Below are 72,089 nucleotides of genomic sequence, written 5' to 3'. Positions count from 1 at the left end.
TATCAATCAGTTAGATCTACCCAACATTTACTCGTATATCAATATAAACCAGTTAACAGTTAATCAAATATTAGAAACCAAACACTACCTGTTCCTGATTTTTCGGCTGTGAGTAAGTGGGTTGGGTGAGTACAATCTCTGAAGCATTTGCATCAGCAATAGCTTGACCTGGTGCTAATGAAGCATTTTCATTAATCTCAGCAGCTTGGGTGTTAGTAGTAGCAGCATTTGCTGGATCTGTACCCTCTCCAGCCTTAGAACCTTTTTCTTTTGCAACAACAGCCGCTGCTGCATTAACAAGGGCACTAGCAAGGTCATCAGCTTTCCTATGAGCGCAACTCCTCTTTGTATGCCCTCTCGTACCACAGTAAGTACATGTGAATTCTTTGTATTTCCTCTTCACCTTGGTTTCAGTTTTTGACTTCTTAACACTAGATGACTCTTCATCAGCATTCTTCCGTCTTTTTTGGGTTATTGGCCCTGGCTTTCGCTTCATTTTAGGTGCATGAGGCCTATTTTGTTCACTTTTCTCTCAAAGATCTTGTTCGGGTATTGGATTGAGAGAGTGCTTATAGGTATCTCTATAAGCTTCCATGGTCAGCCAATGATGACAAAAATCCTCAGGATTTCGATTTATCTTGGAGATGGCTGCACATGCATGGACACACGGCATTCCTACAAGGACAGATGTTATGAAACAGAATCCAACAATCTATTTAAATAGAGACTAATCACCAGAGACATAAAACATAGTGAAACAAATAAGAACACCTAAATGAATACAAACCAGTCACTATCTAATCTAAACTATGTTTAATTAAATGAATATAAACCACTCACTATCTAATCCAAACTATGTTTAAGCAATTATTGGCTACCTCAGTACCTGTTATTTGCCAAAACCTACAGGTGCATATGCTCTTTCCCAAGTCAACAGCCATGTTGGTAGGCCAACCATGGATCTCAAATCTTTGATAATCTTCATCTCCACTCCAAATCGGTGTCCATTTTTGAGATTCTTTCCGGATTTTCTGCAATCTACTATGTTGGATTGGTGGGAGCTTACCAACATGGTGGGATAACTTGACCTTGTTTTTTGCAATGGACCGCATCGCAAACATCCGAACCTCCTCTAACAAGGTGATTATAGGCTTAGCTCTGTATTCCTTGATCCTCGAGTTAAAAACCTCGCAGGCATTGTTACAAATGTTATCAATTTTTTGATCGTGTCGGAAATATGCCCTAGTCCATGCTTCTTTAGGCCACTTATCCAAATATGCCCAAGCTCCCTCGTTGAGTCTCTTTAACCTATCCATCTTCTGATCAAAATCATGGCGAGTTGTTTCCCTAGCACACTCCCATAATAGTCCTCTGTACTCCTGCTCTTTCCATTGTTTGTTAAAATTCTTCCATAAATGCCACACACAGAATTGATAGTGTACATTGGGCATAAGCTCCTTTACTGCTGAAGCCAAACCTTGGACCAGCAACACATGAAAATTCAATTATCGTGCCTCAAACAGACCCCCAAAATATTTTAAGTGACCTCAAACAGACCCCCCAAAATATATTAAGTGACTTCAAACAGGCCCTCGCAACGAATACATTTACTAATCACAGTCCTCACAGCAAGTATGAATTGATTATACACATGCGTTTACTAATCACAGTCTTCAGAACAATTATGAATTGATTATGCAATACATTTACTAATCACAGTCTTCACAGAAAGTATGAATTGATTATACAAATACGTTTACTAATCACAGTCCTCATAGCAAGTATGAAATGATTATGCAAATAAATCTTACTAATCACAGTCCTCACAGCAAGTATGAATTGATTATGCAAATACATTTACTAATCACAATCCTCACAGCAAGTATGAATTGATTATGCAACTAAATCTTACTAATAATAGTCCTCACAGCAAGTATGAATTGATTCCCCAAATACATTTACTCATTTACCTTTTGCATGTCTGACATAAAAGCCCATTTGTTAGCCATGTAGTCACCCAAGTCATCAAGCAGCAGGTCCAAAAACCACCTCCAATTCTCTTTATTCTCAACATCAATAATTGCCCACACAATTGGATATATATGGTTGTTGGCGTCCTGAGCCACTACTGAGAGTATTTGTCCCCCAAACCGAGTCTTCAAGAAGGCTCCGTCGAGTCCGATCAGTGGGCGGCAGCCAGCCTTAAAACCCTTCTTACATCCATCCAGGCATACATACATTTTTTCAAATATAGGATCATCCCCTTGTAGATATGTACTAATCTTTACTGTTGAACCAGGATTACTCTTAAGTAGAGTTTCTGCATAATCTCTAACCAAATCGTACTGGGCAGTTGCATCACCGTAAACAATATTTCTTGCGTCCATTAAAGCTCTGGTTAGTGATGATTTGTTTAGGTCTAGGTCACACCTTCTCCTGAAATATGATTTAGCCTCACTGTGCTTTAAGCTCGGATACCTCCTCAATTTCTTTACCAACTTGCCAGCAAGCCATCTCCTATTGGCTGCCCTGTTTTTGCTCATCCTAGGACATATGTGTTCATTCTTAAATGTTTTTATTTGCCAGCATGTCTCATCAGAATCCCTGGATGCATAAGCAACCCATGGACATCTAACCATATCCTCATCTTCTCCCATTTTCCACTTGCAAATAGCTCTGACTCCGTAGCTCTCATTCCTTCTAAATTTAATCTCCCTACCTTCTTGAATGGTGAATTCTCTCACAGCATCCATAAATTCATTCTTGTTACTGAAATTCATTCCAACTTGTAGCTTTAGTTCACCAAATCGGCCACCCTCGGAGAAGATTGGGTGCACATCATCAACATCATCATCATCACTCCACTCCTCATCTGAGTTTGGGGGGGGGGGTTTTCAATTCTTCAGACTTCCAAGAGTCGTTTCTATCAGAATCATCGTGAATCGGATCATATGCATCATAAGATTCTTGGTTGTTTTCTCTGTTACCCAGTACTTGCACCCAATCTACTTCTTCATCAGAATTCTCCACAACCAGACCATCATCTTCCTCTACTATTTTCTCCTTGCCCTTCTTTCAGGCAGCACCTGGAGCATACTTCAACTTAAATTTCCTCAACCTAGCTGCTGAGAGACCACCTTCAATATCTGATTCAGTAGAACTGTCTTATGCTCCAGGCTTGTGTCTTCTGCAAATTCGTACGAATCATGTGAGTCACTGTCACTGTCATTGCTATCATCGAGGCTTACATAGGTTTTCTTGCTGCCAGTATTTTGTTTTTGTCCCACTACTCTTCCTTTTAGTCTAGCAGAGGATCTTGTTGCAGTATGAATTGATTTGGATGAAGTGGCTTTAGATTTATGGGCTGATTTGGGTGTTGGATTGGGCTTGGATGCTGATTTGGGTGTTGGATTGGGCTTGGGCCCGGACTTGGGTGTGGACTTAATTGTATTTGATGTGGGATTGGGTTTAGGTGCTGGTTTGGATGTGGACTTGGGCTTAGACCCTGGTTTGGGTATGGGCTTAGGTGTCTCCTTAGTTGCAGGTTTGGGCTTAGGTGTAGGCTGAGGTTTCTCCTTAGTTGCTGGCCTGGGCTTAGGTGTGGGTTTAGGTGCTGGTATCTCCTTCAACAGGGGGGTGGAAGCAGATGCAGGTTGGGACTTGGATGCTGCATTGGAAGGGCCTTCACTTGTGATGTTGATGGATGATTTGATATGGGATGGACTGGTTGGTGTATTATTCTTTGGGCTAGGTGTGGTCCCTTCGACAACGTTTTCTACACCAGTGGCATTGGGTGTTAGCTCTCTCAATTCAGGTGCTTCTTTCTCTACCATGGGTTGGGAAACTCCATGCTCATAGTATATGTGCACTGTTCCCCTATTGTTCTGTGCATAGAAGCACATCTCTACTAGCTCTTTGTCATGACTTAGTGCTCGCAATCCACTCTTCATAGATCTACCAGGAACAAGCCACCAACACTTAACCATGTTATCATAACCTAGGACCTTGTAGTAGTCTCTCAGTGAAAATACATCTAATACGTCCTCATCCAGCCTAGTCAACTCATCAGTGTGATCATTGTCATAAACCAAACTGCCATTTGATTTGGTGATAAAATTGCCTCCATGATGATACACAATTGTTATACGTTTATCCATCTATAAATAAGATTCAGGAGACAATGGTTAAAAACAACACTAACTTCAATAAATTGACAACAACACTAATTTCAATTTGTATCATGCAATCCTCAATCATGAAACATGAAAGAATAAAGCAAGTAAAATCAACAAAATTTGAATATAATTACATATATAATTGTTCCCGTTTAAAGGGAATACTAAAAGTGATCATAAGTGATTAATGGGAGAAACTATTCAAATTAGAACATTAAGAAAAAAAGTTAAAGATACGGTATAATCCCTATTTACTCAAATTTCTTCAAATATTTTTTACCAAAAGAGCACATTCTTCCATTTAACAAATTGATATGCAAATAGTTGAAGTCAACTAATGTTAATGAAGCACCTACTAGGATAAACACAAGATTCATCCATAGAATTCACACATGGTAATGGAGAAGATAATCATCATAATAAAATAAAATAAAATAAAAAGAAAAAATGATAATGGAGAATAGTACTGAAATGATGTTAGAGAACATACGTATTGATAATGTTATATTACATGGTAATGTGTCAAAATCACTACTTAATGCCAAGGATACAAAAAAAAAAGAGTTTTTCACATGCATATAGGAGTTTAAGCTGAATAGAATAATTGACTTTGGTTGAAAACTATTAATTGCAAAACTCCATCGGGCCTTCCATCAGCTTCAATAATTTACATAAAATTCATTTACATCAAATTCTTCAATGGTAACAAAATGACATTGACAGCGGATCCATTAAGTACCAACATAACTTAAATAAAAGAATTATTCTTTTGCTACATTGAATGACTGCATATAAAGCATAACATATTACAAAAAGAAATTACGGTTTGAAGGAGAATTTACAATAGCCAGGTAATCTACAATGAAATTCAGACTCAATTATACAACAGTGCTTGAAATATTATATGTACTCACATCTTTGTAGAATTTTTTATGTAAAACTGAAACCCAATTTCAGATCAGATTGTGTAAGTGGAAGAACCACTCGAGTTTTATGAGAGCCTACCTCTTATGATCACTCGTTCACTCTACAAGTAGGAACAGTTGCTAGATTTATTGCAAAATAATCCCGTAGGGGGGAAAAGCAAATTAACACCTCATCTGATCAAGAAGAAATTATCAACTTGTGCAAAGGCCAAAATTGATCTTGAAACCTGTTGTACAAAATAGTATGCATTAGAATTAGTCTAATATGTTAGACTATTGATACTTAACATAGCATAATCATCGTAAAGCTAAAAAGAATGGTATTTAGAATCACAGAAATGGAAAAGGTATAATTATTCTAGAAATTTCTATAGTTTCACTAAATTTCAATTAATTTTCTATGGTTTAAAAGTTCGTAATCAAGTTCTTAAATAAAAAATTTCAATTAGATACTTGCAGCTTAAACATTTCTAACTGAGTTCCTGTATTGTACAAATGTTTTAAGAATTGTCCTATATTAGCAACTTATATGTTTTGCTACATTAGATGAAAATATGGAAACAAGCTCCTTTTTTAATGTGATAAGGATCCGTAGAAAACTATGCCAGGATAAGGGAAGAAAGGAATATCTAGAACAAGACGAACATAATGAAAAAAATTAGTATAAACTCTGTTAACGAAACAATAATCAAAAGTTAAATACACTACAATGACTGGCCAAAATACAAAATTCTCAGTTCATGATTATCACTTAAACATTTATGGTGGTCATTGATGCATACAATGTTCAGTACAAAAAATATTTTATTTTTACAAGAAATTATCCAATCAACAATTAAATTAAAATGGGATATGAAGGAGTATAATTGTTATTTTAAAATGGAATATGAAGAATTAAAGACTGCTCAAACGGATAAAGAATTGAACGCTTCGGTTGATCACAGTTACACACATGTAAAAAAATTAAACCCTAACATACAAAAATTCTATCATCATCAACAACCATAATCAACCACATTCTCCCAAAGTTTCACTGATCAAGTAGGGTGAAAAAAATGAAAAACACCACACAACCAACATTTTCATAAAAACAGAGCACGATAGTTGAGAGCATATATTTTGTTACTAACCTGTTTTTCAAAAGATGACTCCTAGGTAATTAATCTTCACAATGGGGGTAGAAAGAAGAAAGAAAAGCTTCAAAGCTCCATTACTGTGACATCCATGGTGCTTCTCTGACGGGAAGGAAAACGAGAGGAAGTGGATGAAGAGAAAGGGTTAACTGAGTCTCACCTTTGGAGTGGTTAGTGTTTGGATTTTCATTTAACCCCTTCCTAAGGGATACGACGTCGTTTCTAACAATTTCGGCACCAACAGTAAAACGGCGTCGTTTTGAGACTGCCAGGTGTCATTTAAATTTGCCAGATTAGCTCTCCGGTGACGGAAAACGCCTGAAGGGCCAAATTGAGGCTCGAGACAAAATTTCAGGGTACATTTAGAGTCAATTGAAATTTTGAGGGTTAAATTGAGTCAAAGATCAAATTTCAGAGGCAATTTGAGTATTAACTCTATGGATTACTGATAAACTTAGTTGAATTACCAACAACTTATAGTACGTGTATGCTGTATGCATGAATATGAATGTGTTTCTTATTTGTTTTTTTGGGTTATACTTTATAGTTATATTTTATATTTAGCATTGTTTTTACCCTTCAAAGTTACTATATTCGATTCCATGTAGTTATTTCCAATCATTTTTCGTTTCCCAAAAATATAGTCAAAATGGTCTTAATTAAAATGGTTTTCTTCGAAAGTATTTTTATGAGCCAGATTGTAACGTACTATAAATAATTGGATTTTTAATAAATAATTTAAATTATATATATATATATATATATATATATATATATATATATATATAAAATTTAGATAATATTTACGAATTTATATCTTATTACTTATTTCGATTATAATATAAATTTAATAAGAAAACACATTTAATTTATATTATAAACGAGATAAATAACATTATTTTTGAACAAATAAAATAACATCTAGCGTGCATTTTAAAATATGCATAAAAACTATAAATCATTTAAAATTGTATCAAATTAAAAACAATATTAGTATAAAAAAAACTATACAGCCATATAAACATGGGAGGAAAATAATAATTTAAAGGGGTCCCTATTTACAACATTATTTATAAGATTAGTATTTGTATAGGCTCGTGACCATTAGTCATGTTCAGCCTCCAAAATTGTAAAATCAGAGCATTTTTTGCTGTCTTCTAAATTTTCATGAATCAAAAGTTCCTTGAATTGTATATGCTGGTTTCTCGAAGATTTTACCAATGAATGGAAATGGTCAAACGGGTCTTTCTATTGACAAGATTAGGAAGAGTCAAGATTTGTTAATATTTTTCTATCAAACAAAAAAGTTGACTGCTTATTGATGCCTAAGCGAAAAAGTTTATTTATTTTATTTTCAGAGCACCACTAGATGTACCTAAAATGGATTTAAGGTAATTTGAACTTGAAAATAAAGAAATCAGAGATGGTGGGTGAGAATTTTAAAAGATTTTTGGTGTTAGTTTCGAGACGGTAATAGAAAATATTTGTAGAGATTTTAATGTTTAAATTAATAAATATTTTAGATAAATTTAAATAAATTGAGATTGAAAAATATTTGAATTTAATAGAATATTTATAAAAATAAATAATAATTTGGTCATTATTTCTATATTTTTTCACTTGTAGTAGTAGATAGTTTTTTTTTTTTTTTTTAAAGTTATTTTATATTATTGTAAAATAGTGGATGATAAGGTCTTACTTGCTATATAAGTCAGATCGGATACGGATTATGCTCCAAATAGATTGGATGAGTTAATCTATATAGTTTTTTGGATTAATTTTATTAGATCTGGTAAAATTTTATGAGTCTTCTGTGAAGTTGAATTATTTTTATTTGGGTCATAATATGAACATATAGTAATATATAATCAAGTATGAATCTTGTTAAATTAATACAAAAAATATTATTTGTATACTAAAATTAACCACTAAAATCAATTACTAATATATTTATGTATAAATATTTGTATTGATCAATTTATTTTTAATGTATATTTGTATTCTAATATATATTTTATACTAATAGCTATTTTTTAGTAACTAATTTTAATGTATACCTAATATAATTGAAAATAATAATAGTATAAGCAAGGCTTAATAAGTACGATTTTAGTCTTTAAGGTAGGAGCTGGAAATTTTTTTCCGTCCCCAATCATTTTTTGCTTACAAAATTGTGCCTAAGATTCAACATAATTTTAAAATCGTCATTCGGACCAAAATACCCTTCTCTTCTTCCTTCTCTTCTTCTTCACACAATCAAATAATTTTCAAACAATTCTAGCAGTAATTTCCAGCAATTCAACACAAAATAGCAAATTATGTATACAGTTAACCATTTTCAAATAATTCCAGCAACAGTTATAGCAAATCAACAATTTCAACGCTTTCAGTCCAAACGAATTCAGCAACAACTTTCAGCTATCTAATTCAATTCAAACCAAACACTTTTCAGTATTCTCAGAACCTAATAACCTAAGCTAATTCTATCATATCCACCTAAAATCCAATAACAGAAAATCAAAATCCAATTAACCTAATCCAAAATCAAATAAAGAAACTAAGACTAACCAAAAACAGAAATTGAAAGCAAAATGATAACCTGGATTTTGAAAATAGAAAACAAAAAAGAGGGGACAAGATATGCAGTGGTATCGCAGCAGCAATGACAGAAAAGGGGAGAAGAGGGAATGGGAGAAGAGGGTCGCGGTGGAGATGAGACTACGGACAATGGGAAAGAAAGGTTCCACGTTGCTGTATGGTGGTGAAGCAAGGGAGGCTCGCCAGCGGTGAGCTCTGGTTTGAGGAGGTTCAGGACAGGGAAGGAGGGAAGAAGGTCGCGGTAGCTCTGGGGTTAGTGCAAAGGTGATGGTGGCGAGGAGCAGGGGCGACAGTGAGGAGCAACGGCGGTGGCCCTTCCACTTCCCTTCTCCACCTTTCTTTTCCCCTCTTCTTTTCTGAACAACCCCAGCGTGATTCCCTCCCCCCTTTCTCCATTTACCTTTTTTTTAATTTATTTTAATTAGGGGTATTTTTGGAATAAAATAAAAAATTTAGTAAAAAAGACGATTTTAAAATTAAGTTAAAATTTATAGACGATTTTGTAAGTAAAAAAAAGTTAAAGACAAAAGAAATTTTCAACCCCTATCTTAAGAACAAAATCGTACTTAACTCTATAAGTAAGTATTTCAATAAAAAAAAATATACATAAGTTTAATAAATTTTTTATTTTTTTACACATTAAATATATTAAGAAGAATTACAATATTTTTTTTTATTTTCACTCCTTTAACCAATATTCTTATGACATGTTTTAGTTAAATTCACTAAATATTTATATTAATTTTTAAAATAAATATTATCACTTCTATTTTAATAACACTACTATTATACATAGTTTATCTATTGCATTCTTGTATAAAATATCTTAAAACCATCATCAAAACCAAAGTCACAATATCCGGTTAATTTATGATAAAAAAGCTTGTGAAGACACATAGTTTCTTACTAGTCTAACCCTATGAGTTGTAATTGTAATACTAGACTAGATAAATGAAAAAACACTTTTTGTTGCGATAAAAATAGATATTCATTATTTAATGACTTGTAACTTTTTTTTCTTATGTAGGCGGTTTAACTTTTTTACGATAAAAGGTTTAAATTCTTCAGATAAAGCAAATTTAATAAAATTAAAAAAAAAGTAAATTTTAGACTTATATAAATAGGAATATACTCTGAGAAAAGAATATACAGCAATAACATAAAACACTTTTCTTTTTTTCTCTCTTTACATATACGCTCTACATTATTAATAAATATAAATATGAATTATTTCTATATTATATTGAGATAGTAATATTAGTGAATATTAATATTAGAATTTTTTATTTTTATTTTTTTATTTTTTTATTTTTTTCTTTATTTATTTATTTTACAACACGTTATTAGCACGAGATTCTGATAAAAATTTAGGAAGATTCAGGTAATAAATTTTCATTATGTCAAAATTCTCTCATCTTAAATTCAATGCTCTTGATATATCTAAAAATAACTATTTATCACGGATATTAGATGCTGAAATTCATCTTGATTCAATGGATTTTGGAGATATCATTAAGGCTGAAAATAAAGCATCCCATAAGGATAAAGCCAAAACCATGATCTTCCTTCGTTGTCATCTTGACGAAGGATTGAAAAATAAATATCTCACATTGAAAGATCCTGCAGATCTGTGGAAGAATCTTGAAGAAAGGTATAATCATAAAAAGACAGTGATACTTTCTCAAGCCCGATATGAGTGGATACACTTGCATCTACAGAATTTTAAATCCATAAATGAATACAATTCAACAATGTTCGGAATTACCTCACGAATAAAATTATCTGGAAAAAAGATAACTGAAAATGACATGTTAAAAAAAACTTTCTTCCATACCTCGAATGTGCTCCTGCAGCAGCAGTATCAAGAAAAAAATTTAAAAAGTATTTTGAACTAAGTTCTTGCCTTCTTGTTGCTGAACGACTTTTAAGAAATCATGAAGCGCGTCCAGCTAGCACCTCCCCATTTTCTGAAGCAAATGCGGCAAATTTTAACTCCAGAAGAAGTAAATGGCAAGGTTTTAGTAAGAAAAAAAATTATGGAAGGAAGAAAAATTATGTTCACAAGAAAGGATCTCACCAGAAGTGGGATAAAGAAAGAAATAATGGGTAAAATAAATTAACAGAGAATAAATATTTCCATTGTGGTGGAAAGGACCATTGGTCACGTATCTGTCGTACCCCAAGATACTTAGTTGATCTTTATCAAGCATTATTGAAGAAGGATGACAAAGAAAATGAGACAAATTTTATTTCAAAGGATGTTGCTGAAAATTACATCACTCATTATGAAGTATCTGATTTTTTTGAGAATCTTAAAAGAAATATTGGTCATTTAATCAATGATGAAAAAATTTAATATTTGAGTTTGTTAAGTACTTATGTAAATAAATAATGTTAAAAACTTATTATCAAATTTTATTTTTTATGTATTTAAATTTTAAGTATGATGTATATAAATAATGTTTAATAAAATATTAATATTTATGTTTAAGAATTTCACAATCACTAAGTGTGTCAAGTTTTATAATAATAATAATAATAATAATAAAGGCAAATGACGCATATAAAACAACTAGAGGGTGGTTTTACACATTTCTACCAAAGATAAAAATGTTACAAGGATCTACCAAGAGCACTTTTCTATATAGTTTGAATTAGAGCCACTCGAATTACACAATCCATAGTAATTTGAATCACCATAATTCGAATTATGCTTGCATCTACTCGTCATAGTAATTCGAATCACATTAATTCAAATTACACACACTAACACACACTAATTCGAATAACCCTTATTCGAATTACACACACTAACCCACACTAGTTCGAATTAGTACCATTCGAACTAGCCCACAATTTCGTGCACATAGTAATTCGAAACAGGCTGTTTCGAATTACCCCCTATTTTGGCTGCCGTTGGTAATTCGAATCCTACCCATTCAAATTACATAACGTTTGCCTATATAAAGAGTTTGAAGTAACCTCATTCGAACCACTATTCCAAATCCATGTCCCACCAAATCCCAGAAAAAATGACCCCCGTACGAACCCAACAAAGGCTTGAGCAGAATATTTAGCCAATGGGGGATAATCCGGACCAACTTTATCGTTTGGATGGAGTAGCCCATATAGTTGGTGTTATCAATGAAGAGGTTAGTGCGAACTTGTTATTTTAAAATAGGAGTGAATCAGTTATTTTTTTTTTATATTTTTACCTTTGGTGTGTTAGAATGGTATCATTATGTACTGTTGCTATGTTAGATAGGATTGCTATACAAGTGGTTTTGTTAGTGAATGATGTTAGTAGTTTTTATATTCTGGTACATTCTGTATGCAGCCCCAGCAATGTATTTTGAGCATGCGACGACAGTAGGGTATGCGTTTGGACGAGAGGTACGTTTCGTACTTTCAGATGGCCGACTTATACCATCTTGCGAGGCTGAACGAGAGATGGTTCAGATTGGATAAGCCCCTGGTCAGTGCGTTCGTTGAGCCCTGGCGTCCGGAGACGCACACGTTTCATATGCCATTCGGGGAGTGCACTATTATACTGCAGGACGTGGCGCACCAGTTAGGACTGCCGATCAATGGAAATTATGTTAGTGGTTGCCGATCGATGTACATTATGGACATTATGTTAGTGGTCGGCCAGCTTGGGTGTGGTTCCAGGAGTTGCTAGGTGTGTTACCTCCTGCGAACCAAATCCAGAAGTTTGCAGTGAACTGTAGCTAGTTCCAGGAGACATTTGGAGAGCTTCCTGAGGGAGCCGATGAGCCCACTGTTAGGAGGTATGCCCGTGCCTATATCATGATGCTGTTAGGGACTCAACTATTTGCCAATAAGTCCGGCAACCGCATTCACATTAGGTGGCTCCCATACGTAGCTAGGCTTGAGGACATGGGTGGGTACAGTTGGGGATCAGCTGCTCTCTCGTGGTTATACCGGTGCATGTGCCGCGTGGCGAACAAACATGTGGTCAAGTTAGTCGGACCGTTACAGCTACTTCAGTCATGGATCTTCTGGCAGTTTTCTGGATTTGGACCTTGAAGGTTGTGGTAGGCTTAGAGAAGGGGGGTTGAATCTATGCCTTCCTTTTAATTACTGTTGTTACCCTTTTTAAAACAGATTTGCAATTCTGATTCTGTTGTAACTTAGCAGCGGAAATTTATGAGACAATTTATTTTTGTCTCATGAATATCAGAAAACAGAACACAGCAGAGAAGAGAAAAGCTAACACCAGCATGTATCCTGGTTCGGTTGCCTTGTGCTATGCAACCTACATCCAGTCTCCTCCACAACTGTGGAAGAATTTCACTATAGTAAACAGTATTACATACACCAATAACATAGGATTGACCCAATCCTTTCACACTCAAGTTCTAACCTAACTTGACATTGGCTATGCTAATACCTAACTATACCTCTTAGTGCTAACCCAACTAAGAAAGGGATACCATTCAGATACTAGATACAAGACACTTAATCAACCTAAAGAAATCAGAAAATAACTCTAGGCTTTTCTCTCAAGTGTATCTCTCAGCCTTTTTCCACTCATGGCTTTTTCTCAAGCTTTCTCACAATGCCTTTTCTCTCAAGAAATTACAGAAAGATAAGCTTAGAAAAGTACATTACAATCAGTAAAACATGAAGGAGATTGACTTCATCAACAGCCTCTTTGCTATGCGAAAAACCAGATTAGCAAGCCTCTGATTTAGTTCTTCATACTGGCGGAATGCACCTTTGATTAGGTTACACTGTCCAGTTAGTTGAACTTCTTCAAAGAACTCTCTTAGAACAAACACCTCAGGTTCACTGGTTTTCTCTCCTTGGTTTCTGAATGAACAGCAAGTCTTCTTTTATCTCCTTGCATGTTGCTTGGTTGCTCTTCCTAGGTCAACTTCTTGAGCCTTGAGCTTCACCAACCCACTGTCTCACTTTTTCCCATTAATCCTCACAATGGAAACTTTGCTTCTGACCTTCCTTGGTTGACCGAAAGCTACTTTAACAGCAGAAAAGATTTCTTCAATGGTAAACCCATATCTTGACCATTGAAACACAACTTGGTCCCCAAGACATATTCTCAACCGTTGATGCACAGCAGTGAGGAACAGAAATCCTCTTTTCCATATAACCCGAAATGGAGTGGCAGAGAGTTGAAGATGAAGAGAAGAAAGTGTGTTGCATGTAAAAGGAAATGAGTTACCTTTAACCTAAGCTTGATTTGGTTTGAAATGGGTGATTAGACTTCTGAGTTTCAAGCTTGGACTTTCTCTTTCTTGCTTCTTTGATGATCACCTTAGGGAAGAAGCTTTCTCTTTCTCTTTCTCACTTTTCTGAGTTTGTGATTTGACATGGTCAGAGAAGAGGAGAACGTTGAGTTAGTGAAAGCAAGTGAGAGGAATTTGAAATCAATTCGGGCTTGGATTAGGTTCTACTCAAATTCAGCCCATTAGTTATCTTGCTTTGATTTCTTTGGGCTTTTCTTGCTTTATTGCCCGTTTTGATTTTTCAGCCTTGTTTCCTCATGAGCTTTGTTTATTTATTTACCCACCAGCCTTGCTATATTATTTTCATACCAATTTGGGCTGCTGAACTAAGTTTTGGCCTGCAACATATAATAAATAATTAGCAACATATAATTATTAACACTTAACACTAATTATTTATTTTGTCCAAAAATAATGTTTGTCATCACTAATTAATTTAGTTAATTTCTTAACTCAACAGACCTGCTGGATATGATACGTTCAGTTGGCCCTTGGCCTCGAGGTACTATTAATTTATTCTATCGTCTGCTATTATTTTATTTTATCTATGTTTATAATATTATATTACTTGGTGGGATCTGGTATGACTGTGGGTTTATCATACGGTGTCCAAAAACCCTCGGGAATGGGCGGGGTGAATCCCATCTGCTACACACTGAACACCGAGCTAAGATGATACACCTGGTGGACATACGGCTGCCAAGTGAGCCGTGAATACGCACAATATGCTAAGGCGTGAGAGCAAGGATAATGAAGTGCCTGAGAATATCCGCAATCACATGTCTGAGCCCTAAGTGACACTCTGTAACTACCAAGTGAGAATGATCCAGTAGGAGTGGTCTCCGAGACGGTGAACTCGGAATTATCTCTGTCATACAAAGTCACCGTAAAGAACCTCGACATCTTTAGATTAGCCTCTATAGACTTCACCAGATGTTGACTGAACTGCTATCCAGTTTGCAGCTGGGTCTCTGCCTCTCTCCCCTTGCGAACGAATAGCTCTGCCAACCTCCCGTAAGTGGCCTTCACTAGTGAGCACATCAGAAGGTTCCTGACCCCCTTCAGGATGGAATTAACACACTTGGAGATATTTGTCGTCATGTGTCCGAATCTCCTACCCTCATTCCGATGCTGAGTCCACAACGAATAGTCAATCTTGTTAGCCCAGTCACACATGGCAGGGTCTTCAGACTGCAGAATATCAAACCAATGATCGAATTCCACCTCAATCTTGGCATACGCTGCATTTAGAAGAAGCCTCCCTGCATCCTTACCCTTAAAGGTGAGGGCAAAATTTGCGGTCACATGTCGAATACAGAATGCACGGTATGCAGCAGGTGGTACCCAACCTCCGTCCGGAGCCTCAAGTGCAGCCTTGATACTGTTATGCCTATCTGATATCACCAGGATACCCGGTTGCGGGGTCACGTGCTAGCGAAGATGGGATAGAAAAAACGACCAGGACTTCGTATTCTCACCCTCCACAAGTGCAAATGCAACAGGCAGGATGTTGGAGTTTCCGTCTTGTGCAATCGCAACGAGCAACGTACCCCCGTATTTATCGTACAAGTGGGTCCTATCAATACTCACCAACGGCTTGCAATGCTGGAATGCCTCAATACATGGTGGGAACATCCAGAAAAGCCGGTGAAAATAGGCTTGCGAGCCGTCCACCTGCCCCCACTAGAACAGGACTCGTCCTCAACACTACAACACTACCAGGCATCGTCCCATCGCGGCAGCTCGTTGTATGACTCATCCTAATCTCTGTAAATATGGGCGACAGCCTTCTGCTTGGCCAACCAAACCCTCCAATAAGTCGACCTGAACCCAAAGTGTGCCTCCATCGCGTTCAACAGTACCTTGATGAAGGCTGAGATCACATGATAACCAAGACTCCTGTGATCTCTCGAGATCGACGTCGCGAGACAAGTATGAGGTCCGTTGTATCGTTTTACCTCCCAAATACCCTTGCGCTGCCGGAGACTTAGCCTAATCAACCATGTGCACCCGTTTTTAAATTCGGTACAGTTCCCAATGTACCTGCGATAATCGGACTCCACCACTTTGTACTATACCCCGCGTCGGATGCTATACATCTTCACGCTTAACACAGCCTCCTCTTTATCCTGAAATTGCTGACCAGCCTGAAACTCTATAAGACCTCCAGTACCTTGGGTATCTCTAACACCAAATCCAGTGGGTTCCCCAGGAACTCCCTCCTGTCTCATGGCATCCAAGTCCAAAGATGAAAAGTGCGGAGTGTACTGGTGAGTCCCAGAGCTAGAACCACCGCCAGCCCCTGCTGGATTACTCGCTGCAATGTCATCAGCAATGAGGTCCGACTCCACATCATCATCGTTCTCATCATCCAGCAATGCATCACCCATACCATCCGGTGCCCCACACTGTAAAGAAATCGATACCCTATCCACGATACCAACCTCTCTGCAACCACTGCAGTTGAGATCAACGGTGAACGACGGGGAGGTGACAGGCTCATCCCGAGGTGCATTCACAGGCACGGACGAAGATGCACCAACAGGTCTCGAGCTAGAACCGGCTACCATGCCTAGAGTTTGGGTATTTCGGTTCGAACCTCCCGAGCTAGATACCACATCAACCAACTTTACCAATAGCTCAGGTGTCCTGACCTCGAAAACTGCTGACGACAATGGAACAGGACCTGCAAATCCTCGTCACTCCCTATGATGAAAGAATCGTACTTTACGTCATCTCGCAGCACTGAGATCGGAATGCAATAGAATAACTTCTGAATCCGTTTCACGCCTTGCAGTCCAAGTTTCTGTATTATAGAATTCAAGAAGTCATCGAATCTCGTCGTAGGTCTCATAAAAATACTTAGAGGACCTTTATCAGTGAACTTCACACCAGAGCGTGTTTTTCTCTTAATGGACCCTCTATAATACACCAACACTACAAAACTCTTCTCACTAGCCATTTTGTCTTACTCTAATGAGAGGAATTCACGTTCACACCATACTTATACACGTATGGGGCTTCATATCGAAACAGCCAATTTCGAATTATATATATAATTCGAATAAGCTCACCATATAATTTGAATCAGGGTGATTCGAACTACCCTATGCATAATTCGAATCAGTTCAGTTCGAACTACCTACGAATTCAAGCATGCATAGTTCGAATTGATCAGCTTCGAATTACCCTCCCTCGTAATTCGAACAGCCTTGATTTGAATTACTCCTGTTTATAGTTCGAGTTAGTTTTATTCGAATTACATAGAGACATGCTTTTGATTGATCCATGTCTCATTTCTGGGTTTGGTTGAATCATGTAATTTCTTCTCCCATCTGGCTTAATACTACGATTTGCCCTAATAATAATGATGGTAAAATTTTTAGTATATAATATTATGTACAATACCTTTTAGAAAAGGTAAATTCTACTATACCTTCTCTAAAATAAAGGGTAAATTACCCCTTATAGCATATACAGTGATTATTGATAAATTATCCTTTCATCAGAACTTCAAGATTCACGTTATCTTCTCTTTTCTTTTCAATTGACGCTATATTTCTCTTGAAACTTAATAACAGTGTTATTTTCATCATCCTACCAAATACATCTCTTCTTCTCCATTTTAAAAAAAAGCTGATGCACTGGTGGGAGCATATTGAACTATTATATTGTCACAAAAAATATTAAATTATTATCCAGATAACAATGAGATAAAATAGGATAATTATTTTAATATTCACATTCGTCTTAAATATTAATTAATTATTTTATTATTCATGCCATTATTTACCTACATGAATTTTATTTATGGCGCGAATCCATATCTGCCATATAGACCCATACCATCTTGCTTCTCTCCGAACGTAATATTTTATAGTTTTTATGGCATCTTTTTTCTTTGAAATATAATCTAAATCATAAATACAAATACTAAAAAAAATTTTAGAAAGGAGAGAGTTGAAAATTAATAGATGTGCTCGTTGAAATTGGAGATTGAAAGTTTAAGAACAAGTTCAAAATCCTATCCTAATTGATTGGAAATGGTGATTAGATTTGAAAGGAATTAGAGTTTTAAAATAGGAGAAAAAGAGGTTTATTTGGTGGAGATGATAAAAATGACACTGTTATCAAATTTTAAGAAAAATATAATGCCAATTGAAAAGAAAAGAGAAGATAACGTGAATCTTGGAGTTCGCTAGTGGAGGGATAATTTATCAATAATCACTGTATATGTCACAAGGGTAATTTACCTTTACTGTGAATGTATTATTATTATTATTATTATTATTATTATTATTAGCGGCTCAACAGGCACGACAGTGCCTGTTCAGCCGCTTTTCTATTAAGTTAAAAAAATATTTTTATATTTTTATTTTTAAAATTATAAATTTAATATGAATAATTAAAAAATAAATTATAAAAAAATAAAATATTTTAAATTATTTAATATATATAAAAAGTATAAAATAAATAAATTTAAATTAAATAATTAAAAAAGAATTTTGTTATTATTATGTGTAACAAAGTTAAAATAAAAATTTATTAACATTATTTACAAATTAGTTATTTATATATTAAATTTATTTATTTTTTCAATTCTATTTAATTTGAAATAAATTTAAAAATTTATATTCATATTCAAAATATTTCTTTAATCTTATATTGAACATCTTTAATTATCTTTAATTTTATTATTGTTTTAAAATTATTAATTTTCATTTTGATTATATCATCTCATCGTATTATATACTATTATTTTTTTCTTATTATTTTTTTACATGTATAACTATTATTTTCTTGCCGTCACTATGATGTTGCCTTGTTTTATTCTCCTTTTTTATTTTCTTCTTCTATCAACCCCGACCGTAATCAATTAGCTCCATATCATATTACTATTATCGCAGCTCTCATTTTTGTTTATCACTTTGATCCATACATATCCATTGTTAACTTTTAAGTTGTTAAAGATTTGTTAAAAGAATTATTTTTTTTGTTTGATTTAGATATCTAGATGTATAACTATTATAAAGATACTTATTTTTCATACTTACTTATTAAGTCATATTTTATCATTTAAAAAAATTAAGATATCAAGTATTTTAAAATTTTGTATAGAATAATTAAATAAAAAATAAAAAAATTATTAGTTATTTAATTTCTTTAATATATAGAATAATTGAATTTAAATTAATTTAAGTACAATACTAAAATCATTATGTTGTTACTATGTGTAACAATGAAGATAAAAATTTATAAATATTTGTAAATTTATTTATTTCTCAATTATATTTAATTTGAAGTAGATATGAAAATTTATATTTAAATCACTCTTTTTCTTGCATAATTTTATTAGTTAAAAAAATTTTACTTCTTATAATTTTATATTCAACATTTTAAATTATCTTTAGTCTTATTATTCTTTTAAAATTTTTAATTTTTATTTTTATTATTCTTTTTTTAATCATTATCTATCTAGATATGCCTTACCACCACTCTTATATTAGCTTGTTCTCTCTTCTTTTCTCCGTTTTTATTCTCTTTCTATCTTTTCTTCAATCGCAATTAGTTACCAACATATATTAGTTCATAATTATTACACTCAGAAGTGAATACTACTTTAAAAATAAAAGTTCAAAAAAAAAAATCTCGTAACTCTTATGTAAATGTAACGAACGAGTAAATTTAATTTTTTTTATTATGAGTTTTTTTTATTATCTAATACCTTCAAAGTCATATATTTTCATTTATGATAAAAGTTAAAAATTAAAGTTAAATGACATTATTACTTTTTAGTTTAATAAAATTAAAATAAAGTACAAAAATAAGGATAAAAACTAAAAAATAGATGGCTTTAGAAAAGGATAATGTTAAATTTTATGTCATTATGTATGAAAACAATGATTTATTTTATTATATTTACTTTTGTACCAAATAATAAAAAAGTTAAAATTTATGTCTGTTTTGCATTACTTATGTTACTTATCCATAGTCGTTTAAATTATACTCTATAGCCATTGAGTCATGTTTTCTTCCAAAAAAAAAAATAGTTATAAAGTTATCTTCATTTTTTTTATAGGAATACATCAATTATATCATGATTTTAATAATTAATATAAAATTTAAAAAATTAAATAAATATATATTTATTTTAATTACATTCAAGAGTGAAATATATATATTCCTATAGTCAAGAAATAGACTTAGCTTGTTCTATAATAAATAATTTTTTAATCATTAAATTTGTAAAAAAGATCCCATCTTTTTATTTATCCAAAAAGTTAAACATTAAAACTAATGTTAATACTTTTTTTATTAACAGAACTAAAATAAAACATAAAAATAAAAATACAAAATTTTGAACCCCAAAATATAAAATGGTTATACGATAAAAAAAATTACTTAAATATTATTTTTGTAAGGTACTCTATGAATGAACTCAAATGAATGAATATTATATGTAAAATGAATCCTGATATATTGGTACAAAATTTTTCTATGTAAATTTTTTCAAAAAAATGTTGTTTGTTAAACTATTTTACTTTTATTCTTTTGAAAGCATATCCATAATAAAAAAAATCCGCATGAGTAATTTACCTCCAATAGAAAATTCTTGATAAAGTTGCTGTAAAAAATGTGTGAAAGTTTTTTTATTCAACGTAACTGACGGATGTACGGAAGAAATTTTTTTAATAATAAACTTTTCTAGGGTAATATTGGAACTTAAATTTAGATGCCAATTGACATTATATACTGTGTAGGTACCTAGAGTATATTAGAAGAGTATGATAAAAAAAATGATTCGATGTAAATTTATTTTTTACAAAATTGTTCCTATGAACTATTTTATTTTTATTTTTTTTAAAAATATATCTAAATAATAAAAATCTGAAACAATAATTTACATCCAATACAAAAATAATCTTAATGAGATTACTGTGAAAAAATTAGATAGAAAATTTTTATTTAATGTAATTGATGAAAGAATTTTTTAATAATAAACCTTTCTTTAGGAGCAATATTGGAATTTAAATTTAAACACCAATTATCCTTATATAAGGTTTTATGTTATATTTAAGTAAAGTGAGAAGGATGTAAGAGAAGATGAATAAGAAAAGAAATTTTTTTTTCAATTATGCAGTAACAGTAACCATATATGATAGATAGTAAAAGAGGAAAGAGATAATTATAGAAGTTTCGTGATTGTGTGAATTAATTAGATAAGAGAGAACATGAATTAGGGATGGTGAAATTTTTCGAGACGCGAGGATCCCTGCGGGGACTGCCCCGAATGGGATCCGATTGTGAGGAATTTTTTCCGCGGGGATGGGGATGGGGGACAAAATTCTCCCGAAGCAGGCGCGGGGACCCGAGCGGGGATCCCCGCCCCGTCCCCGCTATTCTCCAAAATTTATGAATTCCTTGAATTATCCTTAATAGTTTATTTCTCATATATGTTTTTTAGTCATTTCACACACACACATATATATAGAAATCCAAAACTCCTAATCTTTATTTGCATAACCTCTCTTCAATTCAGAGATCCCTAAGGCTGTCCATACTCCATCGAACCTCTCTGCAACCACCCCCTCGTCACCCTTCTCATCGCATCGTCACACTTCACCGTGCCATCACCCTTACCGCGTCGTAATTTCTATTTGCGGCGTTCCTTTTCGTAACTCTGCCGTCGTGTCCATTCTCCTCTTTGTTGTCGCGTCTCCCACCTCGTCCACTGCTTTTTTCTTTGGCTCGTCGTTGCGTCTCCCCATTGCGTTATTTCGAAAGAAGTCACCATCGTGTTATTTAGACTTTTTGTATAAAATCTTGCAGTTTTTGTATAAGATAGATACTTGTAGCTCTATTCATATGGAAATTAATAATTAGTTAGAACTATTATGTAGATGGGGAATGGGGTCCCCGCGGGGAATGGGGCTCCGTGGAGAATGGGGATGGGGAGCAATTTTCTCTCACGGTGGAGAATGGGGCGGGGATGGGGAGTAAATTTGAGGGCGGGGATGGGGAGCAGGGAGGCATCCCCCACCCCCGCCCTGCCCCATTGACATCCCTAACATGAATGTATATGATGAGAGAGTAGATAAAGTAGTGGAAGTTTTTTAATATGGAATAATTGACATATAGTGGGATAGATTATTAGGAAGGGTAAAATTGGAAAAGAATTTTAGACACCAAACTCATGTATTGACATTATATATTGTTATAGATATAAGGTTTTATGTTATATTTAAGTAAAGTGAGAAGGATGTAAGAGAAGATGGAAAAGAAAAAAAAGTTTTTCAATTATGTAGTAATAGTAACCTGATATGATAGATAGTAAGAGAAGAAAGAGATAATTATAGAAGTTTTGTAATTATGTGAATTAATTAGATAAGAGAGAACGTGAATGTATATGATGAGAGATTAGATAAAGTAATAGAAGTTTTTTTAATATGGAATAACTGACGTATAGTGGGATAGATTATTAGGAAGGGTAAAATTGAAAAAGAATGTTAGACACCAAACTCATGTACTGCCATTATATATTGCTATAGATTATTATTATTATTATTATTGTTGTTGTTGTTGTTGTTGTTGTTGTTGTTGTTGTTGTTGTTGTTGTTTTTTTTTTTTTTGTCTTTGAAGAAAATGACAAGGACATATAATGAAGATGTTTTCCTTGCAGATAGTGTAAGTTTGCATACCATTCTCAAAAGTAATATATATTTTGCTCATCTTATACCAAAAGAAGAATGTGTTAATACCATTATTGGCTTAGATGATAGAAGATTTCGAAAGAACTATAATTTTGTTTCTTGGAGGAACAAAATTTGATGGTTTTCAGTGGCTAAGAGAAGAGGGGGGGTTGAATCTTAGCCCCCTTTTTTGCTCAGTAACACTTGCTGGTCTTTTCAGAAGACTTTTTGATTTTTGTCTCGTCCCTAACCACGAGACTTTTATTTTTGTCTCGTTACTTGGCACAAGATATTTTTAGTTTTAGCTCCTGTGCAGTAGAAACAGAAATGGAGTAGAGAAGAGAGAAAATTACACCCAGATATATCCTGGTTCAGCTGCTAAGTGCAGTGCAGCCTACATCCAGTCTCCATCACAACCATGATGGAATTTCACTATAATCTTCTTGATTACAGACTGTAACGTGCTGACCCAACTTACAAGGGGATTCCCACAGAATCATGAAACACAACATAGATGAACAAAGGAACTCTAAGGACATCTATGGCTTTTTCTTTTAATTTTGCACTCTCTGCCTTTTTTCGCTCTATGGCTTTTTCATACAAACTTCACTGTTTGCCTTTTTCCATGAGACTCAAGACATGACAAAAATTAAATAGAAAAATACAAAACAGAATACATTGAAGGAGAAGAGAAATCTGTCAGCTCAGGTAGCTCTGAGAACTCTGTGCCTTGCACTCTCACACTTTCTCCTTGCTCCAAACTGTGGCTGTTCTCTCTCTTTATAGAAGAGGGAAGCCTCCACTTTTGAAGCCAAAAACCAAGCCAACTTCTTCTTCTCCTAGAAACAGAACCGGTTCGGCCAGAGAGAGAAGAGATAATCCATGCAAAACCCAACATGAAATTACCTCTAGTCCTTCCTTGGTCATCACTCTTCATCAATCTGAGCGCTCCATCCTTGGCTTGCTCTCCAAGATGGATTTCTGTCCCTTGATGCTTCATGATGATGATGACTTCTTCTGCTCCACTTTTGCTTCCTCCCTCACGTAGCCACCCTAGCTACCTTCTGTGATGAGTGAACCTAAAAGTAGTGACAAGCCATTTTCTCCAAGATCTTCTTCTTGCTGGCCGAATCTCCTTCAACCATTTTTGGTATGGAGAAGCCAAGATCTCATCACCGTATCTTTTCTTTCATGGTTGCAGATCTTAGCCACTATATTTTTTATGTTTTTTTGCCATCATTGTGATGATCTTTTGGCGTGCCTTTCCTTCTTTTCGGTAGCTCAATGTAGCTTCCATGGTTTACTGGGTATTGTCCGAAAGAGAAGAAAGAAAGAATGAGAGAGAAGAAATAATTGGAAGAGAAGCAATTAAATGAAATAAGCAAATTAATTAAAGAGTTGCTTTTACTTCCCTTAGCTTTTAGGTAGCATGCCTCATCAAGTCAAGCCATCTAATCAATGATAGTTTCTCTCTCATAATTCCCATGCAATTAATAAAAATTGAGTGAATTTGAAATCCATCATATGGCAATAGTTGAGATCCGTTGGAAGGCATAAGGCAAATAATAACATTTGCTTTCCTGATGAATTATCTTTCGGATCATGTATTGGGGTGTATGGCAAAATGTGATTAACTTGGGCTTGCATCAATAATGGATCAATTTGGCCCAAGTAACATAACAATCAATTCAGCCATATAATATAGAAGCATTCAACAAGGCTGAATGTAAATTTTGATTTGGGCTTGCAACATTTGTTTTATTTTTCGGCCCAATTATAAACCTGCAACACAAAATTATTAATTAACATATGTTAAATGAAAATCAAATTAATAATTTTATAATTAATTATTTCAATAATGTTTGTTCATCATCAAATTTAAATTAGAGTTTTCCAAACTCATCAAAATTCATAATAAATAATGCATTATTATCTACTAAGAAACTTGTTGAGTTTTAAAGATATTCACCGAAATTGATATCATATTGAAACCATGAATTAGAAAAATTATGAGTACTTATATATCACAACTCATGATTCAAATGAAAATGTTATATTAGAAAAGTTACCCTCACTTTCATCTGGGTTATATTATACTAAAATCAGTGCAACTGAATCACATACATTATAAACCAGAAATTTACTAGCCCAAATGAATTCATAATATGGCATGATCGATTGGGTCATTCTAGAACAACCATGATGTGAAGAATTATCTAAAATTCCCATGGACGACATTCACTAAAGAACAAAAAAAATTCTTAAATTTTGTAAATTTTGTTATGCTGCATGTTCTCAGGAAAAGCTAATTTTGAGACTATCACTAGTAAAGATTGAATTTGAGTCTCCTAAATTCTTAGAAATGATTCAAGGTGATATATGTAGACCTATTCATCCACCATGTTCATCTTTTAGATATTTTATGATGCTATTAGACGCATTTTCGAGATGGTCACATGTGTGATTATTGTCTTCTCGCAACCTGGCGTTTACGAGATTACTTGCTCAAATTATTCGATTAAAAGCACAGTTTTCAGAAAATTCAATCAAAACAATTTGTCTTGATAATTCTGGTGAAATCACCTCTCAAGCTTTCAATGCAAATTGTATGGCCAATGGTATAAGTGTTGAACATTCACTAGCTCATGTTCATACATAAAATAAACTAGCAGAGTCTCTTATTAAACAGCTCCAATTGATTATTAGACCCTTACTTATGAGAACAAATCTCCCAACCTCAGCTTGGGGCATGCCATTTTACATGTTGTAGCATTTATTCCCTTAAGGCCAATAAGTTACCACTAATTCTCTTCTTTGCAATTAGCTTTTGGTCAGCAGTCAAATGTTTCTCATTTGAGAATATTCGGGTGTGCGATATATGTTCCAATTATCCCATCTTATCGCACCAAAATGGGACCCTAAGAAAAATTGGGAATATATATATGTTGAATATGATTCTCCCTCTATAGTGAGGTATCTTGATATACAAAATGGAGATGTGTTTAAAGCCTAATTTGCAGATTGTCATTTTGATGAATCAAAATTTTCGACATTAGGGAAAAAGAATAAGCCTCTTGAAAAGGAACTTAATTGGAATGCATAATCCTTGATGCATTTAAATCCTCGATCAGGGCAATGTAAATTAGAAGTTTAAAAGATTATACATTTACAAAGAATAACAAATGAATTGCCTGATGTATTTTCCTATGCAAAAATGATAACTAAATTCTATATACTAGCTGAAAATGCCTCAATTCGAATTGATGTCCTAGTCAGACAAATGGACACCGAAACAAATTCATGTCAGAAGCGTGGTAGGTCTGTCAGTTCCAAAGACAAAAATTCTCAAAAAAAAAGAAGAGATAAATACTATTCTTGTTGAAAAAGATAAAGACATACTAAAGACACATACAGTCGTCTAAAATTTTGATATAATTTTGACACTAGAAAACGCTTAAGTAATTGAAAATTCTAAAAATTGTGAAAATTGTGAAAATGATGAGATCTCAATAAATTATGTCTTTATAAGAGAAAAATAGAATCAAAATAAAATAATTATCAATGAAATATTTGTATATAATATGGCATTAAAAGTTATGCATAAAAGTAAGGATCTTGAGCCAAGAACAGTTAAAAAATATCGACAAAAGAATGATTGGTCAAGATGGGAAGAAGCTATGAAGGTTGAGTTATACTCACTTGTAAAACATGAAGTTTTTAGACCTATAGTCCACACACCAAAAGATGTACAACCTGTTGGATACAGATGGGTATTTGTGAGAAAACAAAATGAAAAAAATAAAGTTGTACACTACAAAGCTCGACTTGTGGCACAAAGATTTTCACAAAGGCCCGATATAGATTATGAGGAAACATATTTCCCTGTAGTAGATACAATAACTTTGCGTTATTTAGTTAGTTTATCCACATATCATAAACTACATATGCATCTAATAGATGTAGTGACAGCTTATTTATACAGATCATTAGATCGTGATATCTATATGAAAATTCCTGAAGGACTAAAGATATCTAAACTATCCAATGGATATTCGCAGGGGTTATACTCAGTCAAATTGTAAAAACTTTTGTATGGTCTAAATAATCTGGACAAATATGGTATAATTGTCTTACTAAGTATCTGACCAAAAATGGATTCAAGAATGATAATATCTGCCTATGTATTTTCATAAAGAAATCTGCATCTAAATTCATTATAATTACTACGTACGTTGATGATTTAAATATATTGAAACTCTTGAAGAGATTTCAACAATTATAAAAGCTCTAAAAGAAGAGTTTGAGATGAAAGATTTTGGAAAGACTAAATTTTGTCTCGGCCTGCAGATCGAGCATACAAAATATGGGATCTTTATTCATCAAACAACATACACAAAAAAGATTTTGAAGAGATTTTATATAAATAAGTCACATCTATTAAGTACCTCAATGATCGTAAGGTCATTGGATGTGGAAAAAGATCAATTCAGTCCTAAAAAGAAAATGAAGATATCATTGATTCTGAAGTACCATATCTTAGTGTCATTGGAGCACTAATGTATCTTGCTAATAATGCACGACCTGATATATCATTTGTTGTGAATTTACTAGCAAGGTATGGTTTCTCTCCAACTAGAAGACACTGGAATAAAATCAAACAAATCTTTCGATATCTTCATGGAACAGTTGATATGGGGCTGTTTTATCCATATGAATCCAAGTCACAATTAGTTGGCTATGTAGATACAATATACTTGTCTGATCCACACAAAGGAAGATCTCAAACAAGATACCTAATCATGCTGAAATACTAACGATACATGAAGCAAGTTGCGAGTGTTTTTGGCTCAGGAGTTTAATCTAATATATACTATCATCATGTGGATTGATTGATAGAAAAATAGTTCTAACTGTTCTGTTTGAAGATAATACAACATGCATTGCTCAACTTAAGGGTGGATACATCAAAGGTGATAGAACAAAACATATTTCTTACAAATTCTTCTTTACTCATGACTTTCAAAACCAAGGAACAGTTGATGTCCAACAGATCCTCTCAAGCGATTTCAAAATCCTCCTTTGAAAGATTGGTGCATCAGATTAGGGTGTGCCGATTTCGAGATATTAAATAATGTCAACAAGAGGAGGATACTGTACTCTTTTTGTTCTTGGTCAAGTTTTTTTTTCTGTTGGATTTTTCTTGACAAAATTTTTAATGAGGTAGTCCTCATCACAAAGAATATTGTATTCTTTTTTGTTCACTAAAGTATTTTTTTCATTGGATTTTTTTAGTAAGGTTTTAATGAGGCGTAATCCTAAATGGACATCCAACGGAGAGTGTTGTGATAAGGATAGATGTCTATCATTTAATGACTTGTAACTTTCTTTCTTATATGGGCGACTTAACTTTTCTATGATGAAAGGTTCAAGTTCTCAAGGTGAAGTAAATTTAAGAGTATTTACCCATTTTGATCCTCAAAGAATTTCGGACCAGACACTTTAGTCCCCAAGTAAAATTAATTACTCGATTGGTCCCTAACAATTAACTTCGTCAGTCACTTAGGTCATTTGCTCTGTCAACTCTAACGGAGGACAAAATAGTCCCTGGCAACTCTAATAGGGGACAAAATGGTCCCTGACCTCCTCTGTTCGGAAACGACACTATTCTCCTCTAATTTCCATCATGTCTCGCATAACACTAACAGTTTAACACTGTAACTTCAAGCTACACAATGCACACTCTGCAACTTCAATGTTCAAAAGAAGAAAAATTTTTAACTTGTTCTCAACTAATTCATACTCAGAAAACTAATGACTATGCCTTTCAAGTACTTGTCATTTTCGATGAATCCCATGAATCTAGACAGCAAGTTTGATTTGTTAAGACCCGTCATCGTTGTTACCATCTCCTTCCTCCTCTGTCCTATTATCTCAATGACCACATTGTCCACCACTCTGATCGCTTCCTTCAGCTTCTTCTCCGAACCAATGTTCAGTAATCGCTTCAGTTTCCATATGAGCGGCAACGGCGACTCGTTATACTGATAGCTTGGATGTGAGGTCGAAGCTATTTGCCAACTTGGACTTCAGGAAAGAAGGAATGAAGCACTCGTGGTCCATTCCAAATGAGAATTTGCATATGATGTCGAAGAAGAATCTTCTCATGATGTCCTAATGTCCAACAATCTATATTGCTTGCCGGAGAGTGGAGAAATGTAAAACCCATAAAATTAATAAATAATTAGTCAATAAATTAATAATTAATTAAAAAATTAAAAAATTAAATTTTATAACTTAAAGAGGTAGAAATAATTAAAATATGAATTTTGACACTAATTTTAAAGAATTTGGCCCAAAATTGAGCCAACAGACCAAACTAGTTGGATCGGGCCCAAACCGGGGCCAAGACCCATAATATAAAGCCGAACAGCCACCATTCTCCTTCAATCTTGCTATTTTCATGCTAAACACAAGGAGAGAAAAAGGGGGAAGAACAAAACCCTTGTTCTTGAATTTCAATCTCACATAACTTTTGATCTGGAGCTTCGATTGACGAGCCGTCAGTGGCCACGCGTTCGCCTCGGAATTCTCTAAAAAAATCTACTAAACATTGTGGTAAGAAAATCTCTATACAGACTCAGTATCTCCTCTCTTCCGTTTCGAATATATATGGGGTTTGGAATTGAGGATTTTGTGATTTTGATGTTTTAGGATTGAATTAGCTAGCAAAAATTATTGGGTCTTGTTCATTTGAGCTATGGGTAAAGTAAGATACTTCTAAAATGATATAAATTTGTGGGAAATGATATAAAGTTTGTAAACAATAGAATTTTGTAGAGGAAGTTATGGACGTCAGAAGTTATTTGTAAAAAATTGAATTTTCAAAGTTACAGGAAAAACCAGAAACTCTGATGTCTGTGCGTACGCACACTAGTATCCCCACGCATAGAACAAGGAGTGTGGTTTGACTCGTGCTTACGCACAGTACCTATGCATACGCACGAACCCTATTTTTTACATGAAATCCTGTTTTTTACTGTTTGACATTCTCGGCAAGCCTATAAACTTCCGAAACTACTGTTTTGATGAAAATTTACCATTTTTAAATTATCAACCATGCCTCTAATTTTTCAAACCTTTGGAGACTTTGTGAAAGATCCGTTGGTTGGATTTTAGGCTACAAAATGTGGGTAAATAGGTCGTAGAAGCTGATGTAGGTGTTGAAAGGATTTGAAGAAGTGCTGAATGCTAGGATTATATGAATGAAGATAATGAAATGGGGTATGATGTAACGAGGATAATGACAACGCATGATTTTTTAATGAAGTAAAATACTATATGATGACGAGAATGAACTTGATTTGAAAATTGTTTTGTGATGATCGTGGTTATTTACCGCACATCAGATTTTAAAGAAAATTATTTTGTGGGGATTGTGGTTATTTACTGCCCACATGTGTACTGTTTTTCAATTGAAAACATTTGTGGGGATCGTGGTGGTTTACCACCTGCAGATGGTGGGGATCGAGGTGGTTTACCGCTCACCAGGTGAGGATCGAGGTGGTTTACCACTCACCAGATGAGGATCGTGGTACTGTATCGCTCACCAGTTTTCAAGAGGACAATGTCCGGATTAGCTACCGGACATATCGGGTTGACTTTATAACCGACAGATGAGACTCATCAGCCATAGGACAGGCATACATTATATACATATGTGTGTTTTGTTTGATTGTACATTAATTGGGCTTGCCTATGTGATTTCTATGCATACCTACTATATTTGCTACCTACTGTATATGTTGTTACTTGTATTTGCTTTGTCTGTACACCAGAGTTTTGGAGGGTTGGAGGAAGGCGAGAAGTTGAGGGAATAAGTAGAAATGAGTTAGACTTAGGAACCTTAGATAGCTCACTTTTTATTATGGTTTTAAACTTTAACTCAAAGCTTTATATATGAGTGTCGGAGTTCTAGAATAGCCTCTGACTTTTCCGGGACCTTATATATTATGTATGCGTGCACTATTACCATACTGAGAACATCTGGTTCTCATTCCATATTTATGTTGTTGTTTTTAGATGCAGGTCGAGATGTGCCTCGGTGAGCATCTAGAGGTTTTTATGGCAAGCGAAGTTGAAAAGTTATATTTTGGGATTGTCTGTTATGTATTTTCTGTTTATAGACTCTTCTATGTATACAAATATATAAATGATGTTTAATCCTCTTAGAGGCTTTTTGGAGAACTAGGTGTTTTCTTTATACATGTTGGGTTATTTTTGGGATATATACTTATGTTTATATATGTATTTATACTCTGGCCAGCCTTAACTTCGCAAGTTGCATCTGGAGCTTGATATTCTGTATTTTGGTACTCGACTCTTTGTATATACTCATGTCTTACCCTTATCTTTTCTCTAGTTTTACGTTTTCGAGTGTAATGCGCTTTTCTTTTCGCGGTTTTTGCTTAAACCTTTCTTCAAGGCTCTTAATTACAAATTTCTTCAATTATATATACGTATATATTTTATATTTAAAGGTCGTAATACCTCACCACCTCTGTTTTACGACTTAAGCGTAAAGTTCTGTATGGTAGTAAGTTACAAGAAAAGCGTGCCCTTGGGGTAGTTGAGGATGTGGTAGATATTGTCGGGGTTAGAGGTGATATTGTTATTGAGGATGTAGAGGTGGATGCTTCTAGTGGGTGAAGTGCGGAGGAGGTGGGTGTACCAGTTACAGAGATTTAGGAAGTGTGTGGTTCATGACATGTTGAGGTAGGTGCGACACACGTAGCAGTTACACCATGACTTGATTTTGGAGCTAAAAAGGAGGAAGAAAAAGATGGAAAAGAAGACTGTGAATGTGAAGAAGGAGAGTATGAATGTTAGGATTATGCGAGATATGATGAAAATTGGGGAAAAACAGTGTCGTTTTTGAACAAAGAGGTCAGGAATTATTTTGTCCCCTGTTAGAGTTGTCAGGGACTATTTTGTCTTCTGTTAGAGTTGACGGAGGTAAGAACCTAAGTGATTGACGGAATTAATTGTTAGGGACCAATCGAGTAATTAATTTTAGTTGGAAACTAAAGTGTCTTACCCGAAATTTTTTGAGGACCAAAATGAATAAATACTCTAAATTTAATGAAATTTGAAAAAGTGAGTTTTAAACATATATAAATAAGAGCATAGTCTAAGCAAAGGATACCCAACAACATAAAACACTCATCTCTTTCTCTCTTTATATATACGCTGCTACATATATATATATATATATATATATATATATATATATGAATTATCTCTATTATATTGAGATAATAATATTGTTGGATATTAATATTAAAATTTTTTATTTATATTTTTTATTTTATATTTATTTATTTATTTATTTATTTTACAACACTTTTATTCTTTTAGACACATAATAAAAAGACCCTTCTAGGTTCCAATTTAGCCACTTCCATGTAGGCCAAGAAGCCACGTAGTGAGAAAAGGGACTAAGGCTAAGCCTAGTTTCAAGTGTCCAACTCCAATAAGCCATTGACTTAGAACCAGCTGATAAAAACTAAGTTAAAAATAAAATTGAAAAGGAAAAAAGAGCCTGGTCCAGCTGATAAAAACTAAGTTAAAAATAAAATTGAAAAGGAAAAAAGAGCCATTGACCAGGTTTAATTTTCTGATTTAGTTGCTGATCCCATGAGCTGGCAGCATGTTTACTTGTAATTACATTATTAATTACTTAAACTTAATTTAGTAAAATTTTTTAAAAAATTACTTGTACTTTATAAAAGTATAAGCATTTTATTTTGTGTTTTGTAAATAAAAAAATTATGTACTTATGTTTATAATTTTTAAAAGTCAGAAGTGTACATAAATCTTTTTTTTAAGTTGACTTGTATTTATTAAAATTAAAGTCTAATATAACTTCGTACATTAATTAATATTTAAATTTAATTCTTATATTAATATCTATTATAGTATTTTTAAATTTTACCAAACGCACTTGTTATTGCTGATACTTATTAAAAATTATTTTTAATTTAATTTATCAAACACAAATACTACAACTTTTAAAAAACTAACTTTTAAAAATTAGCTTTTATAAGCTACTTTTAAAAAATATAAATTTTACCAAACTAAAACTTAATTAATTAATATTCAAATGCTAACTTGATAAAATTAACTACCACATCTGCAGGCACCTCATTTTCATTGGACCATTCAAAAAAATTCAATGTTTCAAGAATTGGTCTGAGTAGAAATAAATTAGTATAACTAGTTACAATCAAATTAAATGAAGGCATATCTACCTCCCTTTTCAATTAAGACAGAAACAAAGAAATGATTTGGATCTTGAAGATCTTTGACAATAGCAGCATCCAATGAAGAAATCACCTTCAAGCAGCATCAATAAAAGTTTGCATAATCAATATAGCCAAAGAAAAGAGAATGATCGTTCTTTCTTGAAATCTTTCAAGTCTGCTTTCAGAGCTGTTTTTGCATTGTTCCTCTCCGGAAGCAAAAGAAAGACACCCTCAAAAGTTGATGAAAGAAACAACATATCAAAAGTCAGAGGAGTATCATGTAAGTCTAGTATGAATAAAAATAAAATAAAATAAACGGAAATTTTTAGCTTTGGTTTTGTGCTTCATGATGTTGAATTCTTTCGATTTTTGCAGCTTCAATTGACTCATCCAAAAGTTCATCAAAATGGAAATTTTCTAACTCCTATGCATCATCATCTAGAACTGCAAGTGGGCAACTTGAGATTGGAAACTTCACCTTTGAAGAAATCTACAAGTCAACGTCAAGATTCTCCCCGGAGAATCAGATAGGAGAAGGTGGATTTGGAACAGTTTACAAAGGTAAGCTTAACGACGGAACTCTTGTTGCCGTGAAGCGCGCCAAGAAGGTACATGATCATGTCATTCTCCTGCTTTCTGCTATTTCCATTCTCTGAAAATTCTTTGATTCTGACAATTTTTGTTAAAACCACTCCTCCAAAAGTTTAAACCGATAGAAAGAGTATATAACAAGAATCGAACTCTAGACTTTTCGTTACAGAAATTTTAATATCATGTCATAAAATTACTTTTTCAAAAAACTTAAACTAATAAGAAGAGATATATAAATAGTTATATCTCTAACAAGAAAACTAAGTGAGTTTGTTCATAGGACGGACCGAAACACTTGTACGAGTTCAAGAATGAAATATACACCTTGTCAAAGATTGAGCATCGGAATCTTGTGCGGCTATATGGATATTTGGAGCTTGCAGAAGAGAAGATTATTGTTGTTGAGTATGTTGGTAATGGGACCCTTCGCGATCATCTAGATGGTAAGTCTTGTGTTCAAATACATTGATATTTTAACCACCACTTTGTTGATGTGAAATTAATGAATGAACAATGCAGGTACTCAAGGGGATGGACTAGAAATTGCTGAGCGTCTAGACGTAGCAATTGATGTGGCTCACGCAATCACTTACCTTCACATGTACACAGGTAGAAATATTGTGTTGTTTTTTTTTTTATGTTTTCTTATTCTCTAAAGTAGTCTAAACAAATTTATGTCTAAAATTCAAATTACTTGTGTATTTTATCTCCTGGTATGAATATAAAAGTGAAAGCAGGCAACATGGAAGTACCTGAGATATTGTTTGATTGACAGATAATCCAATTATTCATAGAGACATAAAAGCATCAAACATTCTAATCACAGAGAACTTAAGGGCCAAAGTGGCAGACTTTGGTTTTGCACGCTTGTCTGATGACCCTTCAGCAACTCATATTTCAACTCAAGTTAAAGGAACTGCTGGCTACATGGATCCTGAGTACCTAAGAACATACCAACTCACTGATAAGAGTGACGTTTATTCGTTCGGTGTTTTGCTTGTCGAAATGATGACAGGACGGCATCCCATCGAGCCCAACAGACCCCTCCAAGAGAGAGTTACAATCAGATGGGTAAGTATATCAAGTATTCGTTCTGTTTGATCAATGTCACCCTTCAAAATTTCTAAGTATTCAAAAGCATTCTTACAAACAATTATTACTAGCTTTAATTACTCTATTGTTTTTTATAATTTTACTAAATTTTTAGTTAGATTCTTATATTTTTTTTCTTTTAATTGAGTTTCTATATTATTTTTAATTTTATAATTTAGTCCTTTCTAGTATAAAAAATATTAGAATTAACTGAATAGAGAAAATCTAGAAGACCAGCACTTTTATTAAAATTTGGCCAGCACTTAACTAACGAAAGAAAAGTGAGTAATCCTACACCATTGGATGAAATCTCATACTATTAAAAATACCAATGATGGCTAATTGATAGATACAAATCACAAAATTTGTTGGCCCCTAACACTCCTCAACTGAATATTTTTTTACAAATTAAAGGTATTCATAAATAAAAGCGTAGCTAAATCTTTGACAGCATGTATTTAAGAGAAATATTCGGTTAATTTTAACGTTTTTGATATAAAAAGAATCTAATTACAAAATTAAAAACAGTATAGGAATCCAATAAAAAAAACAGAGGGACTTAATTAAAAATTTGATAAAATTATAAAGACCAACAAAGTAATTAAACCTTATTACTATTGCCTTAATTACTTCATGTGGAAGTAAACTATAACTCAGCCAGAACTTAGAAGAAAGAGAACAATTTGTTTGCATTATCAAGTTATTCAAAGCATGCACATTGTTATTGAACATATTGAATTACTCAAGAAGGATATAACCACACTTGCATTTCCAATTTTATAATTCATAAAGGATTTGCCACAAGTATTCCTTGCTAAATGGATGCACCTTTTGATCATGTTTCTGCAGTGCTATGGTTTTAGTTAGTTTGCAAAGTGAATTAGTTATGCAGATAGATAATTAAGTAAGGTGAATTCTATAGTGTCTATTATTTGGTGTTCAATTTTTGTCTAACTTGTTTTTTATAATAAATTTTAAATATTAAAAAATTATTTATTTTTATATTTTTTAAATTAAATATTAATTTTAAACTTTTTTTTAATATATTAGACACTACTTTTTAGACACCATCATAATCATAATTGCTATTAAGTAATCTATTTTATTATATACTTCTCTTATATTTTAATGGCAAATTCTATAGTGCCTATAAATTTGGTGTCGAAATTGTCGAACTTACATTGTATGGTAAGTTTTAAATATTAAAAAATTATTTATTTTTATATTTTTTAATTTAAATATTAATTTTTATCTTCTTTTAGTAAGTTAGACAAATATAAATAGGCACTATAGAATGCACCTATTTTAATATTGACTTCAGTTAGGTTCAGAAATATTTGTGACATTAATTTAATTCCTAAAAAAAGATATACATGTGAATAAGTCTCTCTCTTAAAAAATACGTGTAACATCAATTTAGTCATTTATTTTCTGTAAATCCATAAATTTGTGTGATCTTGCATGTACAAAACCAAATTAAAATGAGGTCATATGCATATTTCAAGGGTTAAATCAATGTAAAAAAAAAAAAAAAACTGCAGATGGCTATTAACCTATATTTTCAAAGACTAACCTGATATCAAAATTCACAAATCTTTCAAAGATCAAAATGTTGTTATTACAATATTACATGTATCTTTGAAAGATCAAATAGCTAGTTTAATCCATTTTATATTTGATATGACAACAAAATTGGTAGAACATACACTCCAAAGAAAATGAGTTGCCTAGTAAGATATAATTTGGTTAATGCAGGCAATGAAGATGCTGAAACAAGGGGATGCTGTGTTTGCAATGGACCCGAGAATGCGAAGAAGCCCGGCCTCTAACAAGGCAGTGAAGAAGGTTCTAAAACTAGCCTTCCAATGCCTTGCACCTTCGCGGGAATTGCGGCCATCAATGAAGAGTTGTGCAGAGGTTCTATGGGGAATCAGGAAAAGCTTTAGAGATGAAGCCACTTCTAATGTTCCTCCTCTTCCTTCTCACCAATCTGAAAATTTTCCTCAAAGAGGAAAGAATTTGCAAACGGTATTTGGTATTGAGGATGATGAGAGCAATAAATTTGCTTCTGCACCTAACCAAATTCATTCATAAGATTTGTTCATTGATTGTTAAATATATTTCCACACTTTGTTATGGTGGATGCTATGTGTCTTATCTGTATCTATTGATTGGTAATCAGGTTTTTCATCGGTGAAAAGAATTTTACATTCTAAGAGAGGTGTGTTAGATGAACTTATTCTTTTATAAAGCACATTGTTGCCAGTTTACATAAATAAATCATTTTTTCATTTTTTTTCCTTCTTAAATTTGATTCTCAGATGTGATCTCGAGTTCCTTCTTTTATTTATATATAATATGTTGGTTCTTTGGGGAGATTGGAATCAACCAAGAAGAAACACAGCAATTACAAAGCAGCAATCTTTTTCATGGGAACCTTATCTATCGCCTAAAATTATTTCAAGCACAGAACAAGGGAGAACACAAATATATTACCATGTAGCTTGATTAAAAGAAAAAAGGGCTTTTAATTTGCAACAAACAATAAAAATAGTTATATCCATCGGAATAAACTCAATAAATACAAACTAATTAAATTTACAATCTTTAATTTGCACTCTCCCTCTCTCTCCCTCTTTTCCTCTCTCTCTATTACTCAATTTTATAGGCACATAGAACAAGACAGAACTCAAAGGTAGCAATATTGAGAGTTGAATAATACCCAACACTCCCATCATCACTACCCTCACAACCTTCAACAGCGCTTCCTTCTTTCTCGCTCTCCGCCTCGGGTGGGCCGGGCTTGAATATAAAAAGCCCAGGCCCAGCAGCAGCACCACAGAACAACCAATCATGAACGTCCCAAAAAACCTGAATGGGCTGCTTGTTAACCATAACGGTCTGATTGCCTCTAAACTTCCATTGTAAATTCTTGACGTGGATGAGCACGATGCCGTCGATGCTGATCCACATCTCGGGGTCGTTAGGACCGCCGGTGGAGCTGTCGACGACGATTTCGCTGTCTTTCCTCTTCTCATCGAACCTCGCCTTGGTGGCGAAACTTTTCCGGGCGAACACATTCTCTTTCTTGACAAGCAGCATTGCCTCCACCAGCGCCGGCCGCGACTTCGTCCTCTTGTATGCCTTCTTCTTGTAGTCTCCCAACAACAAAACCACCTCGTCTTCGGAAATCAACGCAACGTAGTAATCGCTGTTCGGTTCGGGGCTGCCGGAGAATTTCGCCGACCGGAGGTCCCAATAGACCTCGACGGAACGGCCTTCCACGTCGAAAGTCTTGTAGCCTTTCTTGCTCCAAAAATGCCATGGCTTGACGTCGATCTTGCAGCCGAAATGCGCATCGCCGCCGGGGCTATCGACGGTGATGTGTAAGGAATGGTTCATGAGATTCTTGCACCACAAGATAGAGATGTTTCGCCAATACCCTGCCACATTGGTTTGGTAGAAGCATGTTACGGTGCTCTGTGCCACTTTGCTTGGTAATGGTTCTTCTGATGTCTTCTCCGATGGGTATGATCCTTGATTCGAAACCGATTGCGCCCTAAAGGAACGGAAAGCCATTCTGTTTCTTCTCTCCTTTTGGCTTCAAAACAAGGCTATGACTGCCGTATCTTTATTTGTTTTGTGCATCAAGATCCTTCTTTCTTTGTTTTTCTTAGTTTTCACATCACCCCTTTGCGAAGAATGAATGATGCGATTTTCTTTTCCAACGAGGATCAACGTATTACAAGATTTGTTTGTTTTGTAATGGGGGTTAATTATTCAGCACTAACAAACATGCAGAAATTTCATGAAAGGACTTTGAAGTTGAGGCGACAATGTTGGTGATGATGATCGTGTTTGTTAGTCATTTTTTCTTTTTGGGGCAAAGAAGGGGAAATGGGGAGAGAAGAAGGTTGGTTGTTTTCGTTTTTTTTCTTGGGAGAAAAAGTCTCCATCGTGTGAGGCTGGGAAGGTGTGTCCGAAAGATTAGGAACAGAAGCGCATAAACCACCTTTCTAAAGAACTTCTTACAACTGTTAAAGTGGAGTAAATAAGGAATATTAGTTCACCAAAATTACCAGGTCCAAAGGTAGTTTGTTAGAATTATAGATTATAGATGCTATTGCATCAATTAAAATTAATATGGACAAAATAAGGACATGCCTAGATTTTGCTTATACTTCCTTTTTGGATGTGTAGCATTATAACTCTTAACTAAAATCAAGTATGTTATACTAAAATGAAAAGATGGTAGATTCAACTCTTAGATTTAACAAAATATTTGTTTATAGATTATATACGAATATTTTGAAAAAGAAAATTTGTATATCAGTTTTCTTTTATATTTTATATATATATATAATACAGAAGTATAGATCTTTAATAGATATGTGACATGTAAAATGAATATTAACACACCAAACCGAATAGAATTTAGGCAAAGTTTCTTCGGTAAATGCTCAAATGAGGGAGAGAGAGAGGTGGAGAGGGAGGTGGGAAACCACCGGACGGGGTGAGTTGCGACAACAGTATCTAGGCAAAGATCTAAGGGTTTGGAACCGAGAAGAGTTTCTTCGATTGGAACAGGATTCTTTTACCGTTTTCGTAGACAGGTTACCGGGGGACATATCGAAGCAGGAATTGTTTGGGCTGTTTTCATGGACGGAGAGGATTAATGACATTTACTTATCCAGAAAGATGAAGAGTGAGATGGTATACCTATTTGCATTCATCCGATATACCACGAAGGGTGGAGCTTTGAAAGCAATTTCAGAAATGAATCGCTTATGCTTACGGGGGAAGGAGATTTTTGTAGGGGAGGCTAGGTATAGGAGAGACATCTCTAAAGGGAAGAGGCCACCGGGAAGTGCAGATACAAAGAGAGGACCAGATACTAAGAGGGATGATGTGGAGAAAACTCAGGTCGAACTTGGGTCTCCCATGGCAGGTAGGGTGGTTGATCGAGGGATAAAAACGGGTCCGACTGAGAGTCAACTGGGTGGATTCAGAACTCCGGATAATGTACATAATCCGCATGGAAGTAATCTGCTGAAGGATTCCGAGGGCTCGGGGGTAAGGGAAATTCAGGCTTCGGTGGCTGAGAATAACTGGGATTGGTTGCAGCGGAGTATTATTGGAAGTACTAGGCAAGCTATTGACTTCCGTCTATTGAACACCATAGCACGAATGGAGTGGCCTAAAGTAGTAAAGGTTTGCGCGGGCCGTGTACTAATTGATACGCCAAGGTTTGATGTTATTCATGAGAAGGTGTGCATTCACGTAGGCACGGTTAGGTTTGATGTGTTTGTTTCCGAAGTGGGGAGCGGGGCTTATGCCTCATTGAGTAGTGCAAGGAGAGTTGAAGTTACATGGAACCAAGGACTGGCTCTCGGCGAAGGTTCTGCTGGCAAGGGAAGCACAAGGATTGTTGTTGATAACTGTCAAGGGCGGCTGGACAGAGGGGATGCAGCGGCAGAGTTGATGCTGCCGATGGTAAGGGAGGAGGTGCAGCTGAGGGGTAAAGTTGTAATATCATCAAAAGATTTGAATGAGTGGGATAACGAATTTTTGAATTCTAAACCGGTAATGCCTACAATTAAGGGCTTTGATTTCAATTTGTCACAGGCGGACATGGTGGGATCCCTCATTAATGATGCGGATACTGATTCAGATAGAACTTGGTCATGCGACTGCGTTGGTGGGCGAACATATGCTGGGGCAGAGGTTACTAGTAATGCTAGGAGATCTGGGGGCACTAATGAGGTTGGTTCGTGGCCTACTACAGTTGAGGCCCATCATTTTTTATTCAAGGATAAGGAGTATCCTATGGGCTTCAAACACTCAGGCCCATAAAATGGATGTGGAGGAAGGCAGAAGCAGAACTGGGCTGCTTGCATCCTGGAGCGGGGAACTCACAGGGTCGGACCTGAATACTCTGAGGGAGGGGCTACGAGGAACGAAACAGACAAAACCCTTGAGGGCGGCGCGGCCGTTTGCAATAGGAGGTGATGCCAGTCAGCTTGTTCTGTTCTCTCGCCGGAGGAAGGGACTATTCCAGATGACGCGGTAGTATGCCAGGGGCTGGGACGTCGGGCGCCTAACGGTGAAGCAGGAAGACTTAGCGACATCTATGCTGGGGAGGGGGGGCCGAACTCGCCGGCGCAGTGTGCTGGGCTCCACAAGGGGCGAACGGAGGAGCTGGTATGATATTATGATGATACTCCAGGAGCAGAATGAGGCCATAGCACTAAAGAAAAAACAGGCTAAACAGAAAGTGAAAGCTAGACGAAGTCGTCCGAAAAATCGAAACAAGGTGTGTACAAATTTTTAAAATGATTTTTTTTCCTGGAATGTTAGGGGGTTGGCGGGAATTGAAAAATTGAGTATGGTGAAGAACTTTAGGAAAAAATTTAATTTGCATATGTTAGGCTTGATAGAGACAAAAAAAGAGGTTCTGACTAAATATGATGTAGTGCAACTGTGGGGTAATGATGTAGTGGGGTGGGAGTTTATGGGAGCGGAAGGTGCTTTTGGCGGTCTACTGCTGATGTGGGATGAAATGGTATTTAACATGAACAACTGTTATAAGGGAGTTAGATGGTTATGTGTGGATGGAGTGCTGGTTAAATATAATTTTCGGTGTGCTTTCTATTTAGTGTATGGCGAGCATATCAGAGATGAGAAACTTGTTGTATGGGAGGAGCTGAGTTTCATCTCAAGTTTATGTCAAGTACCGTTTTACTTTATGGGGGATTTCAATGAGATTATTCACGTAGAGGAGAGGAAAGGGACTATGTCCATGCCAGTGTCTGCAGTGGAGTTTAAAATCCTGGATACAAGATATGGAGCTTGTAGATCTCGCTCTATCTGATCGTAAGTTCACATGGTTCAGGGGCCAGTCATGTAGTCGCATTGATAGAGTACTGGTTAGTGTGGAGTGACTTGAAGAGTTTCCTGACACAAGATTACGTGGAGGAACACGAGGATTATCAGACCATTGTCCGATGGTTATGGCTGTCACAAGGATGGGAGGGGGGCCAAGGCCCTTTCGGAGTCTGGATTCTTGGTTTACTCATGATGGGTTCTTGAGGATGGTGAAGGAGGAATGGATGAGCATAGGGGAGGCCCCATTCTTAAACAAGCTTAAGGCTATGAAGATTCCACTAAGCAGATGGCATAGAGAGAATTTTGGAGATATGGATAGGAGGATTAATATGTTTGAAGAGGAGATTAGGAAAGTCGATGATATGGTGAGTAACGGAGTGTATGATGGAACAGCGGAAGCAAGGAGGAAGGCGCTTGTGAGCTCATGTAAGAAATGGTATATCAGGAAGGAGATTCATTGGAAGCAGATGTGGGAGATGGACAGAAACACTAGATACTTTCACAGTCTAGCCTCGGCAAGGAGGAGGAACAATCGGATTGATGTCTTGAGAATCCACGGCAGATTAATTAGGAATCAATCCCGAATTAAAGTTGCTATAAGAGATTTTTATAAGGATTTGTACCATCAGGAGACCTCACCTAATATAGGCTTTCGGGATGGGCTGGTAAGGCAGATAACTGAGGAAGAGGCCATAAGGCTGGAGGTGATGCCAACTGCTGAAGAAATAAAGAATGCAGTGTGGGATTGTGAGTCAACAAAGGCACCAGGGTGTGATGGATATAACATGAACTTTATTAAGAAGTGCTGGGATGAAGTTGGGAAGGAATTCACTGAAGCAGTGCTGGGGTTCTTTCGGTCGGCTCGGCTACCTAAGGATTCGAATATCACTTGGGTGGCTCTGGCACCAAAGTTTGTTGGAGCTACAAAAATCAAAGATCTCCGGCCAATTAGTATGGTGGGTTGTGTGTATAAGGTTATCTCTAAGGTGCTGGTTCGGAGGATGCGAAATGTGATGTCAGGCTTAGTAGGCGAGACTCAGAGTGCGTTTGTACAAGGCAGGAAAATTCATGATGGAGCTTTGATAGCCTGTGAAACTGTGCAGTGGGTTAAGGCAAGAAGAAGGAGCTCAGCGATAATTAAACTGGACTTTCAAAAGGCATATAATAGGGTCAAATGGAGTTTCGTGGATATAGTTCTGCAGAAGATGGGTTTTGGCCAAAAGTGGCGGGGTTGGGTTAAGGAGTGTGTATGCTCTGCGTCTTTGTCGATGCTTATAAATGGGTCCCCTTCTAAGCCCTTCAAAATGGAAAGGGGTCTACGACAAGGAGATCCATTGTCTCCCTTTCTTTTTGTGTTAGTTGTAGATGTTCTTCATCGGATGATCAGAGAGGCAATGACGAATGGGCGCATTAATCTGCTTTTGGTAGGACGAGATCACATTCAGTTGTCGCACTTACAGTTTGCGGATGATACTATACTGCTCTGTCCCCCAGAGGAAGAGACTATTAGAAATTACAAGCGCCTACTGCGTTGCTTTGAGCTAATGTCTGGGTTGAGTATTAATTTTGAGAAGTCCAGTTTCATCCCAGTTAATTGTGAACAGCGTTGGACGTGGCAGATGTGTCAGTTGTTGGGATGTAAGGAAGCCTCTCTACCAGTCCGGTACCTTGGAATCTCTCTGGGAGCGAACCCAAGGTTAGTGAAGACTTGGAAACCAGTGATTGATAAGGTGGAAGAAAAGTTGAGCTTGTGGAAGGCGAAGACCCTCAATAAAGCGGGCAAGCTAGTTCTAATCAAATCCGTCCTCAATAGCCTCCCGATATACTATCTCAGCTTATACAAGATGCCAAAGGCAGTAGCGGAAAAGTTGATCTCATTACAAAGACGGTTCTTATGGAGCAAAGAGGATGGGAAGATAGGGATGCCACTAGTGAAATGGGAGATAGTGATGGCTCCTAGAAAGGCGGGTGGTTTGGGAGTGGGAGATGCAGTGATTAGGAATACAACTCTTCTGTTTAAGTGGTGGTGGAGATTTTCGAAGGAAGATTGCCCCTTATGGAAGAGAGTAGTATGCTCTTGTAATAGCATGGATCCTTCAGCAATGCTACGTGGTCAGCCTATTCCTACAAGAGGGGGTCCTTGGAGGGATATTTGTCAACTTCAGATCAGGGAGCTGCAAATTAAAGAACAGATGATTAGAGGCTTATCTATGGACGTAGGGAATGGCAGAACAATCAAATTCTGGGAGGATGTCTGGTTACCGGGTGGTAGGTTGAAAGAGATGTTTCCTAGCTGTTCTCGGTCTCAAACCTTACAGATTCTGTTATAGGGGACTGCGGATTTTGGGACGTGCTAGAATGGATATGGAGTTTCCAGTGGAGGAGAAAATTATTTCAGTGGGAGCTGGACCTTTTAAACCAACTCCATGAAGTCTTGTAGTCAATAAGCCTAACAGTTGGGAGGGAGGACAGAGTGGTTTTGGAAATATGATAAAGCTGGGATTTTTTCTACTAAATCCTTTGTGCAGGTGATGCAGGAAGCAGTCCTCCTGAAGAAAATTACGAGCTATAGTTACACCAGTGCTATTTGGAGGGGTTTCGTCCCGCCAAGGGTTGAGTTATTTTCTTGGTTTGTTTTGGTTGAGAGGGTGAATACTAAAGAGAGACTCTGCAGATTAGGTGTCCTTGACCAGCATGATAATATGTGTGTTTTATGCTGCAAGTCTGTTGAGTCTGCTACCCATCTATTTATTGGTTGTGAGATCACATGGCAGGTGTGGTGTGCATGGCTATTCGCTCTTGGAAGGACGTGGACTATGCCAGGTACACTAAAACAACATTTTGAGAGCTGGACGAATGGGTCACCAAGAAAGAATGAGGGGAAGCGGTGGTTGATTGGGTTTTTTGCTGTTATCTGGGTAATTTGGCTAGAAAGGAATGATAGAGTCTTCAATAATAAAGGATCAGGGGTGGTGGAAATTATAAACAAGTCATTTATGCTCTCCGACGAGTGGATTGGTGGTGAGCCTCTTGGTTGTTGATGGCAATGCCGAAGATAACTAGAGAGTACTTTGCTTTTTAAGTTCATTGATCCTACTTTGTATGTTGATTTGTCTGCTACTTGATTCCTTTGCTCCACCTTATTGTGTTGAGCACTTTTTACTTCAAAAAAAAGATATGTGACATGTAATTCATCTTTAATATTATAAGCACTAGTAAATGACCCGTGTGATGCACGGAGAATGTCCAATACAGTAAAAAATACATTAATCTTATAGAAAATATTCAGTATAGGAATCAAAAAATATATTATGTATGCATATAATATAATGTCAACTATTAATCAAATTAAATTAACATACGCAATTTTTTTATGGAATAAAAAATTAAAATTATTTCTTACATATTAATTACTAATGTTAAGAAATTTTTTTATGTCATATTACATAACAAAAAAGAATTTTTCATGTTCATTGTATAGAAAAAAAATTAGGTTTAGCAAAAAAAAAATACACGAATAAAAATATCTAAATTCACACATCCCTAAATATGTCCACCTTCAACTCAAATAGATGTGTTAATATAATTTTGAATATACAAACATCCTCAATTTGTTAAATATCTATTAACAACTATTAAAAAAATTTGAATGATCACATGGTTAATATCATATTATAATCATCTGATAAAAATTGAGTAAAAAAAAATACATGATATAATACATAATATGATCATGTAATAAAAGGTGAGGTACCTAGATAAAAATAAATTGCATTCATATTAATTATATATATACCCCGTTAGTATATCATATTATAAATTTATACAATACATATTTTACAAAAAAATAACTAAAGTATTATATGTTTAAAATCTTACTACTTAATAAATCTAACAAAACTAAATAGTCTTCGTTTTTTTTTTTTTTTGACAATCTCCTTTATGATTTAATGAGTAGATTATACTAAAAAGAAAAATTTATAAGTCAAGTTGAATGTAATTAATTATTTAGTTTTAATTATGCATTATAGCAAATATTATATTTTTTTATTGACTAAATGTTATATATACAAAAAAATTAATTTATTAAACATTATATATATTTTCTAAAGAATAACACATTCTACATTTGAAATGTCTAATACACAATATTACATTAATATGATTGAATAACACAATGAGTTAAAAAATAAAAAAATGGATAGGTAAAAGAGATACTACATAATTTATTTGTATTTGAATAATTTTATGAGTTCAAAAATCATACATGTTTAACACCTATAGATAATAATAGAAAAAAAAAACACTTATATAAACCACAAACATTAAAAACACCAATAAATTTTGAACGCTTACATCTCATTTTTCTCAAAATGCTATAAATATTATATAATTACATGATATTAAATTTAATGTTAATTTATATAATTATATGAATTATTATATTTAGGTGTTCCAAATGCATTGTCTGTGCGAATCACGGAAAATACTTAATATATCTTGCTTAATCTTACATCTATATAAACACTTGGAACATAGAAAGCATTTAAATATATCTAGCAAAAATAAAAAATCTTATAACACTTTTAATCAAAATGAGAATAACTAACTGTCGAGATCAAGCGCCATTTAGAGTCGTCTACATTGTTGCATCTTCATGTGCTTGATAAATCAAGTAGTAGTAGCAGAATATAAAGCAAAAAATTTTATATCATAATCATAATTAACAATTTATTAGAATAGGTATCTTTTGTTTTCTGCCAATGGTGTCGATGCAGAACATATCTACATCTCCTTCTTTAAGGAGCTTTTAAGAGATATATTAACGTCCTATGTGCTTAACTTGAATACTCATCAACTCACTTTAACATCATAATATAGATCGTAAAAAACATAGTAAAAAAATCTGACATACTATAAGGAGAAAAATTTATGTTGCTATTAGATTTGTTAAATGAGTAAGTTTTATATTAATTAACCTGTTATGAAGAGCTTCAGCACCCTTATTATTTGACAATGTATTGACAAATTCCTACATGAATTTTATTATATTACTGGGATTAACCTCCTCAGTGTTTGAAACATATGATGGACCCACATCTTGATTCTCTTTTCCTTTTTCTTTCTTTTTGTATTTTGACTCGTATAGCTCCATTTTCTTGTCTCTCCAAAAGGCCAAAGTTCAACTCTTCCTCTTTATATTCTCAAGCCAGGAACAATCGACAGATCGAGCAACCTCTTCATTGAATGCAGTAAAGTAAGAACTTCATCTATATGCTTAACTTGAATACTCATTAACTTACTGCAACAAATTTTCATCTCAGCAACGGCACACTAAAAAACTCCAACATAAAAGGAAAAGAAGAGATAAATGTCCAATTCCCAATGACCTACACGCAATAAAATAAAATAAAGTATGAAAGAAAAAATAACAACAAAGCTTTCACATATTAGATGATTAAGTGTTTCAAATAAACCATGGTTGTAAACATGACTATTAAAATCTATCACTTTACTTGTTTCTTCTATAATTTTTTCTGGACTCTCACATATGTATAATGAATAAACTATTGCCCACATCGTTCACTTTTCTCATTGGAGACTAGAGAGTCTTTATATTGGATATTTTAATATAACGAAACCCACCTATAATGCAAAATATAAATATGAATTTAGTCCCTGCAAGTTTCTCAAAATATTACATTTTTCTAGAGTGCAGAAAAGTGTTCTTGTAACAACCTTTGGTACTCATCGAAACCCAGAAGCAACCCTTAGAAATAGCCACTCTCCTTTGATTTCATAGTGAAAAGTTGTATGACTTTACTCTTGAAAATTGAAAGAAATAAAATTGTATGAATTTGAACTTTAGTGTCTTCACTAAAGTTACACATTAAAAAGTAAGTGCATTCAAATGCTGAATATTACACAGTATAAATATTTTCTTTTAAAGAAACTAATAATCTAATACCAACCAAGAATGATTTGAATCTTCAATGTGAGTAAACCTGCTATCCAAAGAAATAGATAGTGCACAATTTTTACTTCTATAGATTGTTATGAATAAAATGTGTCTTGACAAAATGTGACATCACATGTATGCTTCAGCTAAACTATAAAAAAAAGCTAGAAAAATATTAAACACACCAACAATAACATGAAGAGAAATTTTAAATTTCAAAGTAAAACATAAAATCTAAGAAAGGAATAATGGAAATAAGATGATAAACAACATGGATTAAGGTGCTAAAGGTATATCATATTGTAGTAAAGGGATCCGTGCTATGCTTAGACAAAGCACATAAGACCATGGAACTAACGACTCTGTATAACAACCCAAAATAATTATAACACTCAATGCTTTCTGTATAAGTTATTTTCCAAAATATAGGCATGAAGAATGACATTAACACATTAATTTAATGCTTTGATGGGTCTAGTGAAAATATCTTTGGGTATCAATGCCTTAAATGGAGATGTGAATGCTATTGTCACATTAAACAAAATTGCATCAACTATGCTTATGAAATCATGGACATGGTATAATTATCAATTAATTTCAATGAAAGAATAAAATAAAAATAACTGCTGCTAAAAATATACACGACGGTATTCATGTCGAATACAATATTATCAGTTTTAATACGTAAAGGCATTGGACTGGAGCAATAATGAACAATGTGTGTGGAAAGGAGAAGAAATTGAAAATAAAAAAGTAACCATCAAAACTCACTAATAGTTTGTAATAAAAATTAAGAACATAATATCCATGAACACCGAACATATAATATATTACATAACTTGTATGCACCATGCATGATGCTCAGTGAATGCATCAAGTTCCTTGAGAAGATTGAATGAGAAAGCCATTGGTTCAGTAATTCAATAAGTATGATTTAATGACTTTATGAATGGTTTGGTGAGAAGAGAACTAAACAATAACTCAAGGATGTACAATATTATTATTTGGAGATGGAATCAGTAGTATTTACAGAAATTGATTACAGGTAATAACATAAGAGAAACTATTATTAAAGATAAGAACAAATAAAAAAAATAAAAAATTTATGGCAAGCAGATCAGGTTACCTTTAAATTAGAAAAAAGGAAGACTCTCAGACATGATATGAGGAACAAATAAAGAAGCAATGGACATGAAAGCAAAACAACATTATAGTTATTATTTGTCGAAACTATAGATAACTAATGAGTATAGCAGATAGTCTAAGCAAGCACATTAGTTTATTATTTGTAAAAATATGAATACAAAAGCAAGACGACAAATCTTATCAGCTACACTACAACTGTTATAACAGAAATTGAAGGGTGAAAGGTCCAGATCGCAGTAGAACAAAGGATAAAATTACATTTAAGTAAGCTTTGCATGCAATGAGAACAAAGCAATATTGTATAATTATGTGAAAGTAACAAAAAAATACATATTAAATACATATCATAATCATGTGATAAATATTGGGTGACTAAAATGCACATAAAAAATATATGATATAATACATAATATAATCATGTAATGGAAGGTGAGGTACCTAAATAAAAAAAAATTGCATTCATATTACAAATAAAAAAAATATCATTATATATATATATATATTAGACCATGCATAATTTAAAAAAATAACTAAAATATTATAGGTCTAAAATCTTACTATTTAATAGATCTAACAAAATTAAATAGTCTCTTTCTCTTTGATGATCTCCTTTATAATTTAATGGGCAGATTATACTAAAAAAAAAGTAAGTCAAAAATTGAATCTAATTAATAAATTAGTTTTAATTATGCATTATAATATTATATCAAACAATATATATATATATATATATATATATATATATATATTACTGACTAAATGTTTTATATATTGGAGTTAATAGATTACACTTTTATTCTTTAAAAGAAATTAGTTGACAAAATAGATTATTATAACTGGATATTTGATATTTAAACTAATTAAAATTTCTCAAAGAATACGTAATAGTGAGGAATTAAAATAATTCAGGATGAAAAAAAATATATGATTCCCTTAAAACACACTTTGAAGATTTTTACTCACTTATATTATTACCTTTTGTAAAAGTGGTTGTTGTAATCATTTTTCATTATTCTTATGTATTTAGAGATTGCTTCCTATGTTCTTATATTTAGAACTACAATTTCTCAAAATTTGATCATTAGAAACAATAAACTAAAATATAATGATAAGAAAATACTAAAAATAATGAAAGTTATTGGAATTTTTAATCATTCATGTAATTAATAGAGTGTGACTCTCTTTTAAAATTATTATATAATGCTTCATCTACGATTGAATTACCTAATAGGAGAAAAAGAAAAAAAAATGCTTAATATATCATAGTTCATTTATAAATTGCATAACCTAATAGATGCAAAAATAATGCAACTGCACCTGCAAAGAATAGCAAGACAAGGAGTTAAAGGAAAAAGTCTTAATACAAAACATATATATAAAACTCACTAAATAGAAAATAGTTAAAATGCTTAAAATATATTTTATACAAATAATATAAATATTTATTTAATATTTACTCATAATCATATTTATTATAATTATTATTAGTAGTAGTAAACAAAAAATAATACGAGAGAAAGGGTATTTTAAGCTTTTAGGTGATTCAATAACTAATAGTTCCATTAAGTCATCAACATCCTAAGATGTGAACTGCGAACTTAGGAATTTGATGAGGAGGAACTTCCATAGGAATTTTTGTGCATTATTCCTATTAGGTGGTTCTAAGTGAACCTTTTCATTGTAATTAGAAGAACTTAAGACTCCTATTAAACGATTCTATTTGTAATTAGAGGACCAATCACATCTGTATATATCTTATCAGTATCAAAATGAAGGTGCAAAATTAAGTATGGAAAGAAATGTGCAAAATTAAACATGTAAAATGCTTAGAATAATGAAACTACTCTTGGTAAACATACGTGCAAGTTATATGTTTGATGTGTGCAAAATATCTATAAATATAAGTGCAAATTATTGTTAGTCAGAAATGATAATATTTGCTGGCTACGTAGCATTGCTCAATTCTAAAAATAAAGCAGATTTAAATTAAAAAAAATGGCACACACAATCAAGCAGAATCACAAACATAATAATACAAATTCAATCTACATGTCATTGCCATCACATTTCTTAGAAATATAAGACACATAACAGCTCTTACCAACATATTATCACCACCCCGAAAAGAATCTTTGAAGATTTTTTGAAGACTGGACAAATTAAAAAACTAAAATTACCCTTTAAGCCTGTGACGATGCAATAGTATATAGTAAAAGTAATAGAAATATTAGTTTGAGAATTCTTACTATAAGAATATTTCACTATCTGCACTTGTTGTCTGTCCGGTGCCAGATCTATCATAGTTTCACTTTGGGATCTCAGGATGTTCAATAGGCCCTGGTATTATCTGAAAAGTTTAAAAGTTGGATTACTCATGAACAATGCTGCTGCATAAAAAAGTTCCAAACGATGATTGTGAATCACATATCTTTATTTTACTCCTTACACGTCGCTAATGTGCTCTATGCTTTCCTAATCTTGCTGCATGTGCTCTAAATTATCACTGCTCAATTTTTACCACCGATCTATTCTATTCAACCATTTTCTCCTTTGAATCCACCACCACCACATTGATAACCACCACCTCTATATTCTACTCCACCACCATAGTGGTCGCCACCTTATCCACCGCCTAACTACTACCTCAATGTTCATTGCAATGCCACCGCCACCATGATGATGGATTAAAAAAAATAAGCGAAAAAACAACTATACAAATCCACTAAACAGTAAATCTTGGGGTTATAAATATACCTTTTTTTTGTTACCATTCAAATTTTAAATTTTAAATTTTAAATTTCTAAGTTTTTGTTACTTGTTAGGTGAAGAGAAAATAAATATGGAAGCAAAGAATGGATGAAAATTAATCAGTGATGAAAGAGAATTAATTGAAGGAAGAAATGGTCAGAAGTCATGGAAAATAAGAAGTAAAATTTACTGAAAAAAATAAATAATTGAATGGGAGACTACAAATGATTTAATTGTATAGAGAACACTATAAAATATCCAATTGTCAAGTTCTCTTTATCAAGATACTTTGAATCACTACCCGGAATGGATAAGATTTTGTGTCTTAGAGTTTTATAATTGAACACCTCACTGAAACGGTAGAATTTGATGAAGAAAAAAAACGATTTAAAAAATGAAAAAATTCAAAATATAGTAGATCTGAACAAAAATTTGAAAAACATCAAACGAAAAACCTTGAAATTAAAAATTTCTGAAAATCAAAAGTGATCAAACCTTGTTTTCAAAGAGCTTGTTGCGTAGTTGATGAGCGGATAATTTATACCCTTTTTGGCATTGTTTTTAGGTAGTTTTTAGTATATTTTAGTTACTTTTTATTATATTCTTATTAGTTTTTATTCAAAAATCACATTTCTGGACTTTACTATGAGTTTGTATATTTTTCTGTAATTTTAGGTATTTTTTGGCTGAAATTGAGGGACTTGAGCAAAAATCTGATTCAGAGGCTGAGAAAGGACTGCAGATGCTGTTGGATTCTGACCCTCCTGCACTCGAAATAGCTTTTTTGGAGCTACAGAATCTCAATTGGTGCGTTATCAATTGTTTTGGAAAGTAGACATCTTGGGCTTTTTAGCAATATATAATAGTCCATACTTTGTCCGAAATTTGATGGCCCAAACAGGCGTTAAAACCAGCCAAAAACTTTCTGGCGTAAAACGCCAGAACTGACATACTTTTCGGCGTTAAACGCCCATTTTGGCACCCAGGGTGGCGTTTAACTCCAATATGAGGCATATGCACGTGGAAGCTTGAAAGCTCAGCCTAAACACTCACCAAGTGGGCCTCGGAAGTGGAATTCTACACTATCTACACCTAGTTACTCATTTTCTGTAACTCTAAGTTACTAGTTTAGTATAAAAACTACTTTTAGAGATTCATTTAGCAACTCATGACAATTTTATTCCATATTGTATCTCTGACGGCATGAGTCTCTAAACCCCATTGGTGGGGTGAGGAGCTCTGCTATGTTTCAATGGATTAATACAATTACTATTATTTTCTATTCAATCACGCTTGATTCTATTCTAAGATACTCACTCGTACTTCAATTTGGAGAACATGATGATCCATGACACTCATCATTATTCCCACATTTATGAACGTGTGCCTGACAACCACTCCCGTTCTATCTGAGCTCAACGTAGTCATTGGGCGACAGCTTGAGTGCGTATCTCTTGGGATCAGAACTTTTGTGGTAGAGGCTAGAACCAATAGGCAGCATTCCTGGGATCCGAAAAGTCTAAACCATGTCTGTGGTATTCCAAGTAGGATCTGGGAAGGGATGACTGTGATGAGCTTCAAACCTGTGAATGTTGGGCGCAGTGATAGTGTGCAAAAGGATAGAGAGATCCTATTCCGACGCTAGCGGGAACCGACAGATGATTACCCGTGCGGTAGCTGTACATGGTATTTTTCATCCGAGACGAGAAATCCGACAGTTGATTAGCCGTGCAGAGATCGTACCTGGTATTTTTCATCTGAGAGGATCATAAAGCTTGCCATTGAAGGAAGCCATGCGTGTTTGGAGAAGAAGACAGTAGGAAAGTAGAGATTAAGATGACAGAGCATCTCCAGAACCTCAACCTGTTCCTCATTACTGAATCACAAGTACTATTTAATTCATGCTATTTACTTTTCATAACAAAACCATTTTTATTATTAATCTCCTGACTAAGATTTACAAGATAAACATAACTTGCTTCAAGCCGGCAATCTCCGTGGGATCGACCCTTACTCACGTAAGGTATTACTTAGACGACCCAGTGCACTTGCTGGTTAGTTGTGTGGAGTTGTGGAAAGTGTAATCACAATTTCCCACACCAAGTTTTTGGCACCGTTGCCAGAGATTGTTCGAGTTTGGACAACTAACGGTTCATCTTATTGCTTAGATTAGGAAGAATTTACCTTTTAGGTTGGTTTAGAGTCACTAAATTTGAGTCTTTTATTTTCTTTTAAAAAATCTTTTAAAAATTTTTATTTTTCTTTATTAATCTATGATTTGTCTTTGAGTCTTTTATTATTGTTTTTGTTAAAATTTTTAAAATTCTTGTTTTATTTTTCTAAATTTCTTTTCGAAATTTTTAATAAATAAATAAAAACCAATAACCTCATATTTTAGTCTTCTGTTTGAGTTTAGTTTCATGTTTTAAGTTTGGTGTCAATTGCATGCCTTTATTTTTCTTTCAATTTTTCGAATTACATGTTCTTAGTTCTTTCTTGATCTTCAAGTTGTTCTTGTTTATTTTCCTTGTTTGATCTTTAGTTTTTCTTGTTTTGTGTCTTTCCTTGTTTCTCTTGTGCATTTTCGAATTATTAGTGTCCAAAGTATAAAAATTTTAAAGTTTGGTGTCATTTGTGTTTTTATTTTCTTAAAAGATTTTCAAAATTTGTTCTTGGTGTTCATCTTGATCTTCAAAGTGTTCTTAGTGTTCATCTTGACATTCAAAATTTTCTTGTTTGCTTTCTTTATTTTGCTCTAAAAATTCTAAGTTTGGTGTCATTTTATTGTTTTTCTCTTTTCTCATTAAATTCAAAAATATCTTTTCTCTTTATTTTAATTTAATTTTCGAAATTTTCGTTTAAAAATTCAGATTTTTATTTTAAAATTTTTATCTTATTTTAGTTTTTTAAATTTCAAAATTTAAATCTTTTTCAAAAAAATCATATCTTTTTCAAAATCTTATCTTATCTTATTTCAAATTCAAATTTCAAATTTCAATCAAATTCCAAAATTCAAAATTTAATTTTTAAATTTAAAAATCAAATTTTTTTAAAATTTAAATTTTTTTCAAATCTTTATCTTATATTGTTGACTTTTTCAAAATTCAAAATTCAAAATTCAAAATTCAAAATTCAAAATTCAAAATTCAATTTTCAAAATTCAAAATTTAATTTTCAAATTTAAAATTTAAATTTCAAAACTTTTTAATTTAAATTCCTTATCTTCTCTTACCTAACCTATCTTATCTTTTCTAATCTCAAATCTTAAAATCAAATCTTTTTCAAGTCTTTTCTTTTATTTATTTTCTTACAAGTATCTTTAATTTTAAGATATATCTTTTTCAAAACTTCCTAGCCAATTTCTCTCTCTTCAATTTTCGAAAATCCTCACCCACATCTTTTTCAAATCTTTTTAACTAATTAATTAATTTAGTTTTCAATTTTCTTTTATTTCTTTTTCTTCTAATTTTCAAAATTATATTTAATTTTTCATTTATTTTATTTTATTTTATTTTCTTTCAATTTCGATATTCAAAAAAAAAGGAATAAAATTTTTATTTACAATCCACATCATCTCCCTTTCTCCATCATGGACCTAAGTGGAAATGAACAGTCCAGAAGGACTTTGGGGTCATATGCTAACCCCACTACTGCTTCATATGGGAGTAGTATCTGTATACCCCCCATCAGAGCCAGCAGCTTTGAGCTAAACGCTCAGCTCATTATCATGGTGCAGCAAAATTGCCAGTATTCCGGTCTTCCACAGGAAGAACTTATTGAGTTTCTGGCATAGTTCTTACAAATTGCTGACACAGTATGTGATAAGGAAGTAGATCAGGATGTCTACAGATTATTACTATTTTCATTTACTGTAAAAGATCAAGCTAAGAGGTGGTTAAATAACAAACCCACAGCAAGCATAAGAACATGGAAACAGTTATCAGACAAATTTCTGAATCAATATTTCCCTCCAAAAAGGATGACACAGCTAAGGCTGGACATCCAAGGCTTTAAACAAGAGGATAATGAATCTCTTTATAATGCCTGGGAGAGGTACAGAGGGATGCTAAGGAAATGCCCCTCTGAAATGTTTTCAGAGTGGGTGCAGTTAGACATCTTCTACTACGGACTTACAGAAAAGGCCCAAATGTCTCTAGACCACTCATCTGGTGGATCTATACACATGAGAAAGACAATTGAAGAGGCTTAAGAGCTCATTGATATAGTTGCTAGAAATCAATATCTATACTTAAGTAGTAGGTCCTCCATGAAAGACGAAGCTAAAGCAGTATCCATTGAACTTAGTCCTCAAGAACAAGTTGCTGAACTCAATCAGCAATTGCTTATTATAACAAAACAGTTTGCAGAATTCAAAGAGATGCTCCAAGACACTAAAAATGCTAACAAGAATATGAAAGCACAATTGAATCAGACAAGACAGCATCTATCTAAACAGATAACAGAAGAATGCCAAGCTGTTAAATTAAAGAGTGGAAGACATTGAATGTATCAACTCAAGGCAACAGAAAACCAAGAAAGGAACAACTGACAGAGAATAATCAAACCACCACCCAAAATCCCTCTGAGGACAGTAAGAGCCCAAAGAGGAATGATTTTGGCATTCAAACGCCAGAAAAGGGTGGACAGTTGGCGTTAAACGCCCAAGGGATGGCCAGTTCTGGCGTCCAAACGCCAGAAAAGGGTGGCAATCTGGCGTTAAACGCCCATGCAGCCCCCAATTCTGGCGTTCAAATGCCACTAAGGGATCAGACACCTGCAAGTGCTGATAACAACCCCCTTAAGCAGGCTTCTCCAACCACTTCTGTAGGAAATAAACTTGCAGCAACTAAGGTTGAAGAATATAAGGCTAAGATGCCTTATCCTCAGAAACTCTGCCAAGTGGAAAAGGATAAACAATTTGCCCACTTTGCAGACTATCTCAGGACTCTTGAAATAAAGATTCCATTTGCAGAGGCACTTGAGCAAATACCCTCTTATGCTAAGTTTATGAAAGAGATCTTAAGTCATAAGAAGGATTGCAGAGAAACTGAAAAAGTTTTCCTCACTGAAGAATGTAGTGTAGTCATTCTGAAAAGCTTACCAGAGAAGCTTAAAGATCCCGGAAGCTTTATGATACCATGCACATTAGAGGGTGCTTGCACCAAGACAGCTCTATGTGATCTTGGAGCAAGTATCAACCTAATACCTGCATCCACCATCAAAAAGCTTGGTTTGACTGATGAAGTTAAACCAACCTGGATATGCCTCCAAATTGCGGATGGCTCCATTAAAATTCCATCAGGCGTAATTGAGGACATGATTGTCAAAGTTGAGCCATTCGCCTTTTTCACTAACTTTGTAGTGTTGGAAATGGAGGAGCACAAGAGTGCAACTCTCATTCTAGGAAGACCATTCCTAGCAACTGGACGAACCCTCATTGACATCCAAAAAGGGGAGATAACCCTGAAAGTCAATGAGGATGAATTTAAGTTGAATGCTGTCAAAGCTATGCAGCATCTAGACACATCAAAAGACTGCATGAGCACTGATATTATTGACTCCCTGGTGGAAGAGGTTAATATGACTGAGAGTCTTGAATTAGAGCTAGAGGATATTTTTAAAGATGTTCAGCTTGATATGGAGGAACCAGAGAAAATAGAAGAACCTCTGAAGACTCCTCAGGAAGAGGAGAAGCCTCCTAAACCCGAGCTCAAACCACTACCACCATCCCTGAAATATGCATTTCTGGGAGAAGATGACACTTTTTCTGTGATCATAAGCTCAAATTTAAAACCACAGGAAGAGAAAGCACTAATTCAGTTGCTAAGGACACACAAGACAGCTCTTGGGTGGTCCATAAGTGATCTTAAGGGCATTAGTCCAACCAGATGTATGCACAATATCCTATTGGAGGATGATGCTAAGCCAGTGGTTCAACCACAGAGGCGGTTGAATCCAGCCATGAAGGAGGTGGTGCAGAAAGAGGTCACTAAGTTACTAGAGGCTGGAATTATTTATCCTATTTCTGATAGCCTGATAAGCAGATAATTTATGCGCTTTTTGGCACTTTTTTACATAGTTTTTAGTATGTTTTAGTTAGTTTTTACTATGTTTTTATTAGTTTTTATTCAAAAATCACATTTCTGGACTTTACTATGAGTTTGTGTGTTTTTCTGTGATTTCATATATTTTCTGGCTAAAATTGAGGGACCTGAGCAAAAATCTGATTCAGAGGCTGAAAAAGGACTGCAAATGCTGTTGGATTCTGACCTCCCTGCACTCGAAATAGATTTTCTGGAGCTACAAAAACCCAATTGGCGTGCTCTCAATTGCGTTGGAAAGTAGACATCCTGGGCTTTCCAGAAATATATAATAGTCCATATTTTGCCCGAGTTTTGATAACGCAAACTGGCGTTTGAACGCCCACTTTCTACCCTATTCTGGCGTTAAACGCCAGAACTGGCATAAAAGCTGGAGTTAAACACCCAAACTTGCACCAAAGCTGGCGTTTAACTCCAAGAAGAGTCTCTACACGTGAAAGCTTCAATGCTCAGCCCAAGCACACACCAAGTGGGCCCCGGAAGTAGATTTCTGCACTACCTGCACTTAGTTACTTATTTTCTATAACCCTAGCTACTAGTTTAGTATAAAAACTACTTTTAGTGATTTATTTTATATCCTTGATCAGTTTTATGCTATCATAGATCATATTGTACACGTTTGGAGGCTGGCCTCACGGCCATGCCTGGACCTTCATCACTTATGTATTTTCAACGGTGGAGTTTCTACACCTCATATATTAAGGTGTGGAGCTTTGCTGTTCCTTATGAATTAATGAAAATTACTATTATTTTTCTATTCAATTCAAGCTTATTCTTATTCTAAGATATTCATTCGCACCCAAGAACATGATGAATGTGATGATCAAGTGACACTCATCACCATTCTCACTTATGAACGCGTGCCTGACAAACACTTCCGTTCTACATGAAAACAAGCTTGAATGCATATCTCTTGGCCTCCTGGTTCACGACGCATGGTTGCCTCTCCTGACAACAGAGCCCTCCATTCCGTGAGATCAGAGTCTTCGTGGTATAAGCTAGAATCAATTGGCAGCATTCTTGAGATCCGGAAAGTCTAAACCTTGTCTGTGGTATTCCGAGTAGGATCTGGGATGGGATGACTGTGACGAGCTTCAAACTCGTGAGTGTTGGGCGTAGTGACAGACGCAAAAGGATCAATGGATCCTATTCCAACATGAGTGAGAACCGATAGATGATTAGCCATGCGGTGACAGCGCATTTGGACCATTTTCACTGAGAGGACGGACGGTAGCCATTGACAACGGTGATCCCCCAACATACAGCTTGCCATAGAAAGGAGTATGAATGATTGAATGAAGGTAGTAGGAAAGAAGAGATTCAGAAGGAGCAAAGCATCTCCACACGAATTATATGAAATTCTCACCAATCAATTACATAAGTATCTCTATCTTATTTTCTGTTTTAATTACATTTTAATTATCAAAACCTCATAGCCATTTGAATCTGCCTGACTGAGATTTACAAGGATGACCATAGCTTGCTTCAAGCCGACAATCTCTGTGGGATCGACCCTTACTCACGTAAGGTTTATTACTTGGACGACCCAATGCACTTGCTGGTTAGTTGTGTGGAGTTGTGAAAAAGAATTGAGATTATGAACGTGGGTACCAAGTTGTTGGCGCAGTTGAGATCACAATTTCGTGCACCATAGCCCCTGGGTGAGCCCTGTCCAAGTTGTCCCCAAGAAGGGAGGCATGACAGTGGTTCATAATAAAAAGAATGAATTGGTTCCAATAAGAACAGTTACAGGGTGGCGTATGTGTATTGACTACAGAAGGCTCAATACGGCACCAGGAAGGATCACTTTTTTTTACCATTCATAGACCAGATGCGAGAGAGACTAGTAGGTCATGAATACTACTGCTTTTTGGATGGCTATTTAGGTTATAACCAAATTGTAGTAGATCCTCAGGACCAAGAAAAAATAGCATTCACATGTCCATCTGGAGTATTTGCCTACAGAAGGATGCCATTTGGCCTGTGCAATGCACCTGCAACCTTTCAGAGGTGCATGCTCTCTATTTTTTCTGATATGATAGAGAAATTTCTGGAAGTCTTCATGGATGACTTCTCAGTATTTGGAGACTCATTTAGCTCCTGTCTTGACCATCTAGCACTTGTTCTGAAAAGGTGCCAAGAGACTACCCTGGTTTTAAACTAGGAGAAATGTCACTTTATGGTGACTGAAGGAATTGTCCTTGGGCACAAAATTTTGAACGAGGGAATAGAGGTGGATCAAGCTAAGGTAGAGGTAATTGAAAGATTACCACCACCTGCCAATATTAAGGCAATCAGAAGCTTTCTGGGGCATGCAGGATTCTATAGGAGGTTTATAAAGGATTTTTCAAAAATTGCAAAACCTCTTAGCAATCTGCTAGCTGCTGACACGCTATTTATCTTTGACACAGAGTGTCTGCAGGCCTTTGAGACTCTGAAAGCTAAGCTGGTCACAGCACCAGTCATTTCTGCACCAGACTGGACATTACCATTCGAACTAATGTGATGCCAGTGATCATGCCATTGGTGCAGTATTGGGACAGAGGCATCACAAGCTTCTACATGTCATTTATTATGCTAGCCGTGTTTTAAATGACACGCAAAAGAATTACACAACCACAGAAAAGGAGTTGCTTGCAGTGGTTTATGCCATTGACAAGTTCAGATCTTATTTAGTAGGATCAAAAGTGATTGTGTACACTGACCATGCTGCTCTAAAATATCTCCTCACAAAGCAGGATTCAAAACCCAGACTCATAAGATGGGTGTTGCTTCTGCAAGAGTTTGATATAGAAATAAGAGACAGAAAAGGGACAGAGAACCAAGTAGCTAATCAGTTGTCCCGGATAGAACCAGTAGCAGGAGTGTCCCTCCCTCTTATTGAGATCTCTGAAACCTTTCCGGATGAGAAACTATTTGCCATTTAGGAAGTACCATGGTTTGCAGACATTGCAAACTATAAAGCTGTGAGATTCATACCCAAAGAGTACAATAAACAGCAAATAAAAAAATTGATTTCTGATGCAAAGTACTACTTGTGGGATGAACCATATCTCTTTAAGAAGTGCAGACAGAGTAATCCGTAGATGTGTGCCTAGAGAAGGGGCACAGAAGATCCTATGGTATTGCCATGAATCACAATATGGAGGACATTTCAGAGGTGAGCGAATAGCCACAAAGGTTCTCCAATGTGGTTTCTACTGGCCTACTCTCTATAGAGACTCCCAAGAGTTTGTACGTAACTGTGACAGTTGCCAGAGAGCTGGTAATTTGCCTCACGGTTATGCCATACCTCAGCAAGGGATCTTAGATATTGAGTTGTTTGATGTATGGGGTATTGAATTTATGGGGCCTTTCCCACCATCATACTCAAACACTTATATTCTGGTGGCAGTAGACTATGTATCCAAATGGGTAGAGGCAATTGCAACACCCACCAATGATACTAAGACAGTGATGAAGTTCCTCCAGAAGCACATCTTCAGTAGGTTCGGTGTCCCTAGGATACTGATTAGTGATGGAGGCACTCATTTCTGCAATAAACAGCTTGACTCTACTCTGGTCAGATATGGAATTAACCATAAAGTGGCCACTCCATATCACCCACAGACAAATGGGTAGGCTGAAGTCTCGAATAGAGAACTAAAGCGAATCCAGGAACGGACTGTAAGTACCCGTAGAAGGGATTGGGCAAGAAGTCTGGATGATGCTCTGTGGGCATACAGAACCGCATTCAAGACTCCTATAGAAACCTCTCCATACCAGCTTGTGTATGGAAAAGCCTGTCATCTGCCAGTGAAACTGGAGCACAAGGCCTACTGGGCAACCAGGTTCTTAAACCTTGATGCTAAGGTAGCTGGAGAGAAAATATTACTCCAGCTGAATGAGCTAGAAGAGTTCAGACTCAATGCTTTCGAAAATGCTAAAATTTACAAGGAGAAAGCAAAAAGATGGCATGATAGAAAGCTGTCATCTAGAGTCTTTGAGCTGGGACAGAAGGTTTTGTTGTTTAACTCTAGGCTCAGATTGTTCCCTGGGAAACTGAAATCCCGGTGGAAGGGACCATATGTGATTACAAGTGTGTCACCATATGGTTATGTAGAGCTTCAGGATATTGACTCTGACAAAAAATTCATTGTTAATGGACAGAGAGTCAAACATTATCTTGAAGGCAATGTTGAGCAAGAGTGCTCAAAACTGAGACTAAATTAAAAACTCAGTAAAAGTTCAGCTAAAGACAGTAAAGAAGCGCTTATTGGGAGGCAACTCAATCTTATTTATCTATGTTGATTACTTTTTCATTTCATTTTCCATTGTTAGTTTATGTTTTCTTTAGGTTGATGATCATGTGGAGTCACAAAAACAACTGTAGAATTAAAGCGGAATAAAAAATATCATAAAAAATAGCACACCCTGGAGGACAGGCTTACTGGCGTTTAAACGCCAGTAAGGATAGCAGAATGGGCGTTTAACGCCCATGCAGGCAGTATTCTGGGCGTTCAGAAAAACGTCCAGTAAAGAAGGATTCCTGGCGTTTAACGCCAGTCAGGGTATCTGGCTGGGCGTTAAATGCCCAAAGAGGCAGTCAAGTGGGCGTTAAACGCCAGAATAGATAGCATTCTGGGCGTTTAACGCCAGGATGACACAAGGGAGGCAATTTTGTTTTCAATTCAATTTTTTTCAATTTTTCATGTTTTAATTCACAATTTTTTGCATCAAACATATTTTAAACGTTCATCTTTCAATTTCTATTTTCAAAAATTCATAATCTTTCCAATTCTTTTTTATTCTTTTTCAATTCTTTTCAATTCCTTCCAAAATATTTTCAAAACTTACATATCTTTTCAAATTCTTTTCAACTCTTTTTAATTTTTCTAGTATACAGTAATAAGTTTTCAAAATTAATTGTATCATTCTTCTTCTACTCCCTTCTATCTTATTTTGCTCAAGGACGAGCAAAGCTTTTAAGTTTGGTATGGAAAAGCTCAGCTTTTTGCTTTCCATAACCACTAATGGCACCTAAGGCCAGAGAAATCTCTAGGAAGAGGAGCAACAAAGGCAAGAAAGAGACATAAAGGAGCTCGAAAACTCCATTGGTTCTTCAAGAGGAAGAAGAAGCCACCATCACTAAGGTGGACCCGTTCCTTAATCTCCTTGTTTATTTTCTTTTCTGTTTTCGGTTTTTATGCTTTATGTTTTGACTATGTTTGTGTCTTCATTACATGATCATTAGTGTCTAGTGTCTATGTCTTAAAGCTATGAATGTCCATGACTATTTCACCTTTCTTAAATGAAAAATATTTTTATTTGTAAAAGAACAAGAAGTACATGAATTTCGAATTCTATCTTGAAAATAGTTTAATTATTTTGATGTGGTGGCAATACTTTTTGTTTTCTGAATGAATGCTTACAGTGCATATTTTTTATAGTGGAGTTTATGAATGTTAAAATTGTTGGCTCTTGAAAGAATAATGAAAAAGGAGACATGTTATTGATAATCTGAAAAATCATAAAATTGATTCTTGAAGCAAGAAAAAGCAGTGAAAAAAAACACAAAGCTTGCGAAAAAAATGTGGCGAAAATAAAAGAAAAAGAAAAAGCAAGTAGAAAAAGCCAGTAACCCTTTAAACTAAAAGGCAAGGGTAAAAAGAATCCAAGGCTTTGAGCATTAATGGATACGAGGGCCCAAAGGAATAAAATCCTGGCCTAAGCGGCTAAACCAAGCTGTCCCTAACCATGTGCTTGTGGCGTAAAGGTGTCAAGCGAAAAGCTTGAGACTGAGCGATTGAAGTCGTGGTCCAAAGCAAAAAGAGTGTGCTTAAGAGCTCTGGGCACCTCTAACTGGAGACTCTAGCAAAGCTGAGTCACAATCTGAAAAGGTTCACCCAGTTATGTGTCTGTGGCATTTATGTATCCGGTGGTAATACTGGAAAATAAAATGCTTAGGGTCACGGCCAAGACTCATAAAGTAGCTGTGTTCAAGAATCAACATACTGAACTAGAAGAATCAATAACACTATCTGAATTCTGAGTTCCTATGGATACCAATCATTCTGAACTTCACAGGATAAAGTGAGATGCCAAAACTGTTCAGAAGCAAAAAGCCACTAGTCCCGCTCATCTAATTAAAACTAATCTTCATTGATGTTTTTGGAATTTATTCTATATTCTCTTCTTTTTTTATCCTATTTTGTTTTTAGTTGCTTGGGGACAAGCAACAATTTAATTTTGGTGTTGTGATGAGCGGATAATTTATACCCTTTTTGGCATTGTTTTTAGGTAGTTTTTAGTATATTTTAGTTACTTTTTATTATATTCTTATTAGTTTTTATTCAAAAATTACATTTCTGGGATTTACTATGAGTTTGTGTGTTTTTTTGTAATTTCAGGTATTTTCTGGCTGAAATTGAGGGACCTGAGCAAAAATCTGATTTAGAGGTTGAGAAAGGACTGTAGATGCTGTTGGATTCTGACCCTCCTGCACTCGAAATAAATTTTCTGGAGCTACAGAAGCCCAATTGACGCGTTCTCAATTGCGTTGAAAAGTAGACATCTTGGGCTTTCCATCAATATATAATAGTCTATACTTTTCTCGAGATTTGATGGCCCAAATTGGCGTTAAAATCTAGCCAAAAACTTTCTGGCGTAAAACGCCAGAACTGGCATATTTTTCGGCGTTAAACGCCCATTTTGGCACCCATGGTGGCGTTTAACTCCAATATGAGGCATATGCACGTGGAAGCTTGATAGCTCAGCCCAAAAACTCACCAAGTGGGCCCCGAAAGTAGAATTCTGCACTATCTACACCTAGTTACTCATTTTCTGTAACCCTAAGTTACTAGTTTAGTATAAAAACTACTTTTAGAGATTCATTTAGCAACTCATGACAATTTTATTTCATATTGTATCTCTGACGGCATGAGTCTCTAAACCCCATTGGTGGGGTGAGGAGCTCTGCTGTGTTTCAATGGATTAATGCAATTACTATTATTTTCTATTCAATCACGCTTGATTCTATTCTAAGATACTCACTCGTACTTCAATCTAGAGAAGATGATGATTCGTGACACTCATCATTATTCCCAAATTTATGAACGCGTGCCTGACAACCACTTCCATTCTATCTGAGCTCAACGTAGTCATTGGGCGACAACTTGAGTGCGTATCTCTTGGGTCTCTGATTCACGGACCGAGTCCGTGGGATCAGAACCTTCGTGGTAGAGGCTAGAACCAATTGGCAGCATTCATGGGATCCGAAAAGTCTAAACCTTGTGTGTTGTATTCCGAGTAGGATCTGGATAGGGATGACTGTGACGAGCTTCAAACCTGCGAATGTTGGGCATAGTGATAGTGTGCAAAAGGATAGAGAGATCCTATTCCGACGCTAGCGGAAACCGATAGATGATTAGCCGTGCGGCAGCTGTACATGGTATTTTTCATTCGAGACGAGAAATCCGACAGTTGATTAGCCGTGCAGAAATCGTACCTGGTATTTTTCATCCGAGAGGATCGTAAAGCTTGCCATTGAAGGAAGCCATGCGTGTTTGGAGAAGAAGACAGTAGGAAAGCAGAGATTCAGATGACAGAGCATCTCCGGAACCTCAATCTGCTCTTCATTACTGAATCACAAGTACCATTTAATTCATGCTATTTACTTTTCATAACAAAACCATTTTTATTATTAATCTCCTGACTAAGATTTACAAGGTAACCATAGCTTGCTTCAAGCCGGCAATCTCCGTGGGATCGACCCTTACTCACGTAAGGTATTACTTGGACGACCCAGTGCACTTACTAGTTAGTTGTGCGGAGTTGTGAAAAGTGTAATCACAATTTTCCACACCAGTAGTCCATTGCAAAATATCCAGAATTCCCATAATTGTAGCAGATTTGCGTCTACCATCACTGCCATACATGCCTCCTTGGTTACAATCCTAAGCCATGTGACCCATCTCACTGCAGTTGTAGCAATTGCATCTATCACCATGCTCTCCACCGCCACCACTGTGATCATGATGACAGATTGAAAAAAATAAAAAATGGGCAAAGCAACTATCAAAATATAGTGAATAATGGAAGAAGGAGTTATAAAAATATTTGTTTTTTCGATTCAAAATTTAAATTTAAAATTTTTCGTTCTTCTGATCTTACTTGATATTAAAAGAAGGAGTTGAAGAGGAAGAGTTGTCAAAGAAAATAAATATACGTAGCAAAGAAAGAATGAAAAAAAAGAAGGACACTAAGGGATTGGAGAAGTTGAAGGGAGAGTTATTAGAAGACATCGAAGACATTAAAACTAATATTACTTGATACATAATCCAAAATTTTAAATATTAATGCAGAAGAAATGAGGAAATGAAAAACCACAGATGATACATCGCATAAGGAGTACCATAATAAATTTAACTCTCAAGCTCTCTTCTGTAAAATACGTTGAATTTTCACTAGCTGACAACCCTCTATTGCGGGCTCTAATACTTGGCATTGGATGAAGTCAAAAATTAGATTTATAAGCTACAAATATCTCGAACTTATAAACATCATATAAACCATATCCTTTATCAATATGTGACTTCCAAGAAAAGGTTCAAAATAAAATTAAGACATTCATTTTTCCTCATAGTGTGAGAAAGATAGGTGGATAAAAGCAAGTGAATTATCGCACTAATAAGATTAAATACATATTAGATATGGACAATGAAAATTTTTCAAGGTATATATATTTTTCAATTTTTTATGATATTTTTTAATCTAATAGATTAAGAATTATGAATAATACTATATAGTTAGTAAATATTATTATTTTTTATTAATATTTGGTCAGTAATAATTTATATTTATATTTATAGATATCTTATATACAAAAAGTATATAATTTATACCTATATTTACTAGAATTTTGTATATATGAATTAATACAGTTTACATCCATATTTTTCAGAATTTGTATACATAAATTAGTATTTATTGCTGACCAATATATATGAATTATTGCATCCATAAGATAGGATTCGAATCTCTATACTTAAACAGACTAATAAACTAACTATTAAATCAACCCAATTTAATTATATTTAAAGCATATTATTACATCTAAATTTGAATAACAGTTCCACATCAATCATTTCCATTAATAAAAAATACCTCCTTTTATCGTTAGATAGATATTTTTATAGAATTTTAAAATATTTTAAAGATAATTTTATTGTTATCAAAATTAGAGGTTAATTTTGTCAATATTTTTATAAATCAAGAATAAATTTGATAATTTACACTTCAAAATATAATTCTTTCCTAACTTACACAAAGCCAACATTTCTAATCAAATAAACGTAATCATCCTAATTAATTAGTTATTGTTCTAAGACATACTTGAAACGGACTTATGAATAATGGGCTTGATGGATGAGGTTGGAGATAATATTGTAGCTATCTAAGATGGTTTCACATTAGCTCTAAAATAGTGATAGTGGACATGATTTAGCAAGAGTTTTAGGCAGTATAAATAAATTGGAATTAAAAAATATTTGAGTTTAATAGAGTGACTGACGATCATTTTCCTGAATCTTCATACTTAAGTAAGGGGTGATTTCCTCCTTATTATATGGGGAATTAGCCGTTTTGTAAATTTTTTAATCTGGGTGATAACTGACGTAGCAGAAGGAGAGCATTGACTTGCTGTCCAAATCGAATTGTGGTACCTTTTTCCATGTAAGTCGAGTTAGTTGATCTACGTCTTTTAAGCGCCTGTGTAGTTTTGGACCAATCTCCTTTAGTTCAGGTAGGTTTGTTGTCGCTTTTTAATTTTGATATTGGAGAGTAGTTGGTGTTAGGCGTGAATATGGGGTGACTGGATGCTTAACAAGGGTGTGGTGTCAGGAAGAATGCCATAACAGGAATCGGACTCAGCGATTCTCCCCCCACGAATCGGACCCAGCGATTCTCCCCCCCTCCCCCCACTTTTATCGGACCCAGCGATTGCGCCCCCTTCCACGTGTCGGACAGCAGCTTCTCTCCAGGACGGTGCCCCAGCAGCCAGCATACCCCCATTCCCCCACTCCCTCAGTCCGAAACATCATTTTCAAGCCTCAAACCCTATTTCTTCCTCTCTGTGTTCATCCTCTTCCTCTCTTCTTCTTCAAAAAATTTGCATGCAATAAAATCTGTGGAAATGGCCAAAAAACACAAAGCTAGAAATGTTGATCGTCCTGAGCTTCACATTGTAAATTATTTGTCTGATCCTGATTATGTAAGTTAAATTTTTTAATTTTTTGCAAATTTCTGTATTTTAATTAAATTTTGTAAGAAATTTTTTTATATTTTATGGTTAAATGCTGCAGTTAGGTAGATAGATATGTAAATGTTGATTGTTACAGATTTTGTAAGAATTTTTTCGGAGTAGTATTAGAAATTTTAATTAATTAATAAAATCTGATGAATAATTTAAAAATTATAATATTAGCAATTATGATAATTTTTTGTTATTATGTTTAGATATTTTTAGTTAATTGGAGAATATGTTAAAAAAAATTTTGTAACACGGTTAGAAATTTTAATTAATGAATAAATTTTGATGATTAAACTTATAAATTATGATTGTAAATTGTTTGTTATTATGTATGTATAGATGTTGTTAGTTAGTTAGAGGAAAGGTAAGATATTATTTTTCGAATAGATTTAGAAATTATAATTAGTAACTTAGCTTTTATGATTCATGTTATAAATTATAAGTTTAGGAATTATTATGACACATTTTTGTTGGAAATTATATATTTAGGATTTATTATAATTTTTTGTTGGAGAATATGTTAGAAATTTTTTTGTAATACGATTAGATATTGTAGTTAACTAATTAACTTTCGTGATTAATGTTGGAAATTATAATTCTGATTTTGTAATAGATTTAGAAATTAGAATTACTTAATTTACTTTTGTTATTAATTTAAGAATTTATAATCTGGAACTGCATCATTAATAACGATATTTTTTAATATTAATTGCAAGGTCAATTTACTTAATACATAGTTCATTTGGGAAGAAAGGTAAATCATAAGAATTCAATTGTAAATAAAATAAGAATACTAAAGTAACGTTAATTTTGTATGTTGTTAGTTAGACAATGTTTTTCAAATGTTGTTTGTAAATAGCTGAGAAGTTATAATTAACTAATTAATTATTATGATTAATTTTTGGAAATTATAATTATAGGACTTATGATAATCTTTTGAAGTTATGTTTACATGCTGTAGTTTGATCATTTGGTAGTTTTTTTTTTTTTGTAATTGGGTTAGAAATTATGATTAATCGATTAAATAGTATGATTAATTTAAGTTGTAAATTAGTAATCATTCATGATTTGACTAGTAACATGTTATGTTCTTGCAGAGTTTACGGATGATGACATGTGACCACTCACTGCCCCCTGATCGGTACCATCCGAGTGTAGAGGATCATTTACGGGTTACTGGGTTTTATCATGCCTCTCAGATTGGAGTAGTTCAATGCCAGAAAGCATTGATAAATGCTCTAGTGGAGAGGTGGCGGCCGGAAACACACACCTTTCACCTTCCGATTGGTGAGTGCACAGTGACGCTGGAGGATGTAGCCGTTATTTTGGGCCTCCCGACGAACGGCCTTCCGGTGACAGGGATGACCTTGAGCAGCTTCGAAGCATTGGAGGGTGAGTGTTTCCATCAGTTTGGGGTTGCACCGAGGAAGGCCGACTGCAGAGGGAGCGGCATAAAATTGACATGGCTTAGGAATCTGAAAGAACGTATACAACTGACTGACGAAATCAGTATGCAGAGGTACGTCAAGTGCCACATTATGTTGTTACTGGGTACTATCTTACTTGGAGACAAGTCAGGGGCATCTGTGCACTGGAAGTTTCTACCTTTGCTCCGGGATTTTCATAGTATCAGTCATTTTAGTTGGGGATCGGCATGTTTGGCGCACCTATACAGGTCCTTATGCCGGGCATCTCGTTTTGATTGTAAAGAAATCGATGGTCCGTTAACACTTCTGCTAGCTTGGTTTTGGATCCGCCTACCCTATCTTGCGCCCCCTACTAGGGAACCCCGCAGTTTTCCGCTTGCGAACAGGTAACATTGGCAACTTACTTGGTACGGTGCCTTGAACTTTCTCAAAAAGTTCGACTCTATATGCCTGATGCAAAACATGTGGAATGCTCTCGGGGGTGACCAAGCTCCGTTGCTCCGGGCCACAGCTGCATTGATGGATTCGTGCCTGTCGGAAATCAGTCCCGCACCATCCCGAGTCACAACATGTTGTCGCAGGTTACTAAGGAAAAAGTGCCATGCATCAGAAGTCTCCCCCTCCACAATTGCAAACGCAATAGGGACGATATTATTGTTACCATCCTGTGAAACTGCGACCAACAAACAACCCTTATACTTTCCGTACAAGTGAGTCCCATCAACCTGAACAACTGGCTTGCAGTGTCTAAACGCTCTAATGCAGGGGTAATAACTCCAGAAGACTCTGTGCAATACCCGGATATCAGTTACTTCCTCATCACCTTGATATGCAGACATAGTCTCGAAATGGACGATTGCTGATGGCTCCTTGTTACACATGGCCTCAAACCATATAGGCAAAGCTTCATATGATGCTTCCCAACCTCCAAATATTTTTTCCACTACTTTTTGCTTTGCCAACCATGCTTTCCGATAGCTGATGGTGTAATTGAACTTCGACTGCACTTCCGCAATAACTGATTTCACCTTTATCGACGGGTCAGCCTCAACCAACGGCTTTATTGCTTCTGCAATTGTGTTTGAATCCAGCTTCGAATGATCCTGAGAAATAGTGGCTCTAGTACAAGTGTGAGAACCGTTGTACCTCCTTATAACCCAACAATACTTTCTGCTGATCATGCTAACCCTGATAAGCCAATCACACCCTGATCCATACTGTGTACACTTCGCATAGAAGGTCAACGGCTCTGACTCATACACACGGTAGTCTACGCCTCTTCGGATGGTATAATCTTTCACCGCCATCATAACAGCTTCCCTAGAACTGAATTCCATTCCGATTGCAAATTCACCATCTGCGACCATAGGAATTTCTACCACAACGACAGCCAAATCAAAATAATTTAACACAAATACATTTAATAACTGAAATTAAGACTACGTCAATGCTCCCTATATCCACATCAATATAAATATTATTCCTATCATGTTGTCATCCCACTTTTAACATCATACAAACATAAACACATAAAAAACTTTGGCCGAATGCACACAAATTAATATTCACGTGACTTATATTCTTATTTACATCACTCAACATAGATTATTTCCCAAAGTCTAATACTTTCTATATTTATATGTTAATACGTACCGGCACTCATATATTCCGGAAACTCCGGCGCATGCATGGCTTCCAAGTCCAGAACCCGCATGAAAGACGGCTCCTCAAAGGGATCTTCGTTTGCGAGTGCATTTGCAACGTCTCCCACATTTGGAGCCACCACCCCATCACCTTGATCTTCTTCTCCATCTGGAGCAACAGCTTCATAATTGCTTTCAAACTCTTCCTCACTGTCACTATCATATTCTTCCCCTTCAATATTTCGGTCCGCTTCAGATTGTTCGAATTCGACGTACAACTCTATCACCGATATCTGACCGCGAGTTTCAAAATACATTGAAAACATCTCCTACATACTCGCTTCGTCGGTTACATACTTGGTTTGATACTGCACGAAACCACCAAATACCGGTATGGGATATCTGTATACCATACATGATATTTTTTTTGATATCTGAAAACCTATCTTCTCACAAATCACACCTTTTAGCTCCTCAAATGAGATTGTGAACGGAATAACAATATCTAACGGCTTCTCGCAACTAAATCTCACTCCTTCAGATGTTTGTAACAGAATCTGACCAAAATAATATACTCTAAGTGCAACTCTATCATCCATTTTTCATACTCTCATATATAAATATCGACTATACTCTCAAAGAGACACAGAAAGAAGTAGAAGAGAAACAGGGAGAAGAAGAAGACGCAGAACAACAAATAATCAGATCTGGGGAAGAAGATGAACACACACACACACACACACACACATATATATATATATATATACTCAACTCGGACCCTCCGCATCCTATAAAAAAAAATTTGTGCAAGAAAACGGACCCAACGAGTCCATAAAAAAAAATATTTTTTTCCTGAGGAAAACGGACCCAACGAGTCCATAAAAAAAAATTTCCTGAAGGAAACGGACCCAACGAGTCCTTCACAAAAAAAAAAAAAAAAAACCCCAAACGTACCTGCGATTCCACTTTCATATACAAAATAAAAAAATCTTAACTTTGGTCCCTTAACGAATCGGACCCTACGATTTCATACACAACTTCAATTTTTTTTTCCGCGCAAGGCAATCGCTCGGTCCGGCTCCCCCTGCCATGGCTCAGAAAAAGCTGCCCCACACCATT

General features: G+C 34.8%; 2 protein-coding genes across 2 annotated transcripts; one reads left to right on the top strand and one right to left on the bottom strand.

The window, feature by feature from the left end:
• The first annotated feature begins 32,971 nt into the window (after positions 1-32,971).
• Positions 32,972-37,053, top strand: LOC107608098 (calmodulin-binding receptor-like cytoplasmic kinase 2). Its single transcript, XM_088492444.1, has 6 exons — positions 32,972-33,370; positions 33,466-33,698; positions 33,962-34,124; positions 34,201-34,290; positions 34,457-34,752; positions 36,529-37,053. Exons 1-6 carry the CDS (start codon positions 33,169-33,171, stop codon positions 36,865-36,867), a joined length of 1,323 nt encoding a protein of 440 aa, XP_088348570.1. The 5' UTR covers positions 32,972-33,168; the 3' UTR covers positions 36,868-37,053.
• A 366-nt stretch (positions 37,054-37,419) lies between these two features.
• On the bottom strand, positions 37,420-38,453 carry LOC148550713 (uncharacterized). Its single transcript, XM_088492445.1, has one exon. The coding sequence runs from the start codon at positions 38,350-38,352 to the stop codon at positions 37,426-37,428; it is 927 nt and encodes a 308-aa protein (XP_088348571.1). The 5' UTR covers positions 38,353-38,453; the 3' UTR covers positions 37,420-37,425.
• Between the last annotated feature and the right edge of the window lie 33,636 nt (positions 38,454-72,089).

The sequence above is a fragment of the Arachis ipaensis genome, chromosome B7 (genome assembly GCF_059453495.1).
Source record: "Arachis ipaensis isolate K30076 ecotype BB chromosome B7, ASM5945349v1, whole genome shotgun sequence".
In the NCBI taxonomy this organism is placed as follows: Eukaryota; Viridiplantae; Streptophyta; class Magnoliopsida; order Fabales; family Fabaceae; genus Arachis; species Arachis ipaensis.
Note: the sequence above shows the minus strand (reverse complement) of the source record. Positions and strands in the feature narration are given on the sequence as shown.

Excerpts from the sequence above, each read along its gene's own strand:
- LOC107608098 (XM_088492444.1), top strand. The coding sequence starts at position 33,169 with ATGAAGAAATCACCTTCAAGCAGCATCAATAAAAGTTTGCATAATCAA. Across the intron at positions 33,371-33,465 it reads AAAAGTCAGAGGAGTATCAT|CTTCAATTGACTCATCCAAA; the intron begins GTAAGTCTAGTA and ends CGATTTTTGCAG. Across the intron at positions 33,699-33,961 it reads CCGTGAAGCGCGCCAAGAAG|GACGGACCGAAACACTTGTA; the intron begins GTACATGATCAT and ends GTTTGTTCATAG.
- LOC148550713 (XM_088492445.1), bottom strand. The coding sequence starts at position 38,352 with ATGGCTTTCCGTTCCTTTAGGGCGCAATCGGTTTCGAATCAAGGATCA.